The 71,591-nt window shown below is 45.1% G+C and overlaps 1 protein-coding gene across 1 annotated transcript; it reads left to right on the top strand.

Moving 5' to 3' along the window:
• Nucleotides 1-39,833: 39,833 nt before the first annotated feature.
• Nrg4 (neuregulin 4) lies at nucleotides 39,834-70,584 on the top strand. The gene is made up of 4 exons (XM_042697746.1): nucleotides 39,834-39,843; nucleotides 42,083-42,176; nucleotides 69,166-69,312; nucleotides 70,461-70,584. The coding sequence occupies exons 1-4, from the start codon at nucleotides 39,834-39,836 to the stop codon at nucleotides 70,582-70,584; spliced, it is 375 nt and encodes a 124-aa protein (XP_042553680.1).
• The last annotated feature ends 1,007 nt before the right edge of the window (nucleotides 70,585-71,591 follow it).

Genomic DNA, 71,591 nt, shown 5'->3' with positions numbered 1-71,591 from the left:
GTCTCACAGACTTTTCTGCCCAGGCTGGCTTTTGAACCATGATCCTCAGCTCTCAGCCTCCTTAGTAGCTAGGATTACAGGTGTGAGCTACCGGTGCCCCGCTAAAAAAAATTTTTTTATATGATCAACTATATGACTTGAGAAATATATACTAACCCCAGTGGGAAGAATTTCTATTGATACAACTACATGAGAATTACTAGGAATGATAAATCCAATAGCTAAATTATAATAATGCAAACAAGAAATAGAGGAAGGAAGGAAGGAAGGAAGGAAGGAAGGAAAGAAGGGAGGGAGGGAGGGAGGGAGGGAGGGAGGGAGGGAGGGAGGGATTGAGGGAAGGAAGGAGGGAGGGAGGAAGGGATGAATACAAAGCCCAGAGCTGAATGCACATGTTTCAAGAGCTGCCAATAAGTACTACAATTATAGAGAGTATAAATTATGGCTCGTGGCTGGTATGGAGTCTTATACTCCAGAACAGAGTTGACACAAAAATGTGATGACCAGCATACATACACACAAAAGAATGTTTTATCTGATGCCAGTGGTCCACACTTGTAATCCTAAACTACTCAAGAGACACAGATCTAAGGATTGTGTTGGAAACCAACCCAGGAGGGGAGTCCATGAGACTCTTGTCTCCAATTAACTAGCAAAAAGCCAAAGTAGGACTGTGGTTAAGGTAGCAGAGCACCATTCTTGGGCAAAAAAAAAAGACTAAAGAAGAACCTGAGGCCCTGAGTTCCAGTCCCAGTCCCAGCATACACACACATACACACAAAGTGTGATGCCAATGTTTGTGATAACAGGCAGTAAGACCAGAAAATGATGTACAGAACAGCAAAGATGTGGGAAAAAAAATGTAAAAGATTCATTCTACCTGAACTCTATATACTGAGTCGGTTTAAAATTGAGAGTAAAACAACTTTTTCAACTTTATTGCTTAAATGGGACAATTTCCTGTGAGATTCTTATCTCCGATTAACCACCAGAAAACTGGAAGTGGCGATGTGGCTCAAGTGGTAGAGCGCTAGCCTTGAGCTGAAGAGCTCAGGGACAGAGTTCAATCCCCACGACTGACCAAAAAAAAAAAAGGAAAAGGGACAATTTCATAGAAGAATGTCTAGGCTCCCCTTGTCCCTCTTTTTAAAATAATTTAAATAGGTTCAGTGTCATCTCCAAAAATCTCCCAAGGCCCCATTTGTGATATCAATTTCTCCTACTTAAAATGCCACAAAGTTGAACCAAGGACCACCAGTGGCTCACACCTGTAATCCTAGCTACTCAGGAAGCTGAGGTCTGAGGATTGCAATTTGAAGCCAGCCCAGACAGGAGAGTCCATGAGACCTTTCACTGAACCCCAGAAAGCCAGAAATGGAGCTGTGACTCAAGTGGTAGAATGCTCGCCTTGAACACAAAGCTCAGGGATCTCACTCAGGCACTGAGTTCAAGCCCCATGGAGGAGCAGGGGGAGCCACGAAGGAGGTGTAGAAACTGGAAAACAGACAATCAAATTTCAGCCAGTGTGCTCATGCATAAGCTGGGTCTTAATAAAAAGGTAGATGAACCAAACCAGATATGGAGGTCTCCCCTCTTTTACATGCCCCACCCCCCTTCAGTAATCAGATGCAGATAGCTGTTTCATTTTTTTCCCTTCTGTCCCTGACTGCATGACCTTGGGCAAGTCAGTTAACCTTTCTCAGTTTCAGCTTCTCCATCCTCAACATGGAGATAAGAGGTTTGTGGTGCGATTTCCCCAATAGTACACAAATAGCTCCTAACCGTCAGTTCCTGGTCAGTACTCATAATCAGATAACTCACCACAGGCTCGGCTGTCATATCCAGTATCTTGTGACCACTATTTGCATCCTAACCGTCTAGTGCTAATTGTTCTTTTCATAATATTATTATGAAAAGGGGGGGGGTAGGGAAAGGGAAGGGGAAAAGGCTAGGCAATAAACAGCTCATTCCCCCCACCTCTAACACACACTTATTTTTCCAAGCCCTGGGGAAATAGGTAACATACACTGAAGAGAAATTCAAAGCTTAGGCAAAGATGTTACAGATATAAGCAGACTGACTCACAGACTTCCAATGTATAACATAGGAGCATCAAACCATGGGTACCTTTTATTTTATAAGGAAACCCAAACCAAGCAAACATAGAAAAGGAAGAAGAGGAGGAGGAGGGGAGGGAGGGGGAAGGAGAGGGAGGAGGAGGGGGAGGAAGAGGAAGAAGAAAAGAGGAGGAGGAAGAGGAAGAAGGAGGAGGAGGAAGAGGAAGAAGAGGAGGAAGAGGAAGAAGAGAAGGAGGAAGAGGAGGAGGAGGAGGAAGAAGAAGAGGAAGAAAGAAATGGTTAAAAGGAACCTAAAATGGGCCTGTGCACTCCCTCAATATTGGTGTTCCTGGAAGAGGAATGAGGGGGTGAAGTCTGGGGGCTGATTTCCAACAGGTGGCTAGCTTTTGGTTTTGTTGTTTTTCTTTTTAAGCCAGCCTCAGATGCTGAGCTTTGCGTTGAGTGTGCAAATCCCTCGCGTGTGCAAGGCCTCCCGCGAGCCCAGCCCGAGCCTCCCGGGTAAGTTAGTAAGCCAGGAACTCCTCCAGATTGCACCGGGTCCCCTCGGCCCGGGAGTCCGGCCTGACAGTCCCCCCAAGCCCCGCCAGCCTTTCCCGCAGAAGCCGCCGGGCGGGCGCTCCCGGACCCGCGGGGAAGCCCACTAGGAAGCGGTCACGACCGACCCGGCCGCAAACCCCGGGTGCGGGATTTCCGCCTCCAACCACGGCTGGAAACCAAAAATAGGCGGCCACTGATCATACTGCGATGGGATTCCCCCCCAAACACTCCACCCTCCACCCCATCCACCCCACGACAGCAGCACCCCAAATCTCCACCCCTCCGCCCCCTACACCAGCACCCCAAATCTCCACCCCCTACACCAGCACCCCCAAATCGCCACCCCACCCCACTACACCAGCACCCCAAATCTCCACCCCCTACACCAGCACCCCAAATCGCCACCCCCCTACACCAGCACCCCCAAATCGCCACCCCATACACCCCACGACACCAGCACCCCAAATCTCCACCCCCTACACCAGCACCTCAAATCGCCACCCCCCTACACCAGCACCCCCAAATCGCCACCCCATACACCCCACGACACCAGCACCCCAAATCGCCACCCCTCCACCCCCTACACCAGCACCCCAAATCGCCACCCCCTACACCAGCACCCCCAAGTCGCCACCCCACCCCACTACACCAGCACCCCAAATCGCCACCCCCCTACACCAGCACCCCAAATCGCCACCCCTCTGCCCCCTACACCAGCACCCCAAAACTCCACCCCCTACACCAGCACCCCAAATCGCCACCCCCTACACCAGCACCCCAAATCGCCACCCCTCTGCCCCCTACACCAGCACCCCAAAACTCCACCCCCTACACCAGCACCCCCCAAATCACCACCCCACCCACTACACCAGCACCCCAAATCTCCACCCCCTACACCAGCACCCCCAAATCGCCACCCCATACACCCCACACCAGCACCCCAAATCGCCACCCCCTCCGCCCCCTACACCAGCACCCCAAATCTCCACTCCCACCCCGCTACACCAGCACCCCCAATCCCCACCCCCACCCCGACCCCCCAGCACCCCCAAATCGCCACCCCATACACCCCGCGATACCAGCACCCCCAAATCTCCATCGCTACACCAGCACCCAAAATCTCCACCCCCACCCCGCTACACCAGCACCCCCCAATCCCCACCCCCCACCCCGACCCCCCAGCACCCCATCGCAGGTCTGATTAATAAATGCAAGATGGCACGCGGAGGCAAAGAACGGCGGTCAGGCGTCGGCCGGCAGCAGGATCCGAACTCGGGCAGTTTGCAAAAAATAAATAAGCAGCATGTGACAGGGGCCGGGCGGGCTGGAGGCGAACCCTCGCCAGCCCGGGCCGGGGTGTGAAGGTCAGCTGCAAGATGGCCCGACCCCCGTCCTCCCCGCACGCACCCCGCGCACCCCCCGCGGGCGCCCCCCCGCACCCCAGCCTCCCGCCCCGCGCTCAGGCCGGCGGGACCCCCGCGGGGAGGCCCCGGGAGCCGCGGCCGCGGCGGCGGCGGGGACACGTACCTGTGCCCGGGCTCGGGTGCGGTGCTCCGCGGCGGGCGGGCCGGGCCCAGCTCCGGGGATCCCTCCTCCGCCCCCTCCGCGGCTCCTCGCGGCCCCGCCGCTCCCTCCGCCCACCGCGCTCGGGGGCGCGCGCTCACGCGCGGCCTCGCGCCGGCGGCTCCCCGCGCCCGCGCCTGCGCTCTCGCCGCCCCGCGGGTCTCGTGCGCCCGCGCACCCGCGCGGGTCTCTGCCCGGCTCCCTCACCGCTGCCCGCGAGCGCGCGTCCCCGCCGTGCGCGCCCCCGAGCGCGCGGCCGCGGTGGCGCGGCTGTCTAGGAAACGGCGGGCGACGCGGCGGCTCCGCGCCAGTCCCCTCAGGGGGCGGAGGCCGGGGGTTCCCGCCGCCACCCCGCCTCCGCCGTGCGGGGGAGCGGGTCGCGGGGACCGTGTGTGTGACCCGAGCTCCGCAGGTCCGCGCGGGGCGGGAGCAACAAGTGCGGAGGCCGGGGCGGGGGTCGCGTGGGCCTGGGGGCCACGAGGGCCGGAGCCTCCGCCGCTGGGGGGGGACGCCCCGGCGCAGAGCCGGCCGCAGCCGGGCCGCCAGCTTCCCACCGGTGAGAGCGAGGCCGGGACCCACCCGGGGCGCCCCCCCAGGACCCCCTCCCCTCAGGACCCCCGTCAGGACCCCCTCCCCTCAGGACCCCCCGTCAGGACCCCCTTACCCTCAGGACCCCCTCCCCTCAGGACCCCCTCTCCCCCCAGGACCCCCTCCCCTCAGGACCCCCTCCCCTCAGGACCCCCCTCTCCCCCCAGGACCCCCTCCCCTCAGGACCCCCTCCCCTCAGGACCCCCTCCCCTCAGGACCCCCTCTCCCCCCAGGACCCCCCGTCAGGACCCCCTCCCCTCAGGACCCCCCGTCAGGACCCCCTCCCCTCAGGACCCCCCGTCAGGACCCCCTTACCCTCAGGACCCCCCTCCCCTCAGGACCCCCCGTCAGGACCCCCTCCCCTCAGGACCCCCGTCAGGACCCCCTCCCCTCAGGACCCCCCGTCAGGACCCCCTTACCCTCAGGACCCCCTCCCCTCAGGACCCCCTCCCCTCAGGACCCCCCTCCCCTGAGGAACCCCGCTCCCCTCAGGACCCCCTCCCCTCAGGACCCCCGTCAGGACCCCCCTCCCCTGAGGAACCCCGCTCCCCTCAGGACCCCCTCCCCTCAGGACCCCCTCCCCTGAGGAACCCCGCTCCCCTCAGGACCCCCTCCCCTCAGGACCCCCGTCAGGACCCCCTCCCCTGAGGAACCCCGCTCCCCTCAGGACCCCCTCCCCTCAGGACCCCCGTCAGGACCCCCTCCCCTGAGGACCCCCTCTCCCCCCAGGACCCCCCTCCCCTCAGGACCCCCTCCCCTCAGGACCCCCTCTCCCCCCAGGACCCCCCGTCAGGACCCCCCTCCCCTCAGGACCCCCCGTCAGGACCCCCTCCCCTCAGGACCCCCCGTCAGGACCCCCGTCCCCTCAGGACCCCCCGTCAGGACCCCCTTCCCTCAGGAACCCCGCTCCCCTCAGGACCTTCCCCCCGTCAGGACCCTCTCCCCTCAGGACCCCCTCCCCTCAGGACCTTCCCCCCCGTCAGGACCCCCTCCCCTCAGGAACCCCCGTCAGGACCCCCTCCCCTCAGGAACCCCCGTCAGGACCCCCTCCCCTCAGGACCTTCCCCCCGTCAGGACCCTCCTCCCCTCAGGACCCCCGTCAGGATCCCCTTCCCTCAGGACCCCCCTCCCCTGAGGAACCCCGCTCCCCTCAGGACCCCCCTCCCCTCAGGACCCCCCGTCAGGACCCCCTTACCCTCAGGACCCCCTCCCCTCAGGACCCCCTCTCCCCCCAGGACCCCCTCCCCTCAGGACCCCCTCCCCTCAGGACCCCCTCTCCCCCCAGGACCCCCTCCCCTCAGGACCCCCGTCAGGACCCCCCGTCAGGACCCCCTTCCCTCAGGACCCCCTCCCCTGAGGAACCCCGCTCCCCTCAGGACCCCCTCTCCTCAGGACCCCCGTCAGGACCCCCTCCCCTGAGGAACCCCGCTCCCCTCAGGACCCCCTCCCCTCAGGACCCCCGTCAGGACCCCCGTCAGGACCCCCTCCCCTCAGGACCTTCCCCCCCTCAGGAACCCCCGGCAGGACCCCCTCCCTCAGGACCCTCCTCCCCTCAGGACCCCCTCCCCTCAGGACCCCCTCCCCTCAGGACCCCCTCCCCTCAGGACCCCCGTCAGGACCCCCTCCCCTCAGGACCTTCCCCCCCTCAGGACCCCCTCCCCTCAGGACCTTCCCCCCCTCAGGAACCCCCGGCAGGACCCCCTCCCTCAGGACCCTCCTCCCCTCAGGACCCCCTCCCCTCAGGACCCCCTCCCCTCAGGACCCCCTCTCCCCTCAGGACCCCCTCCCCTCAGGACGCCCCCTCCCTTCAGGACCCTCCTCCCCTCAGGACCCCCTCCCCTCAGGACCCCTGCTCCCCTCAGGACCCCCTCCTCTCAGGACCCCCCTCCCCTCAGGAGCCCCTCCCCTCAGGACCCCTGTTCCCCTCAGGATCCCCACCCCTCAGGACCTCCTCCCCTCAGGACCCTCCCCCGTCAGGACCCCCTCCCCTCAGGACCCCCTCCCCCCAGGACGCCCCCCTCCCTTCAGGACCCCTGCTCCCCTCAGGACCTCCGCTCCCCTCAGGACCCTCTCCCCTCAGGACCCCCTCCCCTCAGGACCCCCTCTCCCCCCAGGACCCCCTCCCCTCAGGACCCCCTCCCCTCAGGACCCCCCTCTCCCCCAGGACCCCCTCCCCTCAGGACCCCCCGTCAGGACCCCCTTCCCTCAGGACCCCCCTCCCCTGAGGAACCCCGCTCCCCTCAGGACCCCCTCCCCTCAGGACCCCCGTCAGGACCCCCCTCCCCTCAGGACCTTCCCCCCCTCAGGACCCCCTCCCCTCAGGACCTTCCCCCCCTCAGGAACCCCCGGCAGGACCCCCTCCCTCAGGACCCTCCTCCCCTCAGGACCCCCTCTCCCCTCAGGACCCCCTCCCCTCAGGACCCCCTCCCCCTCAGGACCCTCCTCCCCTCAGGACCCCCTCCCCTCAGGACCCCCTCCCCTCAGGACCCCCTCCCCTCAGGACCCCCTCCCCTCAGGACGCCCCCTCCCTTCAGGACCCTCCTCCCCTCAGGACCCCCTCCCCTCAGGACCCCTGCTCCCCTCAGGACCCCCTCCTCTCAGGACCCCCCTCCCCTCAGGAGCCCCTCCCCTCAGGACCCCTGTTCCCCTCAGGATCCCCACCCCTCAGGACCCTCCCCCATCAGGACCCCCTCCCCTCAGGACCCCCTCCCCCCAGGACGCCCCCTCCCTTCAGGACCCCTGCTCCCCTCAGGACCTCCGCTCCCCTCAGGACCCTCTCCCCTCAGGACCCCCTCCCCTTAGGACCCCCCTTTCAGGGCCTTCGCTCCCCCTCAGGAACCCCTCCTCCCTGGGGACCCCCCTGCTCCCCTCAGGACCCCCCTCCCCCCTCATGATCCCCACTCCCTCAGGACCTCCACTTCCCTCTCAGGACTTCCCCTGCTGAACAGTGTTTCTCACACACACTCCTTTTCATTCTATTCTTTTGGGGGGTGGTCCTGGGGCTTGAACTCAGGGCTTGGGCGCTGTACTTTGGCTCCCCCCTTCCTCCCATCCCTTCACTTCTGGCTTTGTTTTCCTGATTAACTGAAGGCTCTCTCCTCCAACCTTGATCCTCAGAATTCAGCCTCCTGAGAAGCTAGGAATACAGGTGTGAGCCGCCTGGTGCCCGGCCCCTTTTGCAATTTTCCACTCTTAAGCTGTGGGAGACATTTATTTTTAACCTCTTGGAGCCCCTCACCCCCAAGAAATTACAATACCACACATATACCCCAGGAATGCTGTACCAGAAAAAGGAAGATTTTTTTCCCTGGAGCTGAGCTGTCTCACCCTAGTTGGGAACGTTTGTTCCAGGACCAACGTTTCCGTTTAATGGGTGCAAAGTGGACTCACAGAGCAATCTGGATGCACCCACAGAAAGTCTCAGTGGGTTAATTAAAAAATTCCTCACCAAAGCTGGGCTGACGCCTGTAATCCCAGCTACTCAAGAAGCTGAGATCTAAGGGTGTCAGTTCCAAACCAACTCAGGCAGGAAAGTCTGTAGGACTTTTTATCTCCAATTAACTACTAAAAAGTCTAAAGTGGAGCTCTGGTTCAAGTGCACCAGCCTTGATTGAAAAAACTAAGGGACAGCACCCAAGCCCTGAGTTCAAGTACCAGAACTGACACAAAAACCAGCCCTTACAAATGCACAATTCTTTATAAATGTCCGTAGTGCTGTGACAGATATTTAAAGATAGTTGCTTTTAATTTGTGGTCTTCCATTAATTTAAGCTAAAAATACAGCCATTGTCTATGGAGTCCTGACCGTTTTATGTCCAAACAATTCTAAAGATTCGAAACCATTGTTTCTTTTCTTTTTTTGGCTAGTCGTGGGTCCTGAACTCTGGGCCTGGGAGCTGTCCCTCAGCTCTTCAGTTCAAGGCTAGCGCTCTACCACTTAGAGCCACAGAGCTACTTCCGGCCTTTTCTGCTTATGTGGTGCTGAGGAATCAAACCCAGGGCCTCATGCATGCAAGGCAAGCACTCTACCTCTGAGCCACCTTCCCAGCCCTGGAAACTGTTGTTTCTAAGACACTTATGTTCCAAGATGGCCTTTGGTTTTACTGACAGTTTTGATTCACAGTTCTTATATACCTCTTTTAAAGTAGCTTTATTCACAATTTAATGTATATTAATTGTACAGATTATGGTGGCTTTTATTTTTTTTAACGGTTCTGGGACTTCAACTCAGGGCCTGAGTGTTTGTTGTCCCTAAACTTTTCTGTCAGATCTCCAGCCTCTTGAGTAGTTAGGATTGTAGTCATAGCTAGCTGCATCCGGCTTTACATTGTGGGTGTTGCTCTAGTTTTTTTGTTGTTTTTTTTTTGGTCAGTCGTGGGGCTTGAACTCTGGTTCTGGGCGCTGTCCCTCAGTTCCTCAGCTCAAGGTGAGAGCTCTACCACTTGAGCCATAGCACCACTTTCGGGTTTCTGGTGGTTTATTGGAGATAAGAGTCTCACCGACTTTCCTGCCCAGGTTGGCTTTGATAGCTAGGATGACAGGAGGGTGCCTAGTGCCTGGCTTGTTCTGTTTTGTTTTGAATCTTGTCCAATCTTGTCCATTTTCTTTCTACTCAGGACCCTTCTCTCTCTGCCCTTTTCCCTCCTACACCTTTCCTTAAAAGTCTGTCTTCTTGGCTGGGCACTGGTGGCTCATGCCTGTAATTCTAGCTACTCAGGAGGCTAAGATCTGAGGATCACATTTCAAAGCCAGCCGGAGCAGGAAATTCCTAGAGACTCTTATCTCCAAAAAACCACTAGAAAACTGGAAGTGGCTCTGTGGCTCAAGTGGTAGAGCGCTCACCTTGAGCTGAAGAACTGAGGGACAGCGTCCAAGCCCAGAGTTCAAGCCCCAGAACTGACAAAAAAACAAAACTGTCTTTTTGGGGCTAGGAAGCTGGCTCAATGGTAGAGTGCTTGCCTTGCATGCATGAGGCCCTGGCTTGGATTTCTCAGCACCATATAAAAAGAAAAAGCTAGAAGTGGCACTGTGGTTCAAGTGGTAGAGCGCTAGCCTTGAGCTGAAGAGTTAAGGCACAGCGCCCAGGCCCAGAGTTCAGGCCCTATGACCAACCAAAAAAATAAAAAAGTTGAAGTTCATGTTCCTTGAGTTGAATATTTTTCCCATAGAGTGGTTATCTAAGAGAAATCTTTATGCAAATTATGCACTAATACCTTTTACCCAACTTTTTTAAGTGCACTGCTCCTCTCCCTCAACCTTTCCCAGCCTCTTCCCTCGCAGTCTGTACAAATTGTAGGTGAAACCATTTTAAGTTGTAAAATGAAGAAAAAGTCCCAACTATTTCTTAGCTTTATGTTTCCCCCTAGTGGTAACCTGCTTCCACTGCATATACCCAAACTTAGGGAGGTGGGGGGGGGGGGGGAGTCAGGGGGATGGTGGGGGGAGCAGGCACAGGGGAGCTCTTTGTCCCTTTTGATATTCTTAAATCAGATGCTTTCTCCAGGCTTGGCTATATCTACAGCAGTTGTCTCTGTCTTTGGTGTGAATACTATGAGCAGATTTTAGATCCTCACTGAATGCCACTGAAATCTGATTTCTGGGAGACCAACTTGTTTTTTATTTTTAGCTGTCTCAGCTGATTCTTGCTGATGGAGAGGTTGGGGAATCCTAGAACTATAAATAGTCCACCTGCTACTTCAGCAGGCAGCTGGGGCCCAAGGAGAGGGAGATTTGTGGGGTTGGAGGCATGGATCAATTAGAGGGCTACCAAAGAGCAAAAGCGTCAGGCACACAGTTCAAGTCCTGGTCCCAGACCAAAAAAAAAAAAAAAGAAGAAAAGAGTTTTGTGAGTCTGTGGGTCCCATTGTATCAGGAAAATGGTGCCATAAAACATGAGTGTGGGAGTGGAACAAACTGTTTAAGCTTTGTGTAGTGCATTTTTTTTCTTTTTGCCAGATTTACATGCTTCTAAGGCAGCTATGATTGTCATGATACCCCGTGTCAAGATGCCTTCTGAGGTAAGTCTTATTTTTTTTTTTGTCGGTCGTGGAGCTTGAACTCTGGGCCTGGGCGCTGTCCCTCAGCTCTTCAGCTCAAGGCGAGCGCTCTACCACTTGAGCTATAGCGCCACTTCCAGTTTTCTGGTGGTTTATGGTGGTTTATTGGAGATAGGAGTCTCATGGTCTCTCCTGCCCGGGCTGGCTTTGAACTGCGATCCTCAGATCTCAGCCTCCTGAGTAGCTAGGATTACAGGCGTGAGCCACCAGCGCCCGGCGGTAAGTCTTATTTTTGTTATCATTTTTAAAGACTGTATTTTTAATGGTCATGGTGATGCAAGCCTATAATCCTAGCACTTGGAAGGCTGAAGTGTGAGAATTGTGGGTTTGTGGCCAAACTGGCTAGATAGAGACTTCGTTTATACTAGCACCCCACCACATGCAAAAACTGTCCTCTCAAGAATATCATGATCACAGATATAAGAAGTGTGTGCATGTAGACAGTTGTAAGATTACAGGTGGCCAACTGGAGGTTGTATTTATTCTATGTGTGTGTCCAAAAAAGATTAATAGTACAGCCTAAAAATAAATTTGGGCCAGGCACTGGTCGCTCATGCCTGTCATCCTAGCTACTCAAGAGGCTGAGATCTGAAAATTGTGATTCAAAACCAGCCCAGAGCTGGGAAAGTAGCTCAGTGGTAGAGTGCTTGCATAGTATGCATGAAGCCCTGGGTTTGATTCCTCAGCACCATATAAACAGAAAGAGCCGGAAGTGGTGCTATGGCTCAAGTGATGGAGTCCTAGCCTTGAGCAAAAGAAGCTCAGGGACAGCACCTAGGTTCTGAGTTCAAGCCCCAGGAATGGCTGCAAACAAAACAAAACAAAACAAAAAACAGCCCAGGCAGGAAAGTCCGTGGCACTTTTAACTCCAATGAACCACCAGAAAATTGAAAGTGGTGCTGTGGCTCAAAGTGGTAGCTCACTACCCTTGAGCAGAAAAGTTCAAGGCCCTGCGTTCAAGCCTCACAACCAACATAAATAAATAAATAAATTTTGGCCAGGTGCCAGTGGCTCATGCCTGTAATTCTAGCTACTCAGGATCTAGCTACTCAGGAAGCTGAGATCTGAGAATCACATAACCTAGGCAGAAAAGTCCATGAGACTCTTATCCTGAAAGTCACGCTGTGGCTCAAGTGGTAGAGCACTAGTCTAGAGCATAAAAAGGCTCAGGGGTAGCGCCAGACGCTGTGTTCAAGCCTCAGGATTGGCAAAAATAAATAAATAAAAATAAAAAAATAAGTTTGGCAGTCCTGCGGATTTGAACTTGCTGACATGATTCCACTGAGCCACACTTCCAGCCCTGTTATTTTTAGGATCAGGTCTCATTTCTCATGTGAGCCACAGCCAGCCTACTTTTAGGCTTTCCATTGATGGTAAGACTCCACAGTACCCAGCTTCCCTCCGTAGAAACAGTCTCAAGGACTTTTCTGCCCGGGCTGTCCTGGCACCACAGCCCTCCCAATCTCAGCATTCCACGTGGTTTGGGATGACAACCATATGCTACTATACTCAGCTATGGTTTGAGAAGGAGATCTCCTAGACTTTGTCCCCCCCTCTCCCCCCCCCTCCCAGACTGGCTTCTAACTATCAGTGCCTGGCCCTGTTCAGTTTTTGTTCACTGGAGGCTGCAACTTGGAAAATAATATGATCCCCCGTGATTTATGAATAATAAAAACTTGAATAATTACCAAAAAAAAAAAAGGAAGAAAAAGTGGCTTTTCTCACACAAGTAATTTTCAGCCCCACTTCTCTAAACCAAAATCACAGGAAGTAGGCAAGAGAGGCAGTGGAGCCATAGGAAGGGCGTCCATTTCCAACCTACCTCAGTGCCACAAGGTTGCTGAGCGTGCAGATTCTCCTGAGATGGTTCTGGAGGCTCAACATCCAAGATGAAGTAATTCCATCGGTCACCTTCCAGTAAGGGCCTAGCACTGGATGCTAGCGCAAAGTTCAGAGCTCATGTGGGAGGAAGAGCTGCATAGATTTTGGTTTTTTGGAGGGATGGGAGGAACAGTATGGTGATTTGAACTCAGCACTTTTGCCATTGCTAGGCAGGCACTCTACTGTTGAGCCAGCACTCCAGATTTTTTTGCTTTGCTTCATGCCCAGGATCTTCCCTGGACCACAGAAGGCCTATTATAGGTTTCCTGTTGTGGCATCCATCACTACACCCACCTTCTTTCCATTGAGATGAAGTCCCATGGACTTTCCCACCTGGGATGGGCTGGAACAGCAGTCCCCACCCCATCTCATGCCATCTTCCCCCATAGCTGAGATCACAGGCGTGAGCCACTGGTACAGGGTTACAGCTCATAGCTTGACACAGGAAACCAGAGGCCTCCATCCCTCTGAGGGCATCTCCATCCATAATCTAAGGACGTCTCCCTAAACTTCACCTCTTAAAGAGTCCACTCCATCTCCCAACTCTTCCAATCTGGGGTTCAAAACACGAACCCTTGGGAACAAGCCCCCTACAACCTGAGCAGCAGGCATCTTCTCAATAAATGGCCCCATTTACATTTTCACTTTCTGGGAGAGACTATTGACATAGCTCAGAGTTACACCCTTAGCCTAATTAGGGAGCGCCTTCTGAAAACGGTTTGCCACACTGAATTATACAGTAAGAAATTCTGGAAACGTTTACAACCAAATAAAAATCTTCAGAGATAGTTTGTTGAATCCAGTGGAAGAACTTCAGTATAAAGTCATGGCTTTTTATAGAACAGTCTTTTAGTTCTGTACCATTGTCTGTTTATTACTTCCCAAGTGATCTTTTACTCTAAATACTTTATGTAAGAACACATCCTTTTCTTCCAGTTGTATTTTTTTTTTCTAGTCCTGGGGCTTGAACTCTCTGAGCTTATTTTTGCTCAAGGCTAGCACTGTATCACTTTGAGCCACATTGCCACTTCCGGCTTTTTCTGTTTATGTGGTCCTAAGAAATGGAATCCAGGGCTTCATTCATGCTAGCATTCAAGCACTCTACCACTAAGTCACATTCCCAGCCCCCAGTTGTCTTTTTAAATGTTTTCATCATTACAGAAAAAAAGGATTTATTCAAAATACTTGACTATATGAGGTTTGAGGTTTTGCTTTTCTATTCTTGTCTTTCTGAAAATTAATTACATGGCAATAGCCATGTGGCCAGCTTTTTGTATAATAAGACGCTTGAATACCAATCAGAGGAAAATGTGGGGGCTGGGATGTAGCTCAGTGGCAAAGTACTTGTCTAGCAAGTGCAACATCCTGGGTTTGATCCCCAGTACCAAACAATCAAACAAAAAACAGTTTTAAAAAACCCCAACCAAAGGAAAATATGGGACTAAGCAGAATAGACTTATTTTTATGGATTTAATTCATTGAAAAATATGTACTGGCTTTTAAAGAAAGGTAATATTAAAAAATTTTATGTTTGTCACATATGGAAAAAATATGATCTAAATAATTGTTATAAAACCTGAAAGGGTGTGACAATGCAGATTCTATTGTTGCTGGCTCTAAAGATGTAGATAGTAACTTTGGGGTGTCAAGCATTATTGGTGTATGTGACTTTTTTGCTGCCTAATAGTTTGCTTTCCTTTTCTGATGTACCCTGAGTCAAGCTGCCCATATAAATACTAATATTGTTTTTTGTTTTGTTTTGTTTTATTTTTGTCAGTTGTAGAGCTTGAACTCTGGGCCTGAACACTGCCCCTGACCTCTTCAGCTCAAGGCTAGCACACTACCACTTGAGCCACAACACCATTGGTTTTCTGATGGTTCATTGGAGATAAGAGTCTCATGGACTTTCTTGCCTGGGCTGGCTTTGAACCACAATACTAATATCTCAGTCTCCTGAGTAGCTAGGATGACAGTCATGAGCCACTGGTGTCTAGCTAATATTGTTTCTTAAAATATTTTTATTGTTATTATAAAGGTGATGTACAGAGGGGTTACAGTTACATAAGTCAGGTAGAGAGTACATTTATTTCTGGACAATGTCACCCCTTATAAGTACTACTAATGTAAGACCAGCAAAGTTGACTCAAAGCAGAATGGTAGGAAAATTGTCAGCAATCTCACATCCTTTATGAATATAACCTATGACTGTTCTATGGAAACCAAACATGTAAAGTCTATTTATATATAACATTATTTAGAAAGAAAAATTATGCCCAAACTCCCACTTGATTTGTTCATGTCTAATAATCACAGTTGTTGCTAATTGCTAATATATGGTGAAATAAACATATGAAAATTCTCATCACTATTTAGGAATGAAATTTTAAATGTGAAATGGATTTTTTTGTAATACCAATTATTTTCAGAGAAAGAGGAGTTCAGATATATTTTATGTGGGATCTTAAAACAATTTATATGCCCTGTATGTGGGGTTTTGAGACTTTTTTTTTTCTGTCAATCATAGGGCTTGAACTCTGGGCCTGAGCTCTTCAGCTCAAGGCCAGCGCTCTACCTCTTGGGCCACAGCACTATTTCTGGTTTTCTGGCGGTTAATTGGAGATGAGTTTCATGGACTTTCCTGCCTGGGCTGGCTTTGAACTGCTATCCTCAGCTCTCAGCCTCCTGAGTAGCTAGGATTACAGGTGTGAGGCACTGAGGCTGGATGAGACTTTCTTTACATTTCATTCCTCAGAGAAAATATGTTCAGTCTGTAGCCATAGCACGTTAATATTTGTGTGTGTGCATGCATGTGCATGTGTGCATTTGTGCATCTGTGCCAGGTCTTGAACTCAGGACCTCATGTTTTTTCTCACCTTCCTTGTTCTTGGTTGTCACTCACTTAGACACCTCCAGTTTGGTACTGAAGACAGAATCTCTCTTGGACATAGACTTTTCTATCCAGGCTGGCTTCAAACTGTGATCTTCTAGGTCTTAGTCTCCCAAATAGACAAAATTACAGTCACAAACCCCAGTTCCTGAGCATAGTCTTTAAATCTTGGCGTTCTCAGGAAAGTACCCCTTACTAGACCTGGTTGTGAGTTCACCTCTAAGTGTATGACTATTTGATTGATGTCTGACTCTTACAGAAGTACAGGAACCCTTTGGGATTTCTTCATCATTTTACTTTCTAGATGCTCAGTGCAGTATCTGGTATGCCATAAGCATTAAAAATATCTGTTGAGCCGGGCAGAAGCTGGATATTAGTGATTCATGCCTATAATCCTAGCTACTCAGGATGCTGAGATCTGAGGATAAAGGTTTGAAGCCAGCCAAGGCAGAAAAGTCCCTATGAGGCTCTTATCTCCAATTAACTACTCAAAAACTGGAAGTGGAGCTGTGGCTCAAGGTGGTCAAGAGCTAGCCATGAGTTAAAGAGCTCAGGGACAGTGCCCAGGCCCCACAACTGACAAAAAAAATCTCTATCTACTATTTATCTATCTATCTATCTACTATCTATCTATCTATCTATCTATCTATCTATCTATCTATCTATCTATCATCTATCTATCTATCTAGAAGCAATGGTAAGCAGGTAGTAGTGCATTGTGGAGCAAGGCAGACCTAGGTTTTTTTGTTTGTTTGTATGTTTGTTTTTCCAGTCATGGGGCCTGAACTCTGGGTTTGGGCACTGTCCCTTAGCTCTTCAGCTCTTCAGCTCAAGGCTACTACTTGTGCCACAGCGCCACTTCCAACTTTCTCTGCTTATGTGGTACTGAAGAATTGAACCCAGGCAGTATTTTCACAATAAAAAAAAAAATTGAACCCAGGGCCTCATGCACGCAGGGCAAGCACTCTACCACTGAACCACCTTCCCAACCCCAGACCTGGGTTTTAATCATGGTTCTGCCAATTGTGAACTATAGTCTTGGGGAACTCTATTTAAATCTCTTAGACCCAGTTCCTTCTCTATAAAATGAAGATAATCTTTATATTGAAAGATTTTTGTTAAGGTCTCTGTACCATATACGAAGATTCCATTACTTTTCTTGGTATACACCATAGCATAAATAATAGCATATTGTATATAGCCTGATATTATTTTGAAAACCTAAATATCTGTGATCGTTATGCATTGCCTTTTAAAAGCAGCTAGGAGAAAACAGAAGAAACAAGCCCTTGAAATTCTAAAGTAAAACCCAATCAACTATATTTAGCTACAGTGTAAACAAGGCACAAAATTCTAGACTGCATTAAAATTTAATTATCTGCTTCTGGGTGACTTCGTGTTGCACCACAATAGTTGGATAAAACAATGAGAAATATAAGGAAAGTAAGTATGGTAATGAATTTGGAGGGAGAATATTTAAGACCCATTGTTTCTTTTTAGATACTTAGTAAGAGATCTTCCTCTGACATCTGCAGCAAGGAATATTTAAGACGTTGAGAATGACTTAGTAATGATTTTATCTTTATGGAAATAGCATGGGATCCTCCTGATACCCTCATTCCATTTTTATAACGATAATTCAAAATGTGGGCCCTGGACTATAAAAGTTATCTTGGAGTCTTACTGATTTTGATGGATCATATAAAGTATGTTTTTTTTCCTTTTTTTTTTTTTACCATTTAGTTGGTAGAGTTTATAGAAATAAAGTTTAAAGATAAACTTACATCTTACCAAAAATATAAAAATATCAAGTTCTATAATGGTGAAGTTAATTTACATGTGTAACTTAGAGATGTTTGTTATATCTTTATATTACAAAAGCTAAATTAAGCAAGAGTTTTATTTTCAGAATGCTGTTCTTGGAAGCTGAGTGCAGACAAGCCCACATAATGAGATGAGCAACATTTTAAAGAATGCTTGCTTTTCCAGGTTCCCTTCTGCTGAATGCAAGGTGAGAGCAGCTGTACCATTTCCTTTCATTAGGTCCCTCATGGCTTCAGAAATGGGGTACAGTGGGGCTGGGAAGGTGGCTCAGTGGTTGAGCGCTTGCCTTGCATGCCTGAGGCACTGGGTTCGATTCCTCAGCACCACATAAGCAAAAAGAAAAAAGCCGGAAGTGGTGCTGTGGCTCAAGTGGTAGAGTGCTAGCCTTGAGCTGAAGAGTTGAGGGACAGCGCCCAGGCCCAGAGTTCAGGCCCCACTACCGGACCCCCCCAAAAAAAGAAATGGGGTACAGGGGACTGGGAAGGTGGCTTTGTGGTAGAGTGCTTGCTTTGCATGCATGAGGCCCTGAGTTCGATTCCTCAGTACCACATAAGCAAAAAGAAAAAAGCCGGAAGTGGTGCTGTGGCTCAAGTGGTAGAGCACTAACCTTGAGCTGAAGAGCTGAGGGACAGTGCCCAGGCCCAGAGTTCAGGCCCCACGACCAGACTCCCCTCTCCCTCAAAAAAAGAAAAAAAAAGAAGAAGAAATGGGGTACAATTGTGAGGGACAGAACTGACTCCAGGCTCTGGGAGCTGCAACTGCTGTACTGGGTGGTCATTCTTAGCTATTCCTTAATAGTGTGTTGGACTTTAAATTTATTGACTTGGAGTTTATTGATGTAACCCCTGCCTGCTTACTTCTAACCATATTCTTTTATTAAAGAGTAATTTACGTACTATAAAATACATAGATCTCGCCAAGCACTGGTGGCTCATCCCTGCAATCCTAGCTAGGCAGGAGGCTGAGATTTGAGGATTGCAATTTGAAGCCAGTCCTGGCAGAAATGTCTGTGAGATCCTTAGCATCACTTACCCACCCACACACAAAAGAGCCAGACATGGAACTGTGGCTCAACTGGTAGAGCGCTAAGCTTGTGCAAAAAAGCTCAAGGAAACAAATGCAGCAGTGGTACTCACTAGACACTATGTAGAAAATGAACAGCTTGTGGGTGGAGATGGGAAAGGGTGACATGGTCCCAAAACAAATGTATTCTTTACCTGACTTATATAACTGCAACCTCTCTGTACATCACCTTTATAATAATAAAAATTTGAAAAACCAAAGATCTATAAACAAACACATAGCAATACATCTGGAATCCAGACGTATAGAGTTCATCTCCATAGAGGATAGAAAATGTTGAAGTGGACACAAGAAGAAAGAAAGCCTGAGTAGACAATATAGATGCTGAAAGGTTTAAAAAAAAAAAAAGCTAAAGGACAGTGCATAGGCCCTGAGTTCAAGTCCCAAGACCAGCACAAAAACAAAACAAAAAAACCCCCCATAGATTTCCATGCAGTTCAATTAATTTAGAAAAATGTGAAGTAAAGAGAATGCCTCTACACCCATCACTTTTTGTTTTTTTTTGTCAGTTATGGGGCTTGAACTCTGGGCCTGGGCGCTGTCCCTCAGCTCTTCAGCTCAAGGTTACTGCTCTACCACTTGAGCCACAACACTACTTCTGGCTTTTTCTGCTTATGTGGTGCTGAGGAACTGAATGCAGGGCCTCATGCATGGAAGGCCAGCGCCCTACCACTGAGCCACCTTCCCAGCCCTATAACCACCTCTTTATATGCCAAGTGTGTGTGGGTTTCAGGGCCTACATGGCCATGCACGTATCCTACCATTTCCCACTTTCTGGTGCTTTTCCCCAGTTAGAAAAAAGCTTATAGGGGAAGGGTTCACCAACAAAGACTGTCCCTCATTTCTGGAGCCTTCTGCACTTTTTTTTTTTTTTTTTTTTGATTGTGGGGCTTGAACTCTGGGCCTGGGCGCTGTCCTTCAGCTCTTCAGCTCAAGGCGAGCGCTCTACCACTTGAGCTACAGCGCCACTTCCGGTTTTCTGGTGGTTTATTGGAGATAGGAGTCTCACGGTCTCTCCTGCCTGGGCTGGCTTTGAACCGCGATCCTCAGATCTCAGCTTCCTGAGTAGCTAGGATTACAGGCGTGAGCCACCAGCGCCCGGCAGCCTTCTGCACTTCTGAAGAATTGGGAACCAGAGTTGCTCTGACCTGCTCTTGATGTAGGAGTTTTCAAGAATGGCTTATGGAACTCAGGAAAAGCATTTATTAATTATTATAACTATCTAACAGAAAAACAGTCAGATAGAAGAGGTACATGGAGTAAGTTATGGGTGTGGGCAGAGAGCCTTCAGTTCCTCTCTGGGTATGGCACCCCAGCACTTCCAGATGTTTGAGGATCTTAGAAGAATACTGTGTCATGGATATAGACCAAATATTATGACCAGAGATGCTCCTAGCACTCAGGGCAGTAACAGGGTTTAAGAGCTTGTGTCAGGAACCAATATGTACATATCTTTATTATGTCACACCTCACCTCTTCTGCAAGACTCTGGATGCTTCCAAAGGCAAACACTATTCAACTTCTATTACTCCTATATATTTTGCTTGTTCTAGAACATCAGCAAAATGGAATCATTGAGTATGTGATATTTTGAGCATGACTTCTTTTATTTTTATGCCAGTCCTGGGGCTCAAACTCAGGACCTGAGCTTTTTTACTCAAGACTAGTACTCTTTCACTTGAACCACAACTGCACTTCTGGCTTTTTTTGTTAATTGAAAATAAGAGCCTCGGGCTGGGAAGGTGGCTCAGTGGTAGAGTGCTTGCCTCGCATGCATGAGGCCCTGGGTTTGATTCCTCAGTACCACATTAGCAGAAAATGCTGGAAATGGCACTATGGCTCAAGTGGGTAGAGCACTAGCCTTGAGCTGAAGAGCTGAAGGACAATGTTCAGACCCAGAGTTCAGGCCCCGCGACCAAAAAAAAAAAAAAAAAAAAAGAGTCTCATAAACTTTCCTTCCCAAGCTGGCTTTGAACCACAATCCTCAGATCTCAGCCTCCTGAGAAGTTAGGATGACAGCAGTAAACCACTAATGCCCAGCTTTGTGCATGACTTCTTTATTCACACATGTTGTATATATATTTATAGATTTTGGCTGGGAATGTGGCTTAGTGGTGGAGTGCTTGCCTAGCATGCATGAGGCCTTGCATTTGATTCCTTGGCATCACATAAACAAAAATAAATAAAATTAATAAAAAACAATGCAGAGTATGTGAGGGGGGGAGATTCATCCATACTGTTGTGTGTGTGTGTGTGTGTGTGTGTTTAGTTGCTGAACAGTATTCCTTTCGTTTTGCCTTTGATTGGGACTTGAACTGTATACCTGACACTTTCACTCATTTGCTGGCATTCTACCAACTGAGCCACGCCTCCAACCCCACTGAATAGAATTTCCCCCCACAATTTGTATGCCCCTTCTTCTCATGTATAACCACACTGCTGGTGATGTGTGACAGAAGTACCACCAGTGTGTGACTATTGCAAAAGCCATTTGGGAGCGTGTGGGGACAAGTCCTGTTGTGGACATAGGCTTTCATTTCCCTTGGGCATACCTAGAAGTATGTCCTACGGTAGACGAATGTGTGACAGTATCAGGGATTGCACAAGTGGTTGTATCATTTGCCCCATCCCCCCCCCCCCCCACACACACACATGCACCCGTACTGTGCAAGAGCCACAACTGCTCTGACTTTTCAGTAACCTGCATGTTCCCAAGCCTTCTGTGCCCACTCAGGACGTGTAGTGTGATTTCTGTTGTGTTTATTTGCATTTGTCTAGTCACCAATGACACAGAATGCCTTTCCTATGCCTCTTGGCTTTATGGATTTCCTTTATGAAGTGTCAAAATCTTTTGCCTCTTTTAAAAGTTGGATTAAGAGCTAGGTGTGGCTCGATTGGTAGAGTACCTGCCTAGCAAGCAGGAGGCCCTGCGTTCAAACCCCAGTACCACCAATAAATAAACAAATGTTGGGTTGCTTGTGGTGGGTGTGTGTGTGTGAGATGAATATTCTCTTGTGCAATTTTTTTTTTTTGCTTATGTGGTGCTGAGGAATTGAACCCAGGGCCTCAGGCATGCAAGGCAAGCGCTCTACCACTGAGCCACCTTCCCAGCCCCGAGATGAATATTCTCATGTGTAGTTAGCCCCTTTTTATTTTTATTTTTGAGGCTGTTCTGGAACTTAAACTCTGGTCTATGCCCTGTCCCTGAGTTTTTATGCTCAAGGCTAGCCACAGTTCTACTTTTGGCTTTTTAGTGCCTAATTGGAGATACAAAAGCTAGTGGTTCTCAGAGTGTGAACATGAATATATACTGTTAGCATCAACTGGAAACTTTCCACAAATGCAGATTGTCAGGCCCCATGCCAGATCTACAGAACCGGAGGTTCTGGGGGAGGCCCAACAGGCCGCCAGAAAATCCTGAGCATGCTAAAGTTTGAGAACCAATGTGGAAGCATTACAGCATAAGAAAGGGATTTATGTATGTTGATGTATTTATGTATGTTGATGTATTTATGTTTATGTACTCCTTGTTCTGGAATTTTTTGTTATTGTTGTTGTTTGGTCATGGGGCTTGAACTCTGGGCCTGGGCGCTGTCCCTCAGCTCTTCAGCTCAAGGTGAGCTCTTCTACCACTTGAACCACAGCACCACTTCCTGTTTTCTGGTGGTTTATTGTAGATAAGAGTCTCATGGACTTTTCTTGCCTGGGCTGGTTTTGAACTGCGATCCTCAGCTCTCAGCCTCCTGAGTAGCTAGGATTATAGTTGTGAGCTACTGCCGCCCAGTTTGTTCTAGAAAATTTTTAAATTAACTTTATGGAGGTGTAAAAGAAAATGCATGAGTTTTAACATATATATATATATATAGTATATTATATGTATGTTATATATGTGTGATTGTACAACATATACATTATAGATTATGTCTATATATCTATTTTTTCTTTCTTTTTTTTTTTTGTCAGTAGTGGGGCTTGAACTCTGGGCCTGGGCACTGTCCCTGCGTTCTTCAGCTCAAGGAGAGCGCTCTACTGCTTGAGCCACAGCACCACTTCTGGTTTTCTAGTGTTTTATTGGAGATAAGAGTCTCACGGACTTCCCTGCCCTGGCTGGCTTTGAACCTCATTCTCAGATCTCAGCCTCCTGAGTAGTAGGGTTACAGGCATGAGCCACCGGTGCCCAGCTGTATCTATTTTTATAATCAAAATACAGAGCATTTTTACAACACCCAAAAGGTTGCTAATGTCCTTTTCAGTCATTCCCAAACCTATAAGCCCAGGTAACCACTTTTACATTTGCTAAACTTTATAAAAATCGAATTAAACAGTATATTTTAATTTGCTTCTGGATTTTTTCACTTTATAATGTTTTTGAGATCCATTTGTGTTGTGTTTTAGTTGCCCATTCCTTTTTGTTTTTTTGTTTTTGTTTTTTTTTTTGGTCCGGTCGTGGGGCTCTTCAGCTTAAGGCTAGCACTCTACCACTTGAGCCACAGTGCCACTTCTGGCTTTTTTCATTTTGCTTATATGGTGCTGAGGAATTGAACCCAGGGCCTCAGGCATGCACGGCAAGTGCTCTACCACTGAGCCAACTTCCCAGCCCCCATTCCTTTTTGTTGATGGTAGTCATTTGTGTAAAAATACACCTCAGTTTGTTTGTTGTTTTTTGTTGTTGTTGTTTTGAGTTTTTGTCTTTTCCATTTTGGGATTATTATGAATATGCTACTGTAACTATTCTTGTACACAGCTCTGCAGACATGTTTTCTCCTTCCCTCCTTCCCTCTATCCCTCCCTCCCTCTCTTCTTCCTTCCCTTCCTCCCTTCCTCCTTTCCTATCTTTCTTAATTGTATTTTGTTTTTTCTTTTTTGGTACTGGGGATCAAACCCAGGACGTTACACTTGCTAGGCAAGCGCTTTGCCACCAAGCTACATCCCAGCCCTGCAGACAAGTTTTCTTTATCTCTTGGGTAAATATGTGCGAGTGCAATTTCTGGGCCATATAGTGGTTTCATTGTTGTCTATTGCAGCATAACAAATATGGGCAAAAACAAAAATGTGTTATCTCAGTTCCTTTAGGTCAGGAGTCTGGGAATGACTCAGCCAGAGACCTATCTGGGGGAATCCTGTCGGAGAGGCTGTGTGCTCACCTCACAGTTTGGCTGATGGAGGATCCATTTCCAAGCTCACCCTGGGCCTTACAACACGACATCTGCCTTCCCCCAAAATATCACAGGCTAAGAGAACACCTGAGAACAAAGACGTCATCTTTAAAATCTAGTTATTTAGTCATCTAGCATCCTGTTATTTCTGCCCTAGTCTGTTCTATAGGATGGATCAGTAAGTCGAGGCTACAAATAGGGGAGAGAAGCCTACCAGGGCGTGACTCACCACCCCCCCTGAAGGCTCCTCCCACAGTGTGTGCCTGCCAAGTTGTCACACAGGTTGTCACATTGTTCCCTACACAGCCACCAAAAGTGACACCCATTCACATCCCTGCTTGCTTGCTTGTTTCTCTCTCTCTCTTTTTGTAGGTCCTGGGGCTTGAACTCAGGGCTCAGGCATCGTCCCTGAGCTCTTTTGTTCAAGGTTAGCATTCTACCACTTTGAGCCACAGCACCACTTCTGGCTTTCTGGTAGTTCATTGGAGATAAGAGTCTCACGGACTTTCCTGCCAGGGCTGGCTTTGAACCTCAGTCCTCAGATCTCAGCTTCCTGAGTAGCTAGAATTACAGGCTTGAGCCCACTGGTGCCCAGCTTGAACATCTTTTTCATGTGCTTCTTTACATTCATGTATCTTCTCTGAAAGAAAAACCACTTTACCTTTTTTTTTTTAACCATTTTTAACTTGAGTTATCATATTGTAAGAGTTCATTATGTATGTATGTTGGATGCAAATTCTTTTTCAGATATGTCTCAGGAAATGTGCTTTTCTATTCTTTTCTTTTTTGCTGGTCCTGGGACTTGAACTCTTGGCCTAGGTGCTGTCTCTGGGCTCCTTTTGCTCAAGGCAAGCGCTCCACCGCTTGAGCTACAGCATTACTTCTGGCTTTTTCTAAATAGTTTATTGGAGATAAGAGTCTCACAGACTTTTCTGCCTAGGCTGGCTTAACTGTTATCCTCAGATCTTACCTCCTGAGTAGCTAGGATAATAGGTTTGAGCCACCAGCATCTGGCAGAAATGTTATTTTCTACCATTCTGTGGCTTAGCCTTTCATTGTCTTAACTGTATCTTAAAAAGAGCAAACATTTTGCCAATTATCAGAGGCCTATAATCAAGACCCAGCAGGAAAGTATGTGAGACTCGTCAATTAACCATCAAAAAGCTGGAGGTGGAGCTTGTGACTCAAGTGGTAGAGGGCTAGCCTTAAGCACAAAAGCTCAGGGACAGCTCCTAGGACTAGCAAACACACACACACACACACACACACACACACACAATCAAAAGTTTTTATTTTGATCAAATCCAATTTTGCTTTTTCTTTTTAGTTCATGCCTTTTTTTTTGCCAGTCCTGGGCTTGAACTCAGGGCCTGTGCACTGTTCCTGAGCTTTGTTTTTGGTTGGACCTGGGGCTTGAACTCTGGTCCTGGGTGCTGGCCCTCAGCTCTTCAGCTCAAAGCTAGCATTCTACCACTTGAACCATAGCACCACTTCCGGTTTTCTGGTGGCTAATTGAAGAAAAGAATCTCATGGACTTTCCTGCCTCGATCCTCAGATCTCAGCCTCCTTAGTAGCTAGAATTACAAGCATGAGTCACCAGTACCCAGCTTGTCCCTGAGCTTTTTGCTCAAGGCTAGCACTCTGCCACTTGAGCCACTTCTGGCCTTTTCCATTTATATGCTATTGAGGAATCGAACCCAGGGCTTCATGCATGTTAGGTAAGCACTCTACCACTAAGCCACATTCCCAGCCATAGTTTATGCTTTTTAACTGCAGCATTTCTTGGTCCATTTTCTGTCTGTCCATGTTGAAAGAAGGGTGAAGTTCCTCAAACATTTATATCATTAGAGGTTTCTATCATCTAAGTCATTAGATATGTTCTAGCTATTTGGATGCTCTGGTTTGGCTGCATGTACATTTACAATTGCAGTATCCTTTTGCCAAATTGTTTCCTTTGTCATCATATAATGTGCTTTTTTGTCTGCCCACAGATTTTGATTTAGTTGTGGGATGTTTTTGTTTTTGTTTTTGTTTGGATATGGGGCTTGAACTCTGGGCCGGGGTGCTGTCCCTCAGCTCTTCGGCTCAAGGCAAGTGCTCTACCACTTGAACCACAGCGCCACTTCCGGTTTTCTGAGTGGTTTATTGGAGACAAGAGTGTCATGGACTTTCCTGCTTCGGCTGGCTTTGAACCATGATCCTCTCAGATCTCAGCCTCCTGAGTAGCTAGGGTTACAGGTGTGAGCCACCAGCACCCAGCTTGATTTAGCTTTATCTGCTACATATATAGCCATTCCTGCTGTTTTTGGTTTCCATCTGTGTATGCTGTAACTTTTTCCATTCTTCACTACTTATTTTTTAGTTTTTACTTTTTCAGTTGTTGAGGCTTGAACTCAGGGCCCGGGCACTGTTTCTGAGTTTTGTTTTTTTTTTTTTTGCTCAAAGCTAGTGTTCTACCACTTTAAGCCACAGTTACACTTTTGGTTTTTGGTGGTTAATTGGAGATAAGAGTCTCCTGGGGACCTTTCTGCCCAGGCTGGCTTTGAACCACGATCCTTAGATCTCACCTTCTGAGTAGTTAGGGTTACAGACGTGAGCTACCAGTGCCTTGCAGTCTTTCACTTTAAAAAATGTGTGTGTCAGGGCTGGGAAGGTGGCTCAGTGGTAGAGCGCTTGCCTTGCATGCATGAGGCCCTGGGTTCCATTCCTCAGCACCACATAAGCAAAAAGAAAAAAGTGGCGCTATGGCTCAAGTGGTAGAGCGCTAGCCTTGAGCTGAAGAAGTGAGGGACAGCACCCAGGCCCAGAGTTCAGGCCCCATGACCAGACCAAAAAAAAAAAGCAAAAACAAAAACAAAAATGTGTGTGTCAGCCAGCACCAGTGGCTCTCTCCTGTAAGCCTAGCAACTCAGAAGGCTGAGATCTGAAGATTGAGGTTGAAAGCCAGCCCCCACAGGAAAGTCCATGAGACTCTTATCTCCAAAAAACCATCAGAAAACCAGAAGTAGTGCTGTGGCTCTAAGTGGTAGAGCCCTCGCCTTGAGCTGAAGAGCTCAGGGATAGTTCCTATGCCCAGAGTTCAAGCCCCATGACTGACAAAAAAAAGAAAAGAAAAAAAAAGAAAAAAACTGTGTGTGTGTGTGTGTGTATGTCTACATCAGTAAAGGCAGTTTCTTATAAGCAGTATATACAAGGGGCTTTTTGTTGTATCCATTCAGCCAGTCTATATCTTTTAATTGGGGAATTTAATTCCTTTATACACAAGGTTATTGTTATAAGAACTCTTGTCATTCTTTTTTTTTTCCTTTTTCTTGGTGATGGGGCTTGAACTCAGGGCCTGAGTGCTGTCCTAGAGCTGTTCGTGCTGAAGGCCTAGCACTTTACTGTTTTGAGGCACAGATCCACTTCTGGTTTTCTAGTGGTTGGCGATAAGAGGCTCACGGGCTTTACTGCCTGGGCTGGTTTCTAACCTCAATCCTTAGTCCTCAGCCTTCTGAGTAGAGAGGATTACAGGTGTGAGTCACCGCTGCCTGGCTGTCATTTTTTGAATTTGGTGATTTTTTTCAATAGTGATAACATCTCATTTCTTTCTCATTTGTATATTTGCTCCTCTCCCATTGAGTTTTATTTTCTCTCTTGTTCTCTTGAGGGTAGTTATCACAAATACAGGAATCTTTTTAAGTATTTCCAGTAAAGTTGGTATAGTGGTGATGAATTCCATCAGTTTTTCTTGTCTGGGAGTTTATGTCTAGAATGTTGTAAGTGACCTTACTTTCTATAAGATTACAAAATTCTTTTTATTTATTTTTCTTTTTTCTTTTTGTTGGTCTTGGGCTTGAACTCTGGACCTGGGTGCTGTCCCTCAGCTCTTCAGCTCAAGGCTAGTGCTCTACCACTTGAGCCACAGCTCTATTTCCAGCTTTTTCTGCTTATGTGGTGCAGAGGAATTGAACCCAGGGCCTCATGCTTGCAAGGCAAGCACTCTACCACTGAGCCACCTTCCCAGCCCGGTTCCAACATTCTTGAGGACTTTATTTTTATTGATGTCAAATGATAGGAAATTGGAACACAGTACTGTTACAGAAAAATCGTCTATCACTGATCTGTAGCAGTTTGTGCCTTTAATAATTACATATTCTCTCTCCTTCCCCACCTGCCTTCCTTCCTCCCCGAGGGTCTCACTATATGTAGCTTTTCTTGCTTTGAACTTGAGATCCTCCTGCCTCAGCCGTCTGAGTGCTGTGTTGGGATTACAGGTGAACCAGCATGACTTTTCTCTATCACATTGCTTGCACTTCTTTATTTTGGCCAAACATCAGTTAGCTATTTTTTGCATACTTAGTTCTATAGTAAATTTTGAAGTTGACTCGTGCCAGTACAGCAATTTTGTTCTTTTCCTCAATATTGAGTTGGCTATTCTGGATATTTTGCCCCTCTATATAAACTTTAGAATCAGTTTGCCAGTTTCACAGAAATAACGGGCTTAAGTTTGTGTTGAATTTGTAGATCAAGTTGGAAAAAATCGACATCTTGACAATCTTGAACCTTCCTTTTTTTTCCATTAGTTCTTCCTTGTTTTTTTTTTCTATCAGAATTTTGTACTTTTGATTATGAATATTCCATACATATACATACTTAGACTTGTATGTAAATATTTCGTATTTTGAGATGCAAAGGTAAATATTTTATTCTCAATTTCCAATTCTGTGTGTTCATTGCTGGTAAATATGAAGATGACTGACTTTGGTTTGTGAACCTTGCATCCTACATCTTGCTGTCATTGCTTTTAGTACAAAGGCTTTGTTGATTCTCCTGGTATATTTACTTAGACAATCATATTATCTACCAGCAGTAATAGTTTTATTTCTTCCCTCCCCATCCTTATATTTAAATTTTCTTTTCTTGTCCTAGTATATTAGTTACCCCTGTACACGGTTGAAAGGAGAGATGAGCAGAGACATCCTTGCTGTGTTCCCTATCGTGGCTATAAAAGTTTTACCTTCTCACTTAGTAAGTACATGTTAGATGTAGGAGCTTTGTACATATCCCTTTCTTAAATTTTTAAAATTACTTTTCTTTTGGGCGGGGGTCCGGTCATGGGGCCTGAACTCTGGGCCTGAGCGCTGTCCCTCAGCTCTTCAGCTCAAGGCTAGCACTCTACCACTTGAGCCACAGCGCCACCTCCGGCTTTTTTCTTTTTGCTTATGTGGTGCTGAGGAATGGAACCCAGGGCCTCATGCATGCAAGGCAAGCGCTCTACCACTGAGCCACCTTCCCAGCCCCTGTTGAGTCTTTTTTATGAATGTTAGACTTTTGTCAAATGTAAGTTTTTTTGCATATCTTGATATTCCTCACGATTTTTCGCCATTAGTCTATTTATGTTATGAATTTTACTAATTGATTTTAGAATGTTGATCCAGCCTTGTATAACTGGGATAAATCCCATTTGGATGATATATACTTGTTTATATGTATATTGTTGGATTTGATAATATATATTTGACAAATACATATTATATTATATAAGTTATATCTATTATATAAAAATTATATATATTTGTGTGTGTGTGTGTATGTGTGTATGTTTATGTGTCAGTCCTGGAGCTTGAACTCAGAGCCTAGGTGCTCAAGACTAGCACTCTACCAATGAGTCATAGCTCCACCTCTAACTTTTTGGTAGTTAATGCTATATAAGAGTCTCAAGGACTTTCCCTCTGGGCTGGCCTCAAACCACAATCCTCACATCTCAGCTTCTAGCATAGCTAGGATTACAGGCAGGAGCCGTAGGTTCCCAACAGATTTGTTAATGTTTTACTGACAGTTATTGAGTCTACAATCATGAAAGATACTGCCATTGAATAGAGTTGTGGTACAGTATTATAATTGAAGTCAGAGTATAAACAGCTGTTATAATGACCCTTCCCATGTCTTATCCCACAAAGAATAGGCTGGGAGGAGATCACTGGATACATTTACCCAGGGGGGGAAAATTCTCTTCATAAAGAAATTTAATATATTTAGCTAGGCACCAGTGGCTCTTGCCTGTAATCCTAGCTACTCAGGAAGCTGAGATCTGAATCATGGTTTGAAGCCAGCCTGGGCAGGAACATCTGTAAGACTCTTATCACCACTAAACTATAAAAAAAAAAAAAAAAAAAGCTGGAAATGAAGCTATGGCTTAAGTGGTAGAGTATTAGTTTTGAGCACAAAAGCTCAATGAGAGCACCCAGGCCCAGAGTTCAAGCCTCAGGACCAGCAAAAATAAACAAACAAATTAACTGAGTGCTATCAGAAATTCTAACATGACTATTGGCTCTAAATTAGGTCCTAGCAAACTTTCTGTAAGGTGTAGATGGTATATAATATTAGAATATTTTTAGGCCACATAAAGATTCCTTGCTGCTGCTGTAACAAAAGCCCCATAATTTATATAGGGCCATATATAAAGAACAGGACTTTACTATCATGTACCATGTAATATTTCAGTCAGTGTCGCACCAGATACACAACAATGGTGTGCTGTGTAACTGAGGTACGTAGTAGGGCTACACACTCACAAAGAGGTGTGAGTACACTCTTTGAAGTTCTCATGTGGATGGAATTGCCAGTGACATGTTTTTCAGAGCATGTGCCCACTCATGAGTGATGCCCGACTGTATTCCTCACAGCCCAGAAGACGGGAAGGTCAAGGTGCCACAGGCTTCATGTTTGGCAAGCACTATACTGTGTGTGCAAGATAGTGCCCATTGCTACATCCTGCAGAGGAGCGGTACAGTGTCCTCCCATGACTGAAGGAGAAGGGCAAAAAGCAGAACCCCATGTGAAGCTTCTCTTGTAAAAGCCTTGGTGCCATTTGAGGGAGGGGCTCTGGCTGTCAGCATTGTTGAGTTAGAGATGAAGCTCCAAGGTGAATCTAGGAGGGGGCACAAGCATCTAACCCATAGCAGTTTATGTGACACATTCCGTGTGCTTCTTCATGTTTGTTTGCTTATAATCCTTTAAAAGTGTTGTTGTTGTTTTTTTAAAGCCTGGCACTGGTGGATCATGCCTGTAATCCTAGCTACTCAGGAGGCTGAGATCTAAGGATTGTGGCTTGAGGCCAGCCCAGGCCCGAAAGTCCTTAAGACTTTTTTTTTTTTTTGGTCAGTTGTGGGGTTTGAACTCTGGGCCTGGGCACTGTCCCTGTGCTCTTAAGCTCAAGGCAAGTGCTCTACCGGTTGAGCCACAGTGACACTTCCGGTTTTCTAGTGTTTGATAAGGGTCTTTCGGACTTTCCTGCCAGGGCTGGCATTGAACCGAGATCCATCCTCAGATCTCAGCCTCCTGAGTAGCTAGGATTACAGGCGTCCGCCACCGGCGCCCAGCCTCCTGAAGACTCTTATCTCCAATGAACCACCAGAAAAACGGAAGTAGAACCGTGGCTCAAAGTGCTTGAGTGCTAGCCTTGAGCAAAAAGAGCTCTGAGACAGTACCCAGGCCCTGAGTTCAAGTCCCATGACCGGAAAAAAATAAAAACAAAAACATTCTTACCCAGAGGGGCTGGGGTCCATCATCTGCTTATACCTGGAGGTACTTCCTGTTCTGCCATCTGATAGCTGGTTCCTTGTGAGCTCTTGCTGAAAAGAAACCTGCCAGGCAAGTGTTCTGCCCAGGTACAGAGCGTCCCTACCTACTCCCACTCCGATTGTGAGGTCTACTGGGAAGCAGAGGAACTTGCAATCCTTGCCTCTTATCCAGATTAGTCAACCAAGATAAATGGCCAGGGAAGACTAGCACCCAAGCAAGGCCCACTGGCCATGTGAGGAACAACTTTCATAAGAGAAGATGAAAATAACAAACACTGCTCCAGGAAGCCATGCAATGCAGGGAACCAAACAGCCTAGAGATACTTTCCAAGTAGTATATCTTTTTTTTGGTCGGTCGTGGGGCTTGAACTCTGGGTCTGGGCACTGTCCCTCAGCTCTTCAGCTCAAGATGAGTGCTCTACTACTTGAGCCACAGCGCCACTTCCGGTTTTCTATTGGTTTATTGGAGATAAGAGTCTCACAGACTTTCCTGCCCAGGCTGGCTTTGAACCACGATCCTCAGATCTCAGCCTCCTGAGTAGCTAGGATTACAGGCGTGAGCCACCAGCGCCCAGCAACATGGATTTTTTTTTTTTAATGAACAGAAAATATGACAGACCTACAGTGTCCAAAATCCAAGTTATAGTTTAATAATGAGGGAACTTATAATGAGGGAACAAATAATGAACTTTCTGACTCAAGGAACATGAGGATCTAAGTAGTTACCTATTAAGGACATTCTCATAAAATTTTAGAGCTCTGGGCAAAAATGATCTTAGAACTGGAGGCATGGCTCAAATGGTAGAATGCTTGTTTAGCAAGCACAGGATCCAGAGTTAAAAAACAAACACAAACAAATAAAAAAATCCAAAACAGAAATACTACAGAGGAGGAGCAAGCTGGTAAAACTGTGAGGTTTTTTGTTTGTTTGTTTTTGTCGGCTGTGGGGCTTGAATTTGGCATGGGCCCTGCTGTCCCTCAGCTCTTCAGCTCAAGGCAAGATCTCTACCACTTGAGCCACAGTGACAGTTCTGGTTTTCTGGTGGTTTATTAGAGATGAGTCTCATGGGCTGGGAAGGTGGCTCAGTGGTAAAGTGCTTGCCTTGCATGAGGCCCTGGGTTCCATTCCTCAGCACCACATAAGCAAAAAGAAAAAAGCTGGAAGTGGCGCTGTGGCTCAAGTGGCAGAGCGCTAGCCTTGAGCTGAGGGACAGCGCCCAGGCCCAGACTTCAAGCCCCACGACCGGACCCAAAAAAAGAATCTCACAGACTTTGGGCTGGGAAGGTGGCTCAGTGGTAGAGCGCTTGCCTTGCATGCCTGAGGCCCTGGGTTCGATTCCTCAGCACCACATAAGCAGAAAAAAAAAGCCAGAAATGGTGCTGTGGCTCAAGTGGCAGAGCGCTAGCCTTGAGCTGAAGAGCTGAGGGACAGCGCCCAGGCCCAGAGTTCAGGCCCCACAACCAGACCCCCCCAAAAAAAGAGTCTCACGGCCTTTCCTGCCCAGGCTGGCTTTGAATTGTGATCCTCAGATCTCAGCCTCCTGAGTAGCTAGGATGACAGGCATGAGCCACGGGCGCCCTGTCCTGTGAGGTTTTAATGATTAGCATGACATCAGATTTCTCATCTACTGAAAACAGTGTGATATCCAAAGTGAGAGGAAATTATTTTCAATATACCCTAATATGACCAGCCCAAAACTAAGTCATACAAGAACTCTTTCACTTGAAGCACAACTGCAATTCTAGCTTTTTTTGTTAATTGAAAATAAGAGTCTTGGGCTGGGAAGGTGGCTCAGTGGTAGAGTGCTTGCCCTTGGTTCAATTTCTCAGCACCAAAGCAGAAAAAGCCAGAAGTGGCATTGTGGCTTAAGTGGTAGAGCTCTAGCCTTGAGCTGAAGAGCTGAGGGACAGCGCCCAGAGTTCAGACCCCACATCCGACAATAAATAAATAAATAAATAAAAAGATTCAAACATATAATTTGCAAATACAATGCATGGGACTTGATTTTTCCATTCTTACATTTGCAAGGAGTTCTGAAAACAATTCTAAGCAGATACTAAGGAAAAGTAAAATAATGTGATTCATTAAACATTGATATGAAGAAAGGTTACAGAGGTAAAGGGCAGTGTTAAGAGTTAGAACCTTATTTTTCACAGCTGGAACATAGAAGGACCGATCTACAAATAGATCTATCTAAGCATGTTGAATTATGGAGATAATTATGGAGCTAAGATAAACATTAAGGACAGTTGGCCTCCGGGGAGAGGAGCTGGGACTTTTCTCTTGTTCTTCTAGAAATAAAAGAGCATGCCCCTTCTCTGTCCACCACCAGAGTTCACAAATTAGGGCTTTCCCTGGTGACCCAAGGTGCTGACATGCACACCATACATGCCTTCAGCTATTGCCTGGGGCTTTTGAGTCCCAAGCGTTGTGGAATACAAGATTTGCATCTGCAAACATCTCCTTGAGCATGTCACACTAGTGCATAAAACTTAACACATCTGAAATGGAAATCACAAGCTGGTGGCTCATGCCTGCAATCCTAGCTACTCAGAGGATTATGGCAAGAAGCTAATCCAGGGAGGAAGGTCTTTGAGACTCTTATTTCAAAACCAAAAACAAACAAAAACAAAGACAAAAATAGCAGCTCAAAAAAGTCGGAAGTGGAGCTGTGGTTCAAGTGTTAGAGCACTAGCCTTGAGGGGAAAAGCTCAGGGAAGGGTTGGAGACATGGCTCAGTTGGTATAAAGCACTAACTAGTGAGTTAAAGTGCAAAGTACTGGGTTCAAGTTCCTGTCTCAGACCAAAAAAAGAAAAGAAAAAAGTTCAAGGACAACACCCAGACCCTGAGTTCAAGCCCCCAACTGCATAAAAATAAATAAATAATAAAAATAAAATGGAAATCATTGTCTTACTCATAAAAATCTACCTCTATATTCCTTCGCTTTTGACAACTTTAATGAAATATCATTTACAGGCTAAAAAAAATTCAGTTTCCTGACATTTAGGAAATTTACAGTGTTACACAACTGTTTCTATGAGTCCATCCCTTGAGAAAGATCCCTGGTGCTGTTTTCAGTGACTCTGCATTCCCAGCCTCAGGCCAAGCAACCACAGTCCACTCTCTTATTTCTGCACATTTGATATATAATGCAGTCATATGACATGTGATCGTCTGAGACTGGCCTCTTGCACTTAGAATGTTTCTGAAGTTTATCCATGTTTTAGCATTTGCCACTATTTACTTCCTCATTATATAATAGTATTCCCTTGTATGGTTATAACCACATATTTTTTTTAACATTTTTTAACCACATATTTTTTCATCAGTTGATCAACATGTATATTTGGAGCCATCATGATTAAGAGCTGTTGTAAACGATTCAAGTTTTGAATCGTTGTGTTGTTTTGTGTGTCCATTACTCTTGGATACATTCATATTTATAAGGTAAATATGTGTTTCACGTGTGTGTGTGTGTGTGTGTGTGTGTGTGTGTGTGTAGTGGTATTGAGGTTTGTGTTTCACATGAGTGTGTGTAGTGGTATTGAGGTTTGAACTCTAGATCTTGTACTTGCATGGGAAGCACTTTACCACCAAGCCATGCCTCTAGCGTTATGTTGCACTCTTTAAGGAGCTACCAGACTATTTTCCAAAGTGGCTGTATCATTTTATAGTCCCACCAGCAAGGTGTAATCTAGTGTCTTCAGCTCCACCTTTTACTGGCTACGGTTTGGATGATAGCCACTCCAGTGGGCATAACACATATCTCACTGTGGCTTTTAGGAGCATTTCCCTCATAGTTCTCTTCCTTGTTTAATTTTAATAATACTTAATGATTTCCCTTGATTTTTTCCCCTTTTCTTATCGTGCTCACCTGTTCTGTGGATTTGTCTTCTAAGTACATTTTAGTTGCTACTTGCTACTCTCTTTTATCCTAATTTCTATTGCTATCGATTTGGCAGCGGGGGTGGGTGGGTTAGGGGGGGTGGGGTTGTATTGGGGCTTGAACTCAGGGCCTTGACACTGTCCTTGGGAGATTTTGTGCTCAAGGCTAGTGCTCTTCCACTTTGAGCCACAGCTCCACTTCCACCAGCTTTTTTTTGTACATAATATTAGAGATAGGAATCTCATGGACTTTCCTGCCAGGGCTGGTTTTGAACAGCGGTCCTCAGTTCTCAGCCTCCTGAGTAGCTAGGATTACAGGTATGAGCCACCAGCACCTGGCAATAATTGTGAAGAAAGACATTTTTCTTTGCAGTTAAGCATTGTTCTTTTTTTTCTGTTTGTATATATATTCATATAGTGACACAAGTATTTATGAGACTAGATCAGATCACATGAAATTAAATCCTTGCTCTAAGTGCCTGTAGGGCTTGTGTAAAAGTTACTTTATCAGTCATCCTTCCATCACTATGGCAAGATACACAAGGAAATAGACTTAGAGGAAGAAATGTTAATTTGGGCTTATGGTTTCAATGCATGGGAAGTTTGGTTCCCTCACTCTGTGCCCTGTGGCAAGGCAGAATATCATGCCAGAGAGTGCAAAGCAGAGCAAGGCTGTTTATGCCATGATGGTAGGAAGCAAAAAGAGGAAGGCTTGGAGTTTCAATATCATCTTCAAGGGATTGCCTCCAAGGGCCTAGCATTCTTCCATTAAGCCCTACCTCTACCTCTGTTATCTTTTATTACTGCCATCATCTGGACACCAAATCTCTCAATTCTTGAGCCTTTGAGTGACATTTAAGATCCAAATCATATCTGAAGGTTGGTCTAAAACATTTTTGTAATTACTTGCCTTTATCTTATTTCCCAATCTAGCAAGAGACTGTCAACTGTTTAAAGATAGTGGGCCACTTAATACATGCTTGTTGATAGGTGATTGTAAAGATTATTCTTCAGTATTAAAGCTTTCCTTTAGAGTGAAATGTTAGCTTGAAAAATGTTTATATTTTCTACTTTAGAATCATGTACGTGGTGATGCATGCCTGTAATCCCAGCACTTAAGATCCTGAGGCAGCAAAATCACAAATGTGTCCAGGCTGAGCTACTTAGAAAGTTTAAGGCCAGGGTTAGGAATGTGGCTTAGTGGTAAAGTGCTTACCTAGCATGCACGAAGCCCTGGGTTTGATTCCTCAGTACCACACACACAGAAAAAGCCAGAAGTGGTGCTGTGGGTCAAGTGGTAGAGCATTAGCCTTGAACCAGAGAGGTTCAGGGACAGAGCCCAGACCCTGAGTTCAAGCCCCAGGACTGGCAAAGACAAAAGAAAAAGTTTGAGGTCAGCCTAGACCATACAGAAAGACCCTGTCTCAAAAAAAAAAATCAGCTAGGCACCAGTGGCTTATGCCTGTAATCATGGCTAATCAGGAGGCTGAGATCTGAGGATCAAGGTTTGAATTCCAGCCTGGGCAGGAAAGTCCCTGAGACTCTCATCTCCAATTAGTCACAGAAAAAGTCAGAAGTGGCTCAAATTGTAGAGCCCTAGCCTTGAACAGAAAGAAGTTCAGGGACAGCACCCAGGCTCAGAGTCCAAGCCCCAGGACTGGAAAAAAATTATTTGGCTCAATGATTTGTGTGTGAGGGTGCTTGGAGCTTAAATTCAGGGCCTCAGCACTGTCCCTGAGCTTTTTTTTTTGGTTTGTTGGGCCTGAACTCTGGGCCTGGGCACTGCCCCTCAGCTCTTCAGCTGATTTGTGTGTGAGGGTGCTTGGAGCTTAAATTCAGGGCCTCAGCACTGTCCCTGAGCTTTTTTTTTTGGTTTGTTGGGCCTGAACTCTGGGCCTGGGCACTGCCCCTCAGCTCTTCAGCTCAAGACTAGTGCTCTACCACTTGAGCCACAGCTTCACTTCTGACTTTTTCTGCTTATATGGTGTTGAAGAATTGAACCCAGGGCCTCATGCATGCAAGGCAAGCACTTTACCACTGAGCCACCTTCCCAGCCCTTCCCTGAGCTTCTTTAGCTCAAGGCTAGTACTCTACCACTTGAGCCAACAGCTCCACCATTGGCTATTTGGATTGTTTAGTGGAGATTAGCATATCAGTGTTTTCGTTGCCTGGGCTATCTTCAAACTACGATCCTCAGATCTCAGCCTTCTAAGAAGATAAGATTACAGGTGTGAGCCAGTGACACCCAGTGGTGATTTATTCTTATTGTAGAAAAGATACTGAATATAAAATTTACGTCTTATAATAAACCTAAATGTAATATGGATGACTTCACACATTATTTCCCACATAAAATGTAGTAGCCATTTCTATATTAGTAGATAGCATAGTAGTTAAAACAAAACAATAAGCTGGGCACCGGTGGCTCACTCCTGTAATCCTAGCTACTCAGGAGGCTGAGTTCTGAGGATCATGGTTTGAAGCCAGCCCCAGCAGGAAAGTTTGCAAGACTCTTATCTCCAGTTAATCACAGAAAAAGCCAGAAATTGGACTGTGACTCAAGAGGTAGACTGTTAGCCTTGAGCAAAAGAAGCCTAGGCCCAGAGTTCAAGCCCTAGCTAGCACTGCCAAAAAAGAAAGAAAGAAAACAATAAATGGTGCTTAATTTTTGTAGGCACATCACTTTAACATTCAAACACTGTACTGTACCTGATATGAATAGAACCAAGAAACCTGTTAACATTGTTTTAGAAAGGATGAAAGGGTAGTAAAGGGGGGTGAATTCAGTCCAAGTATAGAATCTGCACCTAGGAAAATACATGTGAAACCCCTTTGTATATCCCTATGTACCCCCTTTATATGGCATAAATGCAGGCCTTTCTGTGTTTTACATCATTCAAGTAGTAATGTCTGAATGAGGGTTTAGAAAAGATAGCCATATTAAATGCTTGGCATGCTTTAGATCATTATAGGATGAACCCTGCCCCCCATGTATTTCGTTTTGATGAAATTATAGGGTCAGTTTATATTTACTATATGAATTTTAGAGCTTAACTTTCCCTCATGTGAACCTAACAGCTTTGTAGGTAGTTACAGTGCCATCAAGGTCAGTAATGACCACATTTCACGCTGGACACTGCTATAAGTTTGTGAGAGCAATTACCTTCTTGACTTGTAAGTTCTTTAAGCCATGGTAAGTTATTTTTTCAACACCCTCTGGAGCACTGGCCATTCATTAGATCCACATGCCTTTTCTCCGCAAACTTTCGCAAGACTCCAATTACGCAGGCACAGAGAGATAAGGAGTCTCAAGAATGAGGTTGATTTCATAACTTTAGAACTTGGATAGTGATTTGGGAGTGCAGCTTGGTACAAGTCCCTTTTCTAAGTGACTTCGGCTCCGTGCACAGTTCTTGGTGGCACAGATTTCTGCACACCTCGCGCTGCTCCACCGCACCCACACTCGGCCAGATCAATCAGATTTTTGACATGTTATAAAAATGCAAGTCATAGCTGCTGTAGATGGCACTATTCAAAAACTTTTGAAACTACGCCATGTCTACATTTATCATTTGTGTATCTAAGGTTTTTTTTTTCATTGAGGTAAGCCAAGTATGCTTGGAGATTAAAAAAAAAAAGCAAGCAATTCAGAAGGAGCCATGATTATTTCTGATCAAATCATTTTGATGTGTATGTGTGCTCTCCCAATCCCCGCCCCTCTCTTGCTCCTTCTCTTCCTGTCTCTCCTTCCCTTTCTCTCTCCCCTCTCTCTCTCTGTCTCTCTCTCTCTGTCTCTCCCTCTCTCTCTTTCTCTGCTGCATAACCCAAAGAGTGGCTGGTTTAAACGGTGAGAAGACACTGCCCTTGTGTTGATGAGAAGAGGTGGGTTGATTTCTGCCACAGTGTTTGTGTCTCAGTCAGGAGTACTCTGCCTTTACAAAGCAGAATTGAGAACACGTAGCCCCAGTGTAAGTATGAAGTTTCACCTTTTCCAATATATACATTTAATGTCTTTGTTTGCAGGATAAGCAGAAAGCTTTACACTTGAGCACCTCCCAGTCGCTACTTCGCTTTACCAGATGCCAGGTATTTTTTAAAAGGTGTGTCTTGATTAATAAATGTAATGTGTAATCAATCGATGGGAAACTTAAAAAGTGTACTTGTCAATGTTGAGCAAATATTTTCAATGCTGTTTGAGCCTTTTATATAGTATGTCTGACCATTTTCAATGAAATGAAAGCAAAGTTACAGGTTCTTCTTAAAAGTCAGATAACAAATTGGCTTCATAAGAAAGGGAAAAGTCAATTCAGGTCATGGAATTTCCTTTATTGCCTCACATCTTTCTTATATAATCTCATAGAATACACTCCTACATTAAATGTTTATTAAAAGCAAAATGTCTCAAGTTTTTCTATAGGAAGGTTTAAGCTTACATTATTTAGGCAATGTGTGTATTTAGTACACTTGTATTTTGACTGTTCATTTTTTAACTATCTAAAAAAACAGATGCTCTGATTTTGTCATTCACATATGGATGTCTTTTTTTTTAGCATTTAAAAATATCACTATTAAGATATTTGATAGCCACCAGCACCAGGCTTGAATATTTGATATTTTATAATGCCCTCAAATATGATGTTTTCCTTTCAATTAATAATTTTAAAACTATTTTAGGTGCTGTTTTCAACTTATTCTTTTGACCAAGAATGAAACTATTTAAAAATTAAGATGCCAACAGGTAATTTCTTGTAAGTTCATACTTTTGTTTGTGTATGTCATTTAGTAATAGAGCAACAAATGTACATTCACACAAGGCTACACTGTTCCTATCCAAAATCAGTCCAAACATAGGAATCAGTTTGGTTTTGGAGACCTTTCTTTATAACATAAAACTTTTACTTTCCACTTACCTGTTGTATTGGTTTTTGCACACTGCAAATGCTAGTTTACTCTATATCTGAAACCAGCTATTTGAATATTAAGTAAATGAATATTTAAGAGATAGTAATTCAGGTCAGATGAGGCCCCCCCAACCAAATATCACATGTTGAGATACATCTAGTTAAAGAATATGTACAGTAGTTGAACTGAAAAACAGATGTGATGAATGACTTCCTTTTGTTACATTAATTGGGATTTTATTTGTTAGTCAAAGTAGTCCTGAAATTAGGTAATTAATTTTTTTTACAATAAAGAAGCATGGCTTTGGGTAAAAATGAAAAAGAAATCTAGAAAAATTAGTTTGAGATGGTCATTTTTTTTTACAACTTAAATTTTTTGTACTTGTTTCCTTTTTATGTTTTTATACTTTGAAGGTATAATGTAATGCCAAAACAGGGTTTTCTCAATTCTAAAGTAAAAAGAAAGTTTTAAATTTCAGAATCTGATCATGGTGATATCTTGGGCTCATAGCAACTGTATCTAAACAAATATTAATACTTTAGTGGCAAAAATCATAGAAACTTTTAAAAAATTAGTATTTTTCATGCCAAATGACAGTGATACCATTTTTTCTTCATGAAAGATGATACTCGGTTCATTTTAAAGACAGAAACAACCAGGAATTCACATAACATGTGATTTTAACAATCAAAATATAATTCACTAAGAAAGGCAAAAGATAGCTGGAAGTGGTGCTGTGGCTCAAGAGGTAGAATGCTCGCCTTGAGCTGAAGAACTGAGGAACAGCACCCAGGCCCAGAGTTTAAGCCCCACAACTGACAACAACAACAACAAAAGAAAAAAAGAAAAGAAAGAAAAGAAAAAAGGAAAGGCAAAAGAAAAGTTCTTAGCAATTTTCTAATTGGAAGTGATAACATTGTGACTCAATGAGTTTGACTATAATTACTTTTGTTTTTTTCTTTCTTTTTTTTTTTGGGTCCGGTCATCAGCTCTTCAGCTCAAGGCTAGCGCTCTACCACTTGAGCCACAGCACCACTTCTGGCTTTTTTTCTTTTTGCTTATGTGGTGCTGAGGAATCGAACCCAGGGCCTCAGGCATGCAAAGCAAGCGCTCTACCACTGAGCCATCTTCCCAGCCCCACTTTTGGTTTTTTCTGTACAATGTTTTGGTAACCAGGAGTGAAAGGAAAGGTTTTGTGGTATGTGGACTGTTTTGTGTGTGTGTGTGTGTGTGTGTGTTAATAAGATGTGGCAGTGAGTCTGGAAAGAAGGAGCTGTATGCAGAGAAAAAGGGAAATAGATGAAGGTAGGTAAAGAAAAGGTCAAAGATAAAGAAGAAAGCAAAAATGGAGGAAGGCGAGAAAGGCAAGGGAGAAGTGAAGGTTTATTTCCTTAATATTCTAGAAGTTTCTTTTTTAATTTTTTTTATTTTTTATTGTTATTATAAAGGTGATGTACAGAGTGTATTGTGGATGCTTTGGCCATGCAGTAAGCAAAAACCTGGGTTTTCAGTTTGACTTTAGATAGGTCTCAACCTAAAATTCCCATGCAATTCAAAACTTAATGAAATATTATCTCTTTGGCTTTTGACATTGTCATATTTCTTTAATATACTTTATATACATATATACACTTAAAATTAATTTTGGAAGTCAACACTTATTTCAATTATCTAAATAAATTTCTCATTTCCATTTCAGAATTTAATATATTTGAGTCCTATAGGAAAAATAAACATCTAAATACAGTCTTTGGAAAGTTCTAGTACTGCAGTCCCTGCACTAAATGAGATAGTCCCTAAGAGCCTACTTCATCTTTTTGTTTTCATATAGTGTAAAGGTTTCTTATTTCTGTTATATAGCTTCTAAATCTATTCTATAATGAATTTTTTTTCTCTCAAAGGAAGAGAATCCTAATGAACCAAGGAATAAGATTTTTTTCATTGCGAAAAGAAAAAGGCTTCATTCTATTTTTTGCAGTGACTACTTAAATCTGAGATTGGTCGTTCCCAGGTCCTGGTTGCATTCGAAAGACTTTAACTTCTCTTTCTCTATTCCCGATGCGGATGTGTTTTAGATCACGAAGAACCCTGTGGTCCAGGGCACAGGTCCTTTTGCCTGAATGGGGGGATTTGTTATGTGATTCCTACTATTGCCAGCCCGTTTTGTAGGTGAGTGCAATGGGGGAGTGGGTGCATTCCTTTCCTATTCCAGCTTCTGGAGGAGGTATCACAGTCAAATCAGTATACAATGGAGAAGTATGGGCTCTGTCCTTCTTAACCTCTTTGGGTAGGATATATTTTTAAGACAAAACCAAGTAGCATGTAAAAATCTCATTCATCAAGGCCTTCATTTAAAAAGTGAGTTTAGGTAGGTTCCAGCCTAGACCAATTTTTTAAATAATCCATTTTAGGACCAGTGCTGGTAGCTCATGCCTGTAATCCTGGCTACTCAGGAAGCTGAGATTTGAGGATCACAGTTTGAAGCCAGCCCAGGCAAGAGGTCCATGAGATTCTTATCTCCAGTGAACCACCAGAAAACTGGAAGTGGTGCTGTGACTCAGAGTGTTAGAGTACTAGGCCTTGAACAAAAAAGAACTCAGGGACAACACCTAGGCCCCAAGTTCCAGCACCCATGACCAACAGAAAAAAGAAAATGAGAAATAAGAAGTGACTTTCCAATAGTCATACCACCGGGAAAAAGACAGTAATGGCCCTTAGACACCATCTAAGGTACCTGGGAGGCTGAGACAGGAAGATTGTAAGTTCAGAGCCAGCCTGGGCTAAAGAGTAAGGCTATCTCAAAAACCTAATGAGCCATCCAACCAAAAATAAAAAAACCACCAAACAAATGAAAGAGAATGGTCCACACAAACACCTTCCAAAGTTTGCTCAACCTTACAATGTCTTAATTCTGAATTCCTTCAGAGGGTTAATGGTGTATGACATTTATGAAAAAAACCGGAATGCTTGTCAGAAGAGACACATTACATGCTTAAGAGGCACTAACACTTTATGTTTTGATCTTGGTGGGGGCTATGTGGCAAAGACTGTGTTTTCTCCATGTAATTATCATCTTTGTAAAAAAGCAGTCAACTAAATGTGTGTATGTGTGTGTTCTGTTCTAGCACACTGATATATATTTTTGTTTTTTCACCACCACCAAACAATGTGTAACTTTATGATGACTGAAATAGGGCGGTGTAAATCCTTAACTTTATTCTTCAGCTCATTGGGAATTGGCTTTCTTTTTTAAATAGTGTTTATGGCCTGAAAAGATTTCAAATGCATTTTAGCTTTGTTCCACAAATTCAGGTTTGTTGTTCCATTCTAAGTTTACAATTTATCCCATTGGGTTTTTTCCCCCTTTATCTTGTGTGTATTTATGTGTAATGGTAAGAGTACTTGGTTCATCAAGCTGCCTTCGCTAAATAAGTTGGAAGAAGGAAATGAGTTCTGGATTTTGGAGATTCATTTAAATGGGAGAGAGACCTTACCTGTCACTACTTTAGCACAAATGCATTTGTAATTTCAAAAAGTCACCAGAGAGCCTGGCACTGGTGGCTCATGCCTGTTAACCCCAGCTACTTAGGAGGCTGAGATCATAGGATTGTGGTTGAAGCCAGATTTGTCTGACAAGTCCATGAGGCTGTCTCAAATTAACCAGCAAAAAGCTAGGCTAAAGATATGGCTCAAGTAGTAGAGCACCAGCCAAGCAAAGAAGCTAATCAGGTCCAAGTTCCTAAATTCAAACCCAAATACCAGGGGAAAAAAAGTCACCAGTGAAAGAGAATGGGCAATTTTGCTGGTAACCTCCAGCAGGGTTAAGGCCGGACTAGAGTCTCTCCCTAATTCTAACTTGGAGTGGGTTCCACTGGAGGGGGCATGATGCCAGGTCACCATGTGGCATGGCCACAGGTGAGTGGGATGGCCCTCTATGTAGTGGGATGTGAACGACCAGCTGTCAGTCCCCTGGCAGGAAGTAGAGGTAGGGATGGGTAAAACAGGGAGGGCCAAAGAGATGGAGAGAAAAGGAAGGCACTGAGTGGCCAAGGGCTCAGGGGAGTTGAATGCAGGTATACTTTAAATTATATATTATTATTATTATGTCTTTGTTGGTTATGGGGCCTACACACTTCCCTGAGGCCTTCAGCTCAAGGCTAGTGCTCTACCACTTTGAGCCACAGTGCCACTTCTGGTTTTCTCATGGTTAAATGGAGATAAGAGTCTCATGGACTTTTGTTCCCAGGCTGGCTTTGAACCTCGATCCTCAGATCTCAGCCTCCTTAGTAGCTAGGATTACAAACATGAGCCACTGATGCCCAGCTTATATTATTATTATTTTTTTTGGGTCCAGTCGTGGGGCCTGAACTCTGGGCCTGGGCGCTGTCCTTCAGCTTTTTAGCTCAAGGCTAGCACTCTACCACTTGAGCCACAGCGCCACTTCCAGCTTTTTTTTCTTTTTGCTTATGTGGTGCTGAGGAATTGAACCCAGGGCCTCAGGCATGCAAGGCAAGCGCTCTACCACTGAGCCACCTTCCCAGCCCTGATATATTATTATTTTTAATAAAAAAAAACAATTTCTTTCCAACGATCTCAGGGACTATATTTCTAAGATATCCCTGTAGGCAGTAATAGCAATATCCAAGGGTGAGAACCTCATTTTTCAGCCCAGCTCCTACCATTTCTTCTTACCTTCCTTGTACACTGTAAAGCAGGAAGACTTCACGCCCAGGTGCCTCCACCTCTGAAGTCAGCTCTCACCTTCCCCCGTCGTGCTTGGAGCTTTTAGTCTGGCCCTAACCCACCTTTGTGGCCAGCTCCTCTTCCCTGATCTGAGCTCCATTCAGAGTTTGTTCACTTTTGTAGGACTTATTTCACATTGTGTTGCCCACCTTGAATTTGTTTCTGGTCTTCCTTTGTATTGCTGCATACCTCAAACCTTGATCCTCCTACTTTTGCCTCATGACTGAGTTGAATTATATTAAGGTAATTTATTGTTTTATTTTTGTTGGTATGGGACTTGAACTCAGGGCCTGGGCACTGTCCCTGAGCTCTTTCACTCAAGGCTAATGGTGTACTGCTTTGAGCCATAAGACCACTTCCAGTTTTCTGGTGTTTTATTAGAGATAGGAGTCTCACCTACTTTTCCCACTTGGGCTGGCTTTGGACAATGATCTGATCTCTTGAGTAGCTAGGATGATGGCATGAGTCACCAATGCCCAGCCTCAAGCTAATTTTTTTAATGTTTGTGGTACTGGGGTTTGTACTCAGATCTTTGTGCTTGTGAGGCAGATGCTCTTGTCACTAAGCCTTGCTGACAGCTGTGATTTTTGCTGGTTATCTCTAAGATAGAGTATCGGTCTTGCTTCTTGCCCAAGTAAGCACCTCTGTTAGGTAAGTGTCCCTTGTAGCTAAGATGACAGGCATTGGCCACTGTGTCCAGACCTCCATTTCCCTTACTGAAGAGTTTCCTGAACTTTTCTCCATTAGCCTTGAAACCCCATGCAACCAATTTCAACCTTCCAAGTAGCTAGCATTACAGGCATGAGACACAGCACCTGGTGAAGCTAATGTTTTTAAGCTAAGTCCTTGGTATTAACTCTTCAGTGTTTGCTGAGATTTGTGCCTGGTTCACAGTGTTAAGTGATCTAATTGTATGAAAGCAGGATGCAGGTTCTTTAATAACCGGTGCATGATTGTATGAAGGTCAGTTAGGTCAAGCTTCTTATAATCCTATATTTTCTTACTATTTGTTATGTGGATTTTCCCTACTTCCACTGTTTATTAAGTATGTCTACAACAGCCGGGTACCGGTGACCTATGTCTGTAATCCTAGCTATGAGATCTGAGGATCTCGGTTCAAAGCCAACCCAGGCAGGAAAGTCTGTAAGACTCTTACCTCCAATTAACCACCAGAAAATCGGAAGTGGCCCTGTGGCTCAAGTGATAGCTGAAGAGCTGAGGGACAGCGTCCAGGCCCATAGTTGAAGCCTCACTACCGACAAAACCAAAAAACAGAACAACAACAACAAAAAAGTATGTCTACAAGAATAGAATGTGAGGGCTAGGAAGGTGGCTCAGTGGTAGAGTGCCTGCCTTGCATGCCTGAGGCCCTGGGTTCAATTTCTCAGTATCACATAAGCAGAAAAAACTGGAAGTGGTGCTGTGGCTCAAGTGGTAGAGCGCTAGCCTTGAGCTGAAGAGCTGAGAGACAGAACCCATGCCCAGAGTTCAGGTCCCACAACCAAAAAAAAAAAAAAATAGAATGTGATTTAAATATTTAATTTTATCATTTTTACTTTTTTTTACCCTCTTGTTTTACATTTACATTGTTTCTATTTACCATGATTTAAAATATTTTCCATTCCTATCTTCTATTAGAATGATTGAATTTTCACTATTTTTCTTTCCTATATTCCCTTATCTTCATTAGAAATCAACTTAGTTGATTTTGTTTTTGTTTTTTAGGTTGTTTTTTTTTTTCTTTTAGTACTCAGGGCTTTGGGCTTGCTAGGCCAACACAATTACCACGACACAATTACACTTCCAGCTCTGGTTTTCACTGGTTATTTCCCCTGGTATTTCTTCTAAACCTTTTATGTCTTAAGTATAGATCCATTTATGGAAAAACTCCATGAATGTCATGGTGACTTGAGTGCAGGGATGAGGGCTTACTTCTGGGCTCTGTACCCTGTTCCTGGGGCTGTGTGTCCTCATTGTGTTGCATTATATTGTTTGAGTGATGTCACTTAATAGTTACTTTTGAAACCAGGAAATAGAAGTCCTCTATTTTTTTTTTTTTTAAAGAATGTTTGGGCAGCTGGGTACCTGGTGACTTAGGTCTATAATCCTAGCTACTCAGGAGGCTGCGATCTGAGGATTATAGTTGGAAGCTAGACTGGGCAGGAAAGTCCATGATGCTCTTATCTCCAATAAACTACCAAAAAGCTGGAAGTGGCACTGTGGCTCACGTGGTAGAACTTTAGCCTTGAGTAACATACACACATGTAACACACACATGTGTTGGCTACTTGGGAATCCTTTAAAAGACCATTTGAATTTGAAGATGGATCTCTCTGCTTCTGCAAAAAGAGTTCAGACTGTCTTTAGATTTTTTTTTGTAGCCAGTTTTAGTTATGTGAGGACACTATGTATACATACTACACAGGGAACTTAGGGCTCCTGAGGGTATGACCTTGGCATGACCTTCTGTAGGGAGGGTTTACACAGGCTCTGGCAGGTAAGCACAGGCTAATCAGTAGTGAGTGTGATTATTCAGAGCTAGAGCTTGTGGACTAGTTTATCTGCTTTTCCATTTGGTCTAAGTTAAGTTTTAGAATTAGTTTGTAAATTCCTCCCCACCCCAAAGAAATTCCTGAAAGGATTTTAATTGAGATTGAATCATTAAGATAATTATGAGAGAAATTAAGATCTTAATAATATTACAAGGCTTTTAAACCTGATTAAATTTCTCTCTATAATAGTTATTTTGCCTGTTTGTGTGGTGATTTTGCATACCTTTTAAAAATAAATATGTGATTTAAAATTGTACTTTTCAAATGCTATGAGTCTAGAGAAACAAAATTATTTCCCCGCAGCTTTTGTGTGTAGCAGTCTTGTTGAGTCTCGTTAGTGATGAAAGATATTCCTGGAGAATGGACAGTCACACGCTCTTTACACTGGCATTCTGGCTGCTGGTGTCGAGTCCTTTGGTTGTTTCTGAGGTGTTGCCTGGCTAGAGTTGGTAGTATAGTGGTGAGAACTGTCTTGTCTGGTTTCTGATCTCAAGGAAAGAGAATCTCCCTTGCTTGCATCACTGAGTGGGACAGAGGATGTCGGGGTTGTCTTTCTCCTTTCACAGATTCAGAAGTGCCCTTCCTTTCTTTCCTGAGTTTATGTCAAAAATGAGTTTTATATTTCACTAAGTGCTTTTGGGGTGCCTATCAAAGTGATCGTATGATTTTTATTTTATCTGACAAATAAGTTCTCTTCTGATATGATTTTTGCTGATTTTATAATTTCTACTTTCCTTCATTATCTTGTTTCTTTTTTTGTTTGTTTTGGTTTGTTTGTGTGTATATACGTCAGTTGTGGTGCTTGAAGTCAGGGCCTGGGCACTGTTCCTCAGCTTTTGACCTCAAGGCTAGCATTCTACCACTTTGAGCTACAGCTCCACTTCTGGTTTTCTGCTGGTTTATTGGAGATTAGAGTCTCATGGACTTTCTTGCCTGAGCTAGCTTCAAACCTCAATCTTCAGATTTCAGCTTCCTGAGTGGCCCAGATTATAGGTGTGAGCCATCAGAGCCCCACCATTATCTTCTTCTTCTTCTTTTGTTTTTTGTCAGTCGTAGGGCCTGAACTCTGGGCCTGGACACTGTCCCTCCGCTCTTCAGCTCAAGGCTAGCGCTCTACCACTTAAGCCACAGCGCCACTTCCGGCCTTTTCTGCTTATGTGGTGCTGAGGAATTGAACCAGGGCCTCATGCATGCAAGGCAAGCGCTCTACCACTGAGCCACCTTCCCAGCACCACCATTATCTTCTTTACAGTACATTTCCCCTTGACTCTTGAGTTTTTTCAGATCTATAATTGTATTATTCAGAACCTTTTAAAAAAGATTTAACTAGCTGGGCACCAATGGCTCACACCTATAATCCTAGCTACTCAGGAGGCTGAGATCTGAGGACCGCAGTGCAAAGCCAGCCTAGGCAGGAAAGTCCATGAGACTCTTATCTCCAATAAACCACCAGAAGACTGGAAGTGTGCTGTGGCTCAAGTGGTAGAGTGCTCACCTTGAGCCAAAGAGCTCAGGGACAGCGCCCAGGCCCAGAGTTCAAACCCATGACAGACAAAAAATAAATAAGTAAATTTTGAGTCTTTAATAGATATAAAATTATTCAGTTGAGTGATATTTTTCCATGAATAGGCTTTGATAAATTTTTTGCCTTCCAAGAATACTCCCATTTGATCTAAGCAGTCGAGTTCATTGGCACAAAATCATTTGTAATATTCCATTAGTTTATTTGAAAAACCCAAAATTGGGGGAGAAAGAGGAGTAGGAGAGGAAAGAGGATTGAGGAGAACATTAAAGAATATAGAACTGGGGCCTTTTTGCCCAGGCTGGTCCCCAGAGGCTGCATGCCAGCTTCTCTAGGGTGCAGCTGCCCGCCGCAGGGCTGGGGGCTGGGGCTGGGCTGGGTGGCTTTGTGCTCAGAGCTGGAATGGACCATAATGAAGAGTTTCTTTTTTTTTTGTTTTTTTTGTCGGTTGTGGGCCTGAACTCTGGGCCTGGGCGCTGTCCCTCAGCTCTTCAGCTCAAGGTTAGCCCTCTACCACTGGAGCCACAGCGCCACTTCTGGCTTTTTCTGCTTATGTGGTGCTGAAGAATCGAACCCAGGGCCTCATGCATGCAAGGCAAGCGCTCTACCACTGAGCCACCTTCCCAGCCCTGAAGAGAGTTACTTATCCATGCCTTCCCTCGATGGCACAGCAGCCCTTTGTCTGATCCATTCTTTCAGCAGCTGCCTGGGTACAGGGATTACTGGCTTCTCCCTATATCCATGTCCCCAAATTCTCCTGACCCACTCGTCCTCCCACTGCACCTTGTCTCCTAATGCTTTTGCTTTTTATACTGTATCACATTCCTCAAAGAGATTAAAGTGGGCAGTTACAATTGCTTACTTCTTTTTCCTGGTACATAGTGAGCAATGACCAGGTATTTGCAAAGAGTAAAACCTTTTTGTAATATGGGTGTTTTTTTTTAAGTTGTTTTTTAGGCTACTTTCTAGTCCTAGAATAATAAATCTATTGCTCTGGTTACACATTTTTGTGGAAGTGTAGAGTGTTGCTTAAAAACAAGGAGCTTTGCCATGGACATTGATGAAAATGAACTAAGCAATTCAAAGGCAGCGATGGGAGGGAGGGAATGAGAGGGAAAGAGGAAACAGCTGACACTAAGCAAAAGGAAGAAATGTAAATACCACCTGATGTGGAAGAAATAGTTGTATTGTCTTTTTTTTGTCGGTCGTGGGGCCTGAACTCTGGGCCTGGGCGCTGTCCCTCAGCTCTTCAGCTGTAGACTAGCGCTCTACCACTTGAGGCACAGCTCTACTTCCAGCTTTTTCTGCTTATGTGATGCTGAGGAATCGAACCCAGGGCCTCATGCATACAAGGCAAGCACTCTACCACTGGGCCACCTTCCCAGCCCCAAAATAGTTGTATTGTCAAAGCTCATAGACTGCACAAATTTTATAGACCATGATAATGACCATTTGCTTTGTGAAGGTTAAAATGTATTTGTGACTAAGTATCACTATTCCACAATACGTGAAATATGTGAAATTTATGTAATCACCTAATCTCAATAAAAAAAAAACTATTAAAACACAGAGCTGGGCTGGGAAGGTTGCTCAGTGGTAGAGTGCTTGCCTCGCATGCCTGAGGCCCTGGGTTCAATTCCTCAGCATCACATAAGCAGAAAAAGCCAAAAGTGGTGCTGTGGCTCAAGTGATAGAGTGTTAGCCTTGAGCTAAAGAGCTGAGGGACAGTGTCCAGGCCCAGAGCTCAAGCTCCACAACTGACAAAACAAACAAACAAAAAACACAGGGCTTGAGTTAAAGCCACAGAAGGCTGGCTCTGTACATCTGAACTGGAACTTGAAGCTGCTTTGTCTATGGAGCCAAGGAAGCAACAGCTTCAACGCATGCACGGTGGCCAGTGTGAGCTTCAGGCATGTTCTCTCTCTATTCCTCCTCTTGTTTATTTCCTTCCGTCTGCAGTCTTTGGGTGCAATGGACTTGTCATTCATTCACTTCTTGAATTCACTGGCAGCCTTTTATTTATTTTAATAGAAGATTTAAAAACTTATCAAATGTTCTCTGGTGGCTAAGTTTGTTGCAGCCCACAATTTTGGTATGATACAGTTTCAGTGTATTTATGTCAAGGGTCTTCTAATACCTCTTGAAACATAGTCACTCTGTTGATTTTATGAAAGTATATATTGTTCCATTTTTAACCATATGGATTTTTTTGGTTGTATTGTTTATTATTCGTTTGAAGTTTAAATTCATTATAGTCAGGCAATATATTCTCTTTACAGTTTTTGTTTTTTACATGTTTGGAGTTCAATTTAGGGCCTTATACTTGGCCAGGTAGGCTATTACTGATCCATGCCTTCAGTCTTTTTTTGTGCTGGCTGGATTTGTTTGTTTTCTTGTTTGTTTGCTTTTGTCAGTTATGGTCCTTGAACTCAAGGCCTGGGCAGTGTCCTTAAGCTCTTATGCTCAAGGCTTTGAGCTACAGCTCGGCTTCAAGGCCAGCTGCTTCTGCTGAGATGCAGTCTTGAGGACTTTTGTCTGGACAGCCTGGCTCTGTCATCTTCCCATTCACGAGGCTCCACACAGCTGGAATGACGGGATGTGCCACTGTGCCCAGCTGTGGTTGAGAAAGTGTCTCACAAACTTTTCTGCCTGGGTTGTCCTCATACCGATCCTTCTGATTTCTGCCTCCCAAGTAGCTAGGATTACAGGTATGAGCCACTGGCACCCAGCTTTTATTGAGTTTTGTTCCTTTGAAACTTACTGAGATATTCTTTATGGCCCTTTATATCATTTATTTTGATCACTGTCCCAAGTGCACTTTTAAAAGAGCAATCGATGGTTCAGTGCCAATTAAGGCAATTGGATAGTGCTGCTCAAATATTCTATAATTTTTTTCTACGCTATTTTTATGCTTCTGTCATTTATTTATTAAGTATGTTAAATCTTGAGGTATGATTGTGGATTGCCTGTTTCTCCTTTGAGTTCTATCAGTGTTTGCTCTATGTGTTTTGGAGCTGTGTTATTACATGTATGCAAGTTTAGACATCTTATCAGCTCTTATATTTAACTGACCTTTTTATTATTACACAACATTCTTTATTGCTAATACAATAGTCTACCTTTCTGCAGTTGATCTTTCTCAATTTCACTTACCTGTGGTCAATCACATTAATGAGGAAATTGCAGGCATACTTCCTGAGTTTTGAGTGGCACATGGATCTGAGGAACATGGTGAAATCCTGCCCTCTCCTGCCCTCCCCAACTTGGACAGCCTCTGTCACTGCACTCCGCATTTCCCAGGCACACCCGCTACTCACCCGCTTACCACCTGGCAGCCATCCCAGTGTGTTGTCAGGTTCACTGTCCTGGTATTCCAGAGTCCTAGCAACCTCCACTGAGCCCTTTACCTAGTAATGGCCCCCAAAGCACAATGCACATATGACTGCCAAAGAGAAGCTATTAAGGAAACTTTTTTAAGTGAAGAGGTTAAAAACACAATTGGAAATTTGGAGAGAGCAAAAGATAGCACATTCACGTAACTTTTAGGACAGTGTATTGTTGTCATTACTTTCTTTGATACTTAGCTGTTATTAATCTCCTGTCATCCTAATGTATAAATTCAACTTAATTACAGATAGATATGTTTTGGAAAAACATAAAACACAGAGGTCTTGATAGATTTTATGGTTTCTAGCATCTAATAGGGTTGTAAAATGTGGCCCCTAATGATAAAGTGTATCTACTGCGTTGTATCTGGATAGCCCAAATATTGGCCTACTAGCTTTCTTTTGATTAGGGCTTTACGTGGTTTCTCTCTCTCTCTTTCTCTCTCTTTGGTTACTCATAGAGCTTGAACTCTGGGCCTGGGCACTGTCCTTGAGCTCTTCAGCTCAAGGCTAGCACTCTACCACTTAAGCCATATCACCACTTCTGGTTTTCTGGTGATTTATCGGAGATAAGAGTCTCACCGACTTTCCTGCCCAGGCTGGCTTTGAACTGTGATCCTCAGATCTCAGCCTCCTGAGTACATAGGATTATAGGCGTGAGCCACCAGCACCTGTAGGCACCAGCGCCTGGCATGGTTTCTCTTTTTGTCCTTTCAGCCCCACTGTGCCTCTGTATTTAAAGTGTCTTTCTTATAAACAGCATATAGGTAAAGTATTTTTAGTTCACTGGTAATTTGTCTTTTAATTAGAGCATTTAGTCTATCTGTATTTAGTGTAATTACCAATAAATCTCAGCTTAATCTATAATCTTGATGCTGGTTTTTGTTTTGTTTTGGTGCCAGTCCTGGGACTTGAACTCAGAGCTTGGGCACTGTCCCTGAGCTTTTTCATTCAAGACTAGAGCTTTACTACTTGAGCCACAGCTCCATTTTCAGCTTTTTTTGTTGGTGGTGGTGGTCATGGGGCTTGAACTCTGGGCCTGAGCTCTTCAGCTCAAGGCGAGCACTCTACCACTTGAGCTACAGTGCCACTTCCGGTTTTCTGGTGATTTATTGGAGATAGGAGTCTCATGGTATTTCCTGCCTGGGCTGGCTTTGAACCGTGATCCTCAGATCTCAGCCTCCTGAGTAGCTAGGATTACAGGCATGAGCCACTGGCATCTGGCCATTAACAGCTTTTTTTGTAGTTAATTGGAGATAATAGTTTCAAGGACTTTTTAGTCCCAGCTGGCTTTGAACCTTGATTCTCAGATCCCAGCTTCCTGAGTAGCGAGGATGACAAAGCCTGAGCCACTGGTCCCTGGATTTGCTGCTATTTCTTGATTATCTGACTTCTTTTCTTTTTCCCTAGTACTACTACATTATTGCACTTTTATTGGTTATTCAATTTTTTTTTTGTGGGGGGGGGGAGTCTGGTCGTAGGGCCTGAACTCTGGGCCTGGGCGCTGTCCCTCAGCTCTTCAGCTCAAGGGTAGCACTCTACCACTTGAGCCACAGCGCCACTTCTGGCTTTTTTCTTTTTGCTTATGTGGTGCTGAGGAATTGAACCCAGGGCCTCAGGCATGCAAGGCAAGCGCTCTACCACTGAGCCACCTTCCTAGCCCCGTTATTCAATTTTTTATTTCACTCTTTATTAGCATTGTGATTACCTTTCTTACTGTTCTTGTGTGATTAACCTAGATATTACACTATATATTCTTGATATAGTCTACCTTTATTCTTCCTGAGTAATGTGAGAATCTCACACCAGTTTAAATCCTCTTAACACTTTGTTACAAACTGTTATGTTTAGTGATCAGTCCACTTACGATTTCTGCAAGCTAAATAGCTGGTTTAACTTGATCATCCTGCTGTGTTATAGCTATCTTTTGTAGTCTACATTCCTGTTTTTGTATAGATTTCCCTTGCCCTTTCTGTTCCAACCCAGTTTGACTCACAAGTCTCTATTCTTTCCAATTTGAAAGTTAGACCCTTTGGAGCTTTTGGTTATTTGGTCCTGGGGCCTGAGCTTTTGAAGGTTGTTTTATAGCCAGAAGTAGAGCTATGGCTCAAGTGGTAGAACATTAGCCTTTTTAAAAAATTTTTATTTATTTTTTATTGTAAAAATACTGTACAGAGGGGACAACATTAGCCTTGAGCAAAAAACAAAAAAAAAAAAACAACTCAGGGTTGGAAGCATACGCAGTTGGTAGAATGCTACTCAGTGAGCAAAACCGTCAGGTACTGAGTCCAAGTCCTGGTCTTGTGCCAAAGAAAAACAAAAACAAAAAGGAAAAAAAAACAAAACTCCGAGACAGCACCCAGGCCATGAGTTCAAGCTCCAGGACTGGCATGGGGAAAAAAAGTTATTTGTAATTAAGACAAAGATGTTACCAAACTGTTTTTCTTCTTAATTAGCTCACATTTCCCTTCTTCCATTAAGTTGCTGACACATCAAGTCTTCTGAAAAATCTCAAACTTCTAAAATTTAATAAGGTATTCAAGTGAGAAGTTTCCAGTGGGAGGAAGGTCATGGGGGAAAAAAAGCAAACCCTAAGATAATTTCTTTTTTTTACACCTATCTCATCCTTTTTACAAAGTATCTCAGCCAATATGTGTTAAATGAAAACTCCAAAAATAGAGGTAATCCTGGCCATCAGATAGAAATGTGCAATACTGATATTTATGGATCCTTATTACACAATTCCCACAATGCATGTTGTTGGAAAGTTTTTCTTGGGGGCGGGGGGTGAACAAGACTCTATGTGTTTTCCCAGTCTCCACCATTTCATATGACGGCTCACCGAGGCTAGAAGCAGACACTGTAGTTATAAAATAATATTGAGATCTAGTCCTCTTATTATGTAAAGACATGATGTAAGCAGGTCATAGCTATGGTATGATGATGTGGAATCTGGGCACATCCCCCCCCCAGTTTTGAGAATGAGTATCTGCTAAATCTAAGGGTGATTTTTACTCAAGAGACCTTCCTTTTGGCTCCCCAACCTTTCGACCGCTCACTCTTTTGCCAGTGTTAGAGATTTGCTTTCTTCTGTCTTATGTAGTGATTTGTCTTATGCATGATTTGTGAAAGACAAAGTGAGCCTCCAATTCTTATGGTTAAAAGCAACAGTGTTGTGCTATGAATGAACCGAGCTATCTACTTAGGGAGCAATTGCCATGGTCTGCCTCTGCTTATCTAACCATGGCGGGAAGGGCTCTCATCTCTCATGAGCTGATACATACCGAAACAAGCATCCCAAATCAGGTGGCAGGGTACTGGTTTATAATGAGAACTGAAACTGAGTTTTTATTTATTTATTTATTTATGGTCCGGTCGTGGGGCCTGAACTCTGGGCCTGGGTGCTATCCCTCAGCTCTTCAGCTCAAGGCTAGCGCTCTACCACTTGAGCCACAGTGCCACTTCCGGCTTTTTTCTTATGTGGTGCTGAGGAATCGAACCCAGGGCCTCAGGCATGCAAGGCAAGCGCTCTACCACTGAGCCACCTTCCCAGCCCGAAACTGAGTTCTTAGACTCCAGACCCAAACTCCAGGAGTTTTGTATGTCAGGTCTGGCCTCTCATCCTCATATGTCAAATAATTTGTTATGGTGAAGGGCAGAAAAAGACTGATTCTTTGGCGGCCATGAGAGGACAGCACTTTAGTCTATCTTCAGCCATCTTCAGGGGTGCAGACATTGGCTTCAGGTTAAATAGGGAAAATTGAGGGAGGCAGAGTGGGAAAGGGATGTAGAGCTAAAACAGCCCCAGCTCACAGGTGTGTTCTGAGGGGGTTAGAGGTGACTGAGCCAGTCTCTTGTTCACTATCTCCAGATCACTCAGGTAAGGTGTTAACCTTCCTGTTAGCCGGGCACTGGTGGTTCACGCCTGTAATCCTAGCTTCTCAGGAGGCTGAGATTTGAAGATATCGGTTCAAAGCCACACCGGCAGAAAAGTTGTTCAAAGCCACCCCTGGCAGAAAAGTCCCTGGGAGACTCTTTCTTATCTCCAATGAACCACTCAAAAACTGGAAGTGGAGCTGTGGCTCAAAGTGGTAGAGCACTAGCCTTGAGCATAAGAGGTTAGGGACAGCGACCAGACCTGGAATTCAAGCCCCACCATCACCACCACCAACAACAAAATAATAATAACAATGTTCCTGAATTCCAAGATGGCTACAAAGTGGGTGTGGGAGAGGATGGCTCAGGACATAGGACACAGATACAGAGTGAGGAATTGGAGATGCCCAGCTGCTGCTCTGCTCCCAGTAAATGGATGGGCCCAAGTCAGGAGTCAATTTCTCAGCAAGAAGAGGGGGTGGGGGCAGCTTTTGAAGTCGACTGAGTTAACGTGAGCCAGGCATTCTCTTTCCCTGTAGATAGACATGGAGAGGAGGCGCTTGTCATCAGATGCTATTTAGTGCCTATGGAGAAAAGAAAAAAATATGTGGTTTGGGTGCATCTGTGCCTGGCCTGATAGGTTTATTTCCACGAGGGGAATAGTCTTGGGTGGCATGGAATGTGGATGTCTCCTGCTGCACTTGCCTTTCTGCCTTGTGTGCTTACGTAGTCTTGCTGACCTTTGCCCCTGCACCCTGCCTGTCCTGGGTTTCCTTGCAGACCAGCAGCTTCTCGGGTCAGTCAGTGGACTGTTTGTCAGTCAGTGGTTTGGTTTGGTTTGGTTTGGTTTGGGTTGGGTTGGGTTTTGTGCCTGGGGCTTAAACTCAGGGTATGGGTACTTTCCCTGAGTTTTTTGCTAATGGCTGGTGCTTACCATTTGAGCCACAGCTTCACTCCTGGCTTTTTGCTGGTTCATTGGAAATAAGAGTCCCATGGACTCCTTGCCCAGGCTGGCTTCGAACAGCTATCCTTAGACCTCAGCCCCTTGAGTACCTTAGCTAGGATTCTAGGCGTGAGCCACCAGTGGCCAGCGTTCTAATCCATACTTAGCCAGTCTTCTTATTTAAGGGAACTTTGCTTTGTTCAGCTTTAAATTTGTAATTCAATCTGAATGTAGTCTTTTCTCCTTTTGTTCTAAGCATTAAGTACGTACTTAGTACATTACACATAGATGACATGTATTAAATGCAGATCCTTACTTACATTTTTATGTGCCCTTAAAGAAGTATTCAAGAATATTATTCTTGTGGCTCCATTCTACATCAGCCTTAGAGAAAGTGCAGAAATGGGAAATCCTGAAGGGTTCTTTCATGCTGGAGTGGTCATCGGAGACCCCTCCTCAGATAAGAATGATAGGCTTGGGCAGAGAGGAGTAATGCTAAGAGAAAGTGCCAGAGAATGGCTGCCAGCAGGCGTGAGCAGGGAGTGGGCACTTGGGGGAAGGCCTCTCACTGGGAGCCGGCCTGTTGTCATGGCTTGGGGCCTGTGGACAGGCCCTGACCACTGCCACCACACAAAGCCTGCAGGAGAACCCGCGGCTGGAGAGATGACCATCGGGAGCAGAGGTGAGATGAGCAGGAGGAGAAATGGGATTGATGCAGAGTCACACTTCAGGATGGAGATCAAGTACTCTGAATGGGCAGATCACCTGATATGTGATTTTTATTTTATATTTATTTTTGTGCTGATCCTAGAGCTTGAACTCAGGGCCTGAGTGCTGTCCCAGAGCTTTATTGCTCAAGGTTAGTGCTCTTACCACGTGAGCCACAGCTCTAATTTTGGCTTTTTTGGTGGTTTATTGGAGATAAGAGCCTCATGGGCTTTCCTCCCTGGGCTATCTTCAAGCCACGTTCCTCAAATCTCAGCCTCCTGTGTAGCTAGGATTATAAGATTTTTGTATATAGTTTTACGTTATAGCCAATCAAATACTCTACATATGTATGTTTTCTAAAGTTTTGCAAATAAATTTCAGAAAACTAAAAACTAGACTTTTAGTGTGCCAAAATGTGCATGATTGGGCTGGTAAGGTGGCTTAATGGTAGAGTGCTTGCCTAACATGCATGAAGCCCTGGGTTCGATTCCTCAGTACCACATAAACAGAAAAAGCCGGAAGTGGCGCTATGGCTCAAGTGGTAGAGTGCTAGCCTTGAACAAAAGCAGCTCAGGGACCAAGTGCCCAGGCCTTGAGTTCAAGGCCCAAGACTGGCAAAAAAAAAAAAAATTGTATGATTAAGTTGGAGATGAAGTCTGGGAGTAAAGGACGTGGTTAGCATGCACAAGGCCTGGGGGTGCATGCTAAATTTTTTTTTCATCATCCCATGTTGTGTTCATTTCCACCATATCTAAACTTAGTTTGTTTGTTTGTTTTTTTGGGTCCGGTCATGGGGCCTGAACTCTGGGCCTGGGCGCTGTCCCTCAGCTCTTCAGCTCAAGGCTAGCACTCTACTACTTGAGCCACAGCGCCACTTCTGGCTTTTTTCTTTTTGCTTATGTGGTGCTGAGGAATCGAACCCAGGGCCTCAGGCATGCAAGGCAAGCGCTCTACCACTGAGCCACCTTCCCAGCCCCCATATCTAAACTTAGTAAAGCAGTGTGAACTCAGGCCAGAGCTCATATTGAACCTCTTCCTTGGCTATGCTAAGTGTTGAGACCTATGGCCCCATCATGTTATCCCACAATCCTGTCAGGCAGGTAGGAGATTGCACAAGGAAGTAACTTATTTTAAGCCTTTGCTAGGCTACCATATGCCTGGCTTGCTTCTGTTTGGTGGGAACTGGTGTCCTAATGACACTATAAGAAAGAGACATTATCAGCAGAAATGTATATATCTGTGTCACTTTAGATCATGATTCTTCTCCTCACTTGAATGCATTCTTCCCAAAACACTCTGTTCACATTGAAGAATAAAGGTCAGGCTTGTCAAATGCCTTTCTTTCCCAGTGATTTTTGGCATTTAACTTTTCCTGCAGGAAAAGAGTGGAGAGAAGTAGAACCTGATGGCTCCAGTCATGTGGTCCTATTTTTTTAATTATTTTTATTTTTTTGCTGGTCATGGGGCCTGAACTCTGGGCCTGGGCGCTGTCCTTCAGCTCTTCAGCTCAAGGCTAGCGCGCTACCACTTGAGCCACAGCACCACTTCCTGCTTTTTTTATGTGGTGCTGAGGAATCGAACCCAGGGCCTCATGCATGCGAGGCAAGCACTTTACCACCAAGCCACCTTCCCAGCCCCTTAAATTTTTTTTGAGATGACTTTTCTGAAGAATGCAATACACACATGGGAGGAATTGACCCGTAGGACATTGTGATTCTGAAAGAAGTCACATCTTTCAATTTTATATTCTTAGTCATTCAAGATAAAAGAAACCTCAAATGTATAATTCTTGTGGTTTTGTGGTGGTTTTCTGCTTTTGTTTTGGTTTTGGTTTTGTATGCCAGTCCTAGGACTTGAACTCAGGGTCTGGGGCTGTCCCTGAACTTTTCAGTATAAGGCTAGTACTTTACCACTTGAACCACAGCTCTACTGCTGGGATTTTTAGTCTTATTTTTTATTTTGGGGGCTCAATTGGAGATAGAGTTTCATGGGCTTACCTATCCAGGCTGGCTTTGAACCATGATCCTCAGATCTCAGCTTCCTGAGTAGCTAGGATTACTGGCATGAGCCACTGGCAACTGCCATAGTGAAAATGCTTGATCTAAGGTAAATCATTTGGTCCAAAGTTGTCTGTATTCTCCCTGCATAGTCTGTTCCTGCAAACATGTTTGAAGATCATTTTCAGAGTCATCGGTAGGATAGCACACAGTGCCCAGAGGCCCTGAGATGTTAGAAAATTCCAGCTGAAATGCAGTGTGTAGGGCTCGGCTGCCCTCCGCTGGAGCCACACAGTCTAGATGGGGCATACAAATATAGTCAGATCATACAAATATTGATCATACATATAGAATCTGAGCATATACATATAAATGAAGCTGACAGAAGTTGTTTGACTCCTTAATTAGTGAGGAAACCAGTAAGATGCTATAACCAGCTCTAAGAACAATTCAAGCGGCAGACATATTCTTGCTGGCAAGAATTTGCAAAACTGGCCAGGCGCTGGTGGCTCACGCCTGTCATCCTAGCTACTCACTGAGATCTCAGGATCACGGTTCAAAGCCAGCCCTGGAAGGAAAGTCTGTGAGACTCTTATATCCAATAAACCACTAGAAAAGCGGAAGTGGTGCTGTGGTTCAAGAGGTAGAGCACTCGCCTTGAGCTGAAGAGTGCAGGGACAGCGCCCAAGCTCCACAAGTGACAAAAACAAGAAACAAAGACAAAAACAAAAGCAAGTAATCATTTGTATTACTATATATTTCCCTTATAGTTGGAAAGATACAAGCATTCTTTTTTTGTTGTTGTTGTTGGTCATGGGGCTTGAACTCTGGACCTGGGTACTGTCCCTCAGCAATTCAGCTCAAGGTGAGTGTTCTTCCACTTGAGCCATACCACCACTTCTGGTTTTCTGGTGGTTTATTGGAGATAAGAGTCTCATGGACTTTCCTGCCTGGGCTGGCTTTGAATCTCGATTACAGCCATGAGCCACTGGCGCCCGGCCACAAGCATTCTTTCTTTCTTTCTTTATTTTTTTGTCAGTCGTGGGGCTTGAACTCTGGGCCTGGGCGCTGTCCCTCAGCTCTTCAGCTCAAGGTGAGCACTCTACCACTTGAGCTACAACGCCACTTCTGGTTTTCTGGTGGTTTATTGGAGATAGGAGTCTCACGGTCTCTCCTGCCAGGGCTGGCTTTGAACCGTGATCCTCAGATCTCAGCCTCCTGAGTAGCTAGGATTACAGGCGTGAGCCACCAGCGCCCGGCTACAAGCATTCTTTATTTGGTCAGTACAGACGGTGCTTGGGTAAGGCACCCAGTGAACTTAATGTCTATTTCAGTCTTTCATAGTTTTTCATGACAGTCTCCCAGGTTACAGTGGTCATAATCTCAGAGATTCTTTCTAATCATAAGAAGTGCTGCTGTGGGGCAGCCGTGAGTGTAGGAAGAATGTTAATATACTTCACCTTGACTTTGCACATTTTAGCCAGTCACTACTGAATCCCCTGGGAGGTCACCAAATCCACCTGGAAGCTTTCATAGAAAACCTTGCAGTGGACTTTTAAAAAGGTTAGAAAACCAAGCTGAAAGAGCTTCCCACCAGATTTTGCCTGTAGTAGCTAAATTTGGGTAAGTTCCTCTTGTCTTGAAATCCCCTAGATTTATCATAAAGTTCTGGCCTGCCACTCAGTGAGCTTTCTACCTTCTAGGAATAGAAGCCAGATTCCAAACCAGTGTTTGTTCTGTAGCTGTATGATCTGTAAGTACAGGCAATGGTTGGCTTTACCTAGTTCACTGAAAACCCTTCCCAGCTTATGCCTTGATGGCCCAGATAATTTATCCAGTCCTTTTTCACTTTTTACTTTTTTCTGGTTTCTTTTTTCTTTTTTTTTTTTTTTTTTCCAGTCCTGGGCTTCAACCTGTCCCTGAGCCCTTTTGTATTCAAGGCTAGCATTCTGCCACTTAGGCCACAGTGCCACTTCTGGCTTTTTCTAAGTAGTTTATTGGAAATAAGAGTCATGGACTTTTCTGCCCAGCTGCTTCAAACTGTGATCCTCAGATCTCAGCCTCCTGAGTAGCTAAGATTACAGGTGTGAGCTACTAGCACCTGACTTCTTTTTTATTTTTTGAGACAGAGCCTTGCTAGGTAGCTTAGGCTGGCCTCTTTAACTCAAGAACCTACTGCTTGGATTAGAGGGGTGTCCTACCCTGCCTGATCAAGTTTTATCCTAAGTAGAAAGTGGGGGAAGAGCCTTTTTGAAAATACGGAAATAATTATATTCCCAAGGAGACTCCATTTTGAAATTTAGGACCAAAGAGTTTTCAATGAAAATTTGATCAAAAGCATTTTGTTTCCAAGCCGGGCACTGGTGGCTCACATATGCAATCCTAGCTACTCAGGAGGCTGAGATCTGAGGATCACAGTTCAAAGCCAGCCTGGGCAGGAAAGTCTGTGATACTTATCTCCAATAAAGCACTCAGAAAACTGGAAGTGGTGCTGGGGCTCGAGTGGTAGAGTGCTCACCTTGAGCTGAAGAGCTGAGGGACAGTGCCCAGGTCAAGCCCCACAACCGACCAAAAAAAAAAAAAAAAGAATTGTTTCCGTTTATAAAAGCAAGGTTTACTAAAATTGTGTAGGCTGTAGGTAGCATTAGAAGAAAGAAGGTTTTTCCATATCAGGAAAAATAAAGCATGAAAGCATGAGTAGTAATGTGAACAAATACCCATAGCCAGTTTCCTCCTCTGTTCGTCCAGCCCCAGGCTCCTGGTCATTCAGGGCAACGCATGCGCATTCCTCAACAGCTGCTGCTGGCCTGGAGGACACAGGGAAATCTTGACTCAGTTCGTTGGTTTTGCGCACACTGTGTAAACAGTATTATCTCCAAACCCTTATTTGAGTAAGCCTGGGTATATTTAGGTAAAAGAGACTCAAGTAAATTCAGATGTGTGTCTGTGTTCTACTTAATATTATAAGTCAGAAGATATAGCTGTTTTTATTAAACTCAAATTAAGCTATTCTTGTTTACCAAAAATGTATTCTTATACATAGGAATTTGTATTGTTAAAATATTTCTTAGTTTTGGTGAAAAAGAGTTTGAAGTTCAACGTATTTAAAACATGAGAAGCTGGGTGTTGGTAGCTCATGCCTGTCATCTTAGCTGCATGGGAGGCTGATTTTGAGGATCACAGCTCAAGGCCAGCATGGGCAGGAAAGTCTGTGAGACCCTTATCTCCAATTAAGCACAAAAAAACTCCCCCCCAAAAACAAAAACTGAAATGGGGCTATGGCTCAAATGGTAGAGCACTAGCCTTGAACAGAAAAACTCAAGTCTTAGGTCCTAGGTCCAAAAGTTCAAGTCCCATGAATGACAAAAAATATATATATATTGAATTTCAGTTTATTTATTTTTTTTGGGGGGGGGTCCAGTCATAGGGCCTGAACTCTGGGCCTGGGCACTGTCCCTCAGCTCTACAGCTCAAGGCTAGCGCTCTACCACTTGAGCCACAGTGCAACTTCTGGCTTTTTTCTGTGGTGCTGAGGAATCGAACCCAGGGCCTCATGCATGCAAGGCAAGCACTCTACCATTGAGCCACCTTCCCAGCCCCTCAGTTTTTTTTTTTTTTTTGTCGGTTGTGGGCCTTGAACTTTGGGCTTGGGCGCTGTCCCTCAGCTCTTCAGCTCAAGGCGAGAGCTCTACCACTTGAGCCACAGTGTCACTTCTGGTTTTCTAGTGGTTTATTGGAGATAAGAGTCTCATGGAGTTTCCTGCTGGGGCTGGCTTTGAATTTCTTTATTCTAGAAATTTGGGTGCTATGAAGTATCTGTCAGTCAGAACAGAGCTTTCTAAATCTGAGAGCCCATGCAATGATTTATTAATATCTTCTGTAGATAGATGCCTTCCTCCTCAGCCTTTCTGAGTTTCGATGTATGGAGATGGAAAGGATTTAAAGCTTCTGATCTGTATATTTGGTACAAGTCAGGAGTAAACACAGAGCTGGGTGCTGTAGTTCACGCCTGTAATCACAGGAGATATTACTACTCAGGAGATTGAGATCTGAGGATCAAGGTTCAAAACCATCCTGGGCAGGAAAGTCCATGAGACTCTTATCTCCAATGAACCACCAGAAAATCGGAAGTGATGCTGTGGTAGTAGAGCACTAGCCTTGAGCAAAAGAGCTCAGAGACAGTGCCCAGGCCCAGAGTTCAAGGCCTAAACCCCACAAAAAGAAAGTAAACAGAGAAACATAAAATTTCACTGAATTTAGTAACCAACAGATGTGATATTTTTAATCCACTTGAGCTTAAACAAAAGGACAAATAGAGAAACAATTTTCTCCCAGTCTAACCAGATTTTCTATCATCTCTCAGCCAACAAAGAACAGGTCTCTATCATCATCTGTCTACTGAGCTCTGAAACAGTCGATGTATAACAGCTGGGTATAGTGGCTCCTGCTTATAATGCTAGCTACAAGGGAGGCAGAGATGGGGAGGATTCCACCAAGACAAAAAATTCATGAGAAACCATCTCAATCAATAAGCTGGGCACAGTGTTCCACCCCTATGATTGCAGCTACTTGGGAGGCACAGATTGGGCCAGCCCAGAAGAGCTCATAGAACTCTTATCTCAACAGAAAGTCTGGGAACTCTGGTTCATGCTAGTAATCCCAACTACGGTGGAAAGCGTAAGTAGGAGGATCACAGTCCAGGCAAATCTGGGTAAAGTAGAAAAATAACCCAAGCAAGAAGAATTGGAGGGGGCTGGGAAGGTGGCTCAGTGGTAGAGTGCTTGCCTTGCATGCATGAGGCTCTGGGTTCGATTCCTCAGCACCACATAAGCAAAAAGAAAAAGCCGCAAGTGGCGCTGTGGCTCAAGTGGTAGAGCGCTAGCCTTGAGCTGAAGAGCTGAGGGACAGCGCCCAGGCCCAGAGTTCAGGCCCCAGGACCGGACACCCCCCCCCAAAAAAAAAGAAGAGTTGGAGGTGTGGATCAGCAGTAGAGTGCCTGCTGAGCAGATGTAAAGCTGTGTGTACAAAGCCCATTTCCCACACACAATAATTACACACATACACACACATATACACACATACACTTGACAAAGCACTGGCCAATCTGTTCTACTGAACGAATTCATTGAGGACGCTGGGCTCTCTTTGTTAGAGCTAGTCAAAGGTCACAGCTGTTACTGTGCTCCATATTCCTGAGCAGAAAATGGAGTCTTACTGATGATGAAGTTGCCTTCCAAAGGAGATTAGGGATGATAATGAGTTATGAAAGGGATACCCTGAGTTCAGAAGGTGACAGGGAACATCATTTGGAGCATTAGAGCAGGACTTAATCCTCCCAGGGTGGCAATGTGTGGAGCTGCGTGGCACTGAGGGGTTCCTCTTGAACGAGTCAGGTAGAAAAGCAGACCTAAATGTGTATTGCTTTAATTAGCGGCGTGAGAAGCATCATGACTGAGTTTCCTGCCCAGGCTGGCTTCAAACCAAGATCCTCAGATCTCAGCCTTCCGAGTAGCTAGGATGACAGGTATGAACCACTGGTAATGGCTTTAGCCTCTTTTTTTTTTTTTTGTCGGTCGTGGGCTTGAACTCTGGGCCTGGGCGCTGTCCCTCAGCTCTTCAGCTCAAGGCGAGCGCTCTACCACTTGAGCTACAGCGCCACTTCCGGTTTTCTGGTGGTTTATTGGAGATAGGAGTCTCACGGTCTCTCCTGCCCGGGCTGGCTCAGATCCTCAGATCTGATCCTCAGATCTCAGCCTCCTGAGTAGCTAGGATTACAGGCGTGAGCCACCAGCACCCGGCTTTAGCCTCTTTTTTAAGTTTTGCTGTAAACATGGTAAAGTCAAGGAAGATCGACCAATTGTTCTGCTGTGAATACTAGCGAAGCGTCTTTCATCTGGGTGAGATTCTGGAGAGAAAGCCCTCACAAACACAGGCCTACACAGAACGGCTGGTTCATGCATTTGCACCTGCTCTTCTGATCCACACACAAGACTGTTCTCTACTACCTGTAAATTTATTCTAAAAATCAATGCATGCTTTGATGTTTGATAAAGCATTTGGCACAGTGCTAAAAGTGAACGCAGGGGAGGAAAAGGACTTTGTTCTAATCTACATCACAGAGGTGTTGGGGATGGTTTTCTTTGAATGGTAACCATCTCCTAACTTGAGAGGTGCAAAGGCTGAATTCTTACCTAAAGGGGACCCAGGACCAGCTGATCTTAACTGCAGTCCTCAGATCTCAGCCTCCTGAGTAGCTGGGATTACAGGTGTGAGCCCCAGTGCCGGGCCCTGAGTTCAAGCCCCATGACTGACTGTTACTCCTACTACTACTAATAATAATAACAATAATAAGAATAGCAGCACACTGGATGATTAGCATGTTCTTCACCTTGGCTAGCACTCATTTTCCTTAGCATTTCATTCTATGCAGTGCAACAGAGTACAGTGACTTGTCCCAGATGGCACAGCCAGCAAGCAGGAGAAGCACAGGATTTCCTTTGCCTTTCTGTAAGCTCTGATCTGACTGGTTACACAATCACAAGAGGGGCTTGTGTTTTCCCCTTGACTGTGACTGAGGCCCCATGGTGCTTAGCTGTTCCTGCCTGCGCTTGCCCCACCACCCCTTCTCATGCCACGCACGTCACCAGTCCATCAGCTACTTTGTCTTTTTCTCTCTGAAGTTGAATGTCACCTAAACTTTAATCGCCTGAGACACCTAAATAATGACTTTATAGCTTGCCTTTATTCATTCATTTATATTTTTTATATGCTGGTCCTGGGGCTTGGACTCAGGACCTGGGCACTGTCCCTTAGCCTTTTCACTTAGGATTGCTGCTCTACTGCATGAGCCATACTTCCACTCTGGTTTTTCGATGGTTAGTTGATGAGTTTCAAGGATTTTTCTGTCAGGGTTGGCTTTGAACCTCCACCCTCCGATCTCAGCCTTCGGAGTAGCTAGGATTACAGGTTTGAGCCACTCAGACCCTGCCCAAGTTTATAGCTTTTTTTTTTTTTTTTTTTAAAGAAACTTGCCTTATCAAAAGTAATGATAGGAGTTAGAGTTCTGGGATTTTTTTCCCTACAATAGAATACCATTTTAAATATTTTAAATCTTCAGAATCATTTTATAATAGGACAAGGAATTTTTGTGGCTAAAATTTTTCTTGAAAAAAAACTTCTGGGGGCTGGGAAGGTGGCTCAGTGGTAGAGCGCTTGCCTTGCATGCATGAGGCCCTGGGTTCAATTCCTCAACATCACATAAGCAAAAAGAAAAAAGCCGGAAGTGGCGCTGTGGCTCAAGTGGTAGAGCACTAGCCTTGAGCTGAAGAGCTGAGGGACAGTGCCCAGGCCCAGAGTTCAGGCCCCATGACCGGACCCCCCCCCCAAAAAAAAAAAAAAACAACTTTTGGAAAGCACAAATGATTGTTACTGAATTAAGGTATTTAAGGTGTTTATTTTCTTCTTTTGGTGACTCGACATACTTTTTTTCTTTTTGTCCCTCATAGGGCTTGAACTCTGGACCTGGGCACTGTCCCTGAACTCTTTTGCTCAAGGCTAGCACTCTACCACGTAAGCCACAGTGCCACTTCCAGCTTTTTCTGTTTATATGGTACTGAAGAATCAAGCCCAGGGCTTCATGCATGCTAGGCAAGCACTTTACCACTAAGCCATATTCCTAGCCAGTTTATAACTTTTTTTAAAAAAGAAGAAACTTGCCTCATTGAAAGTAATGATACTGTTTCATTTTAGGAGTTAGAGTTCTAGGTTTTTTCCACAATGGAAATTAGATACCATTTTAAATATTTTAAAACCTTAGAATCATTTTACAATAGGACAGGGAATTTTTTTGTGGCTAAAATTTTTCTTGGGGAAAACTTTGGAAAGCACAAAACAATTGTTACTGAATTAAGGTGTCTATTTTCTTCTTTTGGTGACTCTAGACTTTTTTTTTTGGTCAGTTGTGGGACTTGAACTCTGGGCCTACGCATTGTCCCTGAGCTCCTTTTGCTCAAGGCTAGCACTCTACCACTTGAGCCACAGCACCACTTCCAGCTTTTCTGTGATTAACTGGAGATAAAAGTCTCATAGACTTTTCTACCTGGGCTTGGCTCCAAACCACGATTCTCAAATCTCAGCCTCCTGAGTAGCTTGGATTACAGGCATGAGCCACTGGCATTAGGCTTAGATGTACTTTTGAAAACTGAATTTTGAGCTGGTTTCATTAAGTGGGAACATGCCCTTCCCTCTGTGTTTATCTGGTGATAGTGTGTGTGTATTTGTGTGTGTGCGCGCGCGTGTGTGTGCATGCACACCACACACGTACACTGTAGCGCTGAGGATGGAGGCTCAGCCCTTGTTTGTGCTAGGCAAACGTTCTACACTGAACTATATCGTTAGCTTTGTCACCAAACTCTTAAAAGTAACCAGCTGAAAAATATTAGCTAGAACAAGATAATTCTCAATACGGAAAAGCAAATAATAATGCAAGCAGAATGAGCAGATACTACAGTTGCAACCACCTCTGAAGCCAGTGTTGAAGCATGTGGAGAGGCCTGAGGTCAGCGGGGCCGCCATGTGGGAAAGTTAGCACGTGCTCAGGAAGGCACTGTTTGCTACACAGTGAATGAGGGATTGGTTATCTAATACTGGGGTTGGAATTGCCAGTCAGTAATTTTAAGAAGAAAAAATTATATTTAGATTTACAGCTCTCCCCAAAACAATCAAAATCATTTTAGTTGAATTTGAATTACATATGTATAATTATATCATTGGAAATTTAGAAGAGAAGCCGGGGCTGGCGAGGATGTCTGTAGTCTCAGCTACTCAGGAGGCTGAGTCAGGAGAATCCTTTGAGCCAAGAGCTCCAGTGAGACTCCTCACCCTAAAAATAAAGTGGAAGCTGAGCATTGGTCGCTCATGCCTGTCGTCCTAGCTACTCAGGAGGCTGAGATCTGAGGATCACAGTTCAATGCCAGCCCTGGCAGGAAAGTCTCTGAGAGTCTTATCTCCAATTAACCACCAGAAAACCAGAAGTGGCGCTGTGGCTCAAGGTGGTAGAGCAAAAGAGCTCAGAGACAGCACCCAGGTCCTGAGTTCTAGCCCCATGACTGACAAAAATAAAAGAGGAAGAAGAGAAGAAATCTCAAAGAAGACTGAATGTATTTTAATTCTAGAGTTGAAGACATTGAAAAGACTCGAAAAAACTGTGGGATTACCATTGTATTAAAAATAAAAAGGACCATTTTAAAAAACCAGAAAAGACAATAAGTATAAACGAGTGTGCTTGGCGGGAAGTGTCACTCTGTGAGCCTCACAGGAGAATCTTGTCCACTTCCTGCTTACAATTCACCACTTGGGCTGGAGACTGTGTGCTGTCTAGATTAGTGAGTGGAGCGTTGCAGCTCACCTTCCCTGGGATTTTCTCTTTCCAGGTGTGTGGAGAATTACACAGGCGCTCGCTGTGAAGAGGTTTTCCTCCCCAGCCTCAGCGTCCAGAGCAAAAGCAACGTGCCTGCAGGCGTGGTGGCGCTGGCTGTGCTGGTGACCGTGGCCTTTGCAGCCCTCTACTTCCTCTGCAGGTAACGAGAACAATGAGAAAGCAATGGTGCCCTGGGTCACGGACACGCTCTTCACGTGCGGAGGCTCTTCCAGGCCCTCCTTTACATTTAGCAAGCTCTCTCTAACAGTGCCTTAGGACTAGGACATGGTTCAGGTGAGACGAGCCTGCCTAGCCAGCCCGAGGCCCGGTTCAAACCCCAGAACTGAGCTGGACACCGAGGCGGAGATCAGGAGATGCAGGTGGGAAGCCCAGCCTGGGCAGGAGAGTCTGTGAGACTCCGTTTCTATTTAACCAGCAAAAAGCTGTTGAGACCTAGCACAAGTGGTAGAGCACCAGCATGGAGCAAGAAAGCTGAGCAAGAGCTTAACGCTGAGTTCAAGCCCCAGTACACACACACACACACACATACACACACACACACACACACACGCGCGCGCGCAATGAGACCAGGCCATCCTTTACTGTAACATTTTTTTTGATCCATTAGTAGTTGCAGTTGGTTTAAGTGGAAAGTCTTTTGCCCCTTGGTAATAGTAGTTCCATCTCTGAATGAGGCCCAAATGGCACCCTGCTAATGATAAAATCAGGGCTAGAACCAGCAGTGTTTCCTGAAGGCCAAGGGGCATTTAGGAAAAACACAGCATTTTGTTATGGCAGAAATGGTTTGAGTTCATTTTCATTCATGTAAGTTGATCCTTAAAAAAATTGAAGCTGGGCTGGGATGTTGCTTAGTGGTAGAGAGCTTGCCTAGCATGCATGAAGCACTGGATTCGATTCCTCAGTACCACATACACAGAAAAAGCGGGAAATGGTGCTGTTGCTCAAGTGATAGAGTGCTAGCCTTGAGCAAAAGAAGCTCAGGGACAGTGCCTGGGCCCTGAGTTCAGCCCTGGGATGGGCACACATACAAAAAAGCATGAGTTCATTAACCACCCCCTGCCCGCCCCCTCCCCGCTGAGATATCAGCCATGCCCCCTAAGGGAACGGACCAAGAGGCACCTCTCAGCCCCAGGGCGGAGCTTCCTGCACTGTGAGGCTTACTCAATGAAGGGGCGCCCTTTGGGGGGTGGGGCTCAGGTGATTTCCACTAACTATGGAAAGACCTTGAGTCCCCAGATGTGCACATGTCACTTTGTGTTCTGTGACATCGTCTCTCTCTCCTGTCAGGAGGGGGCATCTTCCGAGGTCCCGGTGGAGCCCGTGTGAGGTCAGCCTGGTGGAGGCGGACGGTGCCAGCGCCGGCCACCGTGAGTACAGCCCCGGGCTGTGCCCCAGCTCCGAGGGACACTGAGACATGGTCCTTGCTTACACGGATTTAGGTTAGGTCCATTCAGAAAAGGTGGATTTGCATACTACGAACTATTTTTCACAGGACGATAACTTTTTGTATGTGTGCCAGTCCTGGGGTTCAAACTTATAGCCTGGTCATTCTCCCTGAGCTTCTTTTGCTTCCTACCACTTGAGCCATAGCTCCACTTCTGGCTTTTTTTTTTTTTCTTAGTAGTTAATTGGTGATTAAGGGGCTGGGTATGTAGCCTAGTGGTAGAGTGCTTGCCTAGCATGCATGAAGCCCTGGGTTCGATTCCTCAGCACCACATACACAGAAAAAGCTGGAAGTGGAGCTGAGGCTCAAGTCGTAGAGTGCTAGCCTTGAGCAAAAGAAGCTCAGGGACAGCGCCCAGGCCCTGAGTTCAAGTCCCAGGACTGGCAAAAATAAATAAGTAAAAAAAAATGGAGATTAAGACCCTCACAGACTTTCTTGCCCAGGCTGCCATTGAACCATGATCCTCAGCCTTTTGAGTAGCTGGGATGACAGGCCCCCATGCCTGGCTTATGTTACTTTTGACATAGGTCATGGAGAACACGGAGAGAACACCAAAGTTTTGAACCACATTCCTGTCAACAAAGGCAGAAAATGAAACAGCAAAAGACAACGTAATTTAAATGCCCATCTTTCCTTCCTTGAATAAAAGACCATCATACCACGAAGTTGTCTTTGTGCTGAGAGGATCAGGTGGCCAGGGGCTGGATGCTCATTGGCGCACATGCCACCTGCCAGCAGGGCGGTGGCTCACCAGCTAAGTACTAGGCAAAAATCACTCAAGGAAAGTCCTTAGGAAAACATGGAGGTCTTAGGAAAAATGACAAGAATTACTGTAATGCAAGCAATGTCTGGCAGAGCGCTGTAGAACCCATCTACCGCAATCAGCTATCCACGAAGCTTCAAGAAGAGATGAAGAAGCTATGGTGGGTCTGGGAAGGTGGCTCAGTGGTAGAGCGCTTGCCTTGCATGCATGA

This window comes from Dipodomys spectabilis, unplaced genomic scaffold (assembly GCF_019054845.1).
Source record: "Dipodomys spectabilis isolate Male_0828 unplaced genomic scaffold, ASM1905484v1 ptg000228l, whole genome shotgun sequence".
NCBI lineage: Eukaryota > Metazoa > Chordata > Mammalia > Rodentia > Heteromyidae > Dipodomys > Dipodomys spectabilis.
Note: the sequence above shows the minus strand (reverse complement) of the source record. Positions and strands in the feature narration are given on the sequence as shown.

Coding starts and splice junctions, on each gene's coding strand:
- Nrg4 (XM_042697746.1), top strand. Junction 42,177..69,165: donor ATTGCCAGCCCGTTTTGTAG/GTGAGTGCAATG, acceptor TTCTCTTTCCAG/GTGTGTGGAGAATTACACAG. Junction 69,313..70,460: donor GCCCTCTACTTCCTCTGCAG/GTAACGAGAACA, acceptor CTCTCCTGTCAG/GAGGGGGCATCTTCCGAGGT.